A 63,693-nucleotide genomic window follows, 5' to 3' on the forward strand; every position below is an offset into this window, starting at 1 on the left:
TAAGATTCCGTTGCTGGTATTCAAGGCCTTAAATGGACTTGCTCCTCCCTCCATTCATGGACTTCTTCAGCCACATCAGGATCATCAAGCCCCATCAGATTGACCAGCGCTCACTGTCCCACGGTCGAGGCTTCACATTTGGAGGTGACGGCGCCAATGCGATTGCGACACCAAGACTCTGGATCTCCTTGCCCCTTCAAGGTCAGAGGACTTCCAAGATACTTACACATCTTCAAATCTCGACTAAAACGTAAATGTTTAAAATGGCTTTCTCACTCTAGTTGTTTTCAAACGTCTTTCTCACTTCTTCTTTCCTTGGTTGATGTCAACTATTTGCCTTTTCGTGCATAGCGCCCCGAGAACGATTGTTTAAGGGCGCTTCATACATTTAAATTATTCTTCATTTGTATTATTATTCCAGAATGGACCGAAAAGGGAAGGGGATTCCACAATCGCGGAGCCTGGCTGCAAAAAGCTCCGTCTCCTGTAGAACAACAAAGTCTATGGTCTTTGTAATAATGAGTAGACCAGACTCAGCACATCGAAGCTTTCGCAGTGGAATATAAAACTTTGGCAGATCCGTGAGCTATCTAGGAGCCAACTCCTGGATTGATTGTTGCATCAAAGGATCGCGAAAGATGGCGACTTGGGGAGACCTTCATCCAGCAGTGGATTGATCACTGCTTATTATGATGGAGATATCCTCTCTGTTTACCATCTCGACATTCGAAACACCACTTCACATTACATTTATTAATTCGATGTTAACCTGAATCAAATAATACCTCAATAATCATTCATAACACACGATCAATCCGCTGCCGAGTGACGGCCTCTTCACGCCACGCCACTTGTGGCAGTTGTTTGATAATTCGTGAAGGGGCAGGAGTCCAATTGTTTCAGGTATCACTCACCACTGCTAACATCACTGATATTGGCCATGGCCAATGTAGTGAACTCAGGCAGATGGGTTTCATAGAACAACACACGAAGCACTGTGCTGCAACGCCAACTACTTGCCTGATCACATCATTCAAGCAACGGAGACAAGTAGGCAGGACACGTCTTGATGGCCGATGGTCAAGAATAACGATCGAGTGGTAGCAAATGAATAAAACGTGTCCGAGAGGTCGTGCATCTGTATGTATGCTGAACTTCTTTCGCACCGTACACAGCCAACCGTGCTAATCGGAGATGTGGAGGAAAGACAATAAATGAACCACAAAAAGCAGTTCTAAAGAAATTCGTTTTCAATCTAGATTATTTAAAAGTACAGAGCTCCAGTGAATTCCTAATGTCGAAAGGAAGAGCGTTCCAGACGGCCGCAGATGCGCATCTAAAAGCGCGCAATGCGGTAGCCGCCTTTGTTCGATAGCCAACCAAAATTCGCTGCTGTGAACACATTCCTGCGGAGGGAGCTGGTAGGAACGTTGGGTTGCTCGGTCAATGGCCAGGGTCAACGGCGGCGTGGTGTATTCCGCAAATATGCCCGACTGTGAGGGCGGGCACAAGCCGACGTGAGTAGGTTAAACGTTGAGTTTTATAAGGGCACCACAGGGTGACCAGCCCCTCTCCTCCCAGCCCCACCCCTCACCCAGCCCCACCCTCCCCAGCCAGCCCCTCCCCACCCAGCCCCTCCCCACCCAGCCCCTCCCCACCCAGCCCCTCCCTGCACGACGGACGGACGGACACAATAATCCCCTGTGGGCTGGTGTAACCAGGAGGTTCCAACCAGTATAACAACTTCAATTTATAAAGCGCCATCAAGCAATCGTTCTCAGGGAGCGTGGTGGTTTGCGCTCCTTGACCAAATCAGCAAGGTATTGTGGTTAATTTGTGGCAAGCATACTCTTTGGTTATTTCGGTAAAGTCACGTAGGTATCAAATAAAAAATATAAATGACGACGTTTCGATCGCAACACAAGCGGTCGTCCTCAGGCGGAAAAAACTAATCCAGCATTGGAACTGAGGACGACCGCTTGTGTTGCGATCGAAACGTCGTGAAATATTATTTTAAATTTTATACCTACGTCACTTTACCGAAAGAACCAAAGAGTATGGATTTCTGCAGTCACGAAAGCTTCAAATCAAGATTGTAACGAGTGCCACCTCGTTATGAATTCGTTCTGGAACATTTTGGTCGCTTCATTCAGCAGTGGATTGACCATGGATGATGATGATGATGATGATAAACTCGTGTGGACTGCAACGACACGTTCTCGATATAATGCCCTGAACGTCAACGACAGCCAGGTACTGTTATGGGGACGCGGGAGTTGTGGAGACAAGAGACGAAGGGGGGGGGGGGCTGTTTTGTTTGAGTAAAAAGAAAGTACCACAACCGAAGGGCGGCACAAAGTCACCAACGGCCGCCACGGCATTCACAACTCGGGGTGTTGAAGTGGATGTCTGGAGCAAGTTTCGTGCCCGCAAGCTGTCTTGGCTCTGCCGCGGGCCGCTATTGTGTGCGTGTGTGTGCGCGGAGCTATTTGTTTAAGTTCTCACATACTGCTGCGTTAGTTTGTCTTTTCTGTACTCGACGTGAACAAAGAGTGAGAGAAGGAACGCGTGCGCAACTGCTGATTAATATACCGCCAGTGGAGTGTCTGGATTTCGGAGATGTGACGTGGGCCGGGGGGGGGGCACATGTGAAAACACAAGTTTGTTTCCCGTGAAATGGAGAAGTAATTCGGGTGACAGATTTTTTTTTTTTGCTTTTTGACGCAGACGGTTCGTTTCCAGCTTCTTTGCGCACCGTTGAAACCCGGTGCGGAATGAGCGGTCGGCAAAATTGCGCTCCGATTTGTCAAACTAAACGAGCGTAACGAACCGCTAATTTCATAAACTGGTGTCACTATGCCGTACCCCACTGCCGATGGTATCATTTTCCCTTCTTTCACTGCCATATCCATTACAAATCCCATAGGATTTCAAAAATGCCCTTTTAAAACCCTATAGGATTTTTGGGGTATTTCTTTACGTTCTAATAATAGTCCTTCGCGAATCTTAAAGAATGCATTTCAATAATTGAGAGTTTAGTTATATTTGAAAGTGGTAAATGAGAAGCAAATACAAATTCATTGCATTCTTTTCAAATATTGAAACTATTTTCGATAAATTTCGTAAGAAAAATGTTTATGTAAGAAATTTAAACCTTGCAGCTTTATTCACCTAAAACAACTGCGAAAATCCAGTCGATATTTTGTTACCAAATATGATGAATATCTTAATAACAGTCATAACAAATTAGTCGTTACATGTTGTTATTCAAAAAACAAAACATCTAATATGTTTTGTTTACTAGAAGCACAATATTGCTTTGTTTTCATAAAATAATAAAAACCATCTGTGTATACAGCGTCCGTGAATGCAAACGCATATTTCATAAACGATTAAGGAAACTAATCGCGTTCACAATTAAAATCATAATGAGCAAACCAATAATGTGCTATAAGAAACTTCCAGCATTTTTAAAATAATATATTTATATAAATTTTATATTAAAAAAGCAAACTCACTGAATGCCACGTGCGTCATTGTATGAAGTGTACGACAGATTGGGGTTGTGTTGGGGGGGGGGGCTGTATGGTATACAGACCAGCTGTTTGCTACCCGCTTTGCACACTGCCAAGAGGCTGTCATCTCTGTAAATGAGACCAAATGCTGCCGGTGTAAAAATGTTTGCAAGAGTGGCGGGAGGAAGGATGGGCTCGGAGCCACGTGGTACAGCTGTAAATCTGCCCGTTATGCTCGATGCTCGTTGGGGTGGGTGGGGGTGGTTATTTTTTTTGCTTTGCCCAAGGTTTCGAACACAAATTGATGAACAAGTTCGTTGTGTCGTTTTTGTGTGTGTCGCTCCAACTTTTAAATAGCAGCAGCAATTTCGAGTTGTGCGCCCCGCACCCCCGCCGCCAAAACAAACGTGAAAAGGGCAGAAAGAGAACGTGAACGCATTCTGCATGCAGTCTGCGACCTTGCTGATGAATATCGGCCCAGCGCCCACAGTTAAAGAATCGCAGCGTGTGTTGCAGTGCGCGATTGCATCGGCGAGTGCGGCATTCTCTTGCTGCGCGCCTTTTGAGATCCAGTGATAAGGATCATGCGTGCGGTTTCTTTTCTTCGTCTTCATCATAGGATTGTTCATCAAATCCCAATTTCTCATGTTCATCCCAGGTCTCCCTAGTCGTTTAAAAACATTCGTTGCCCCAATGGTCTCTCGAAACAGCCACGAATAAAGACATACGAACTACATCGTATTCACACACACACACGCACGCGCGCGCGCGCGGTCATTAAGTCGCATGGAACCATGCAGCACTGCTGTAAGTTAACCTGGGGCTCACCGTTTCCCCGTTCGCTATTTCACTTCCAATTGTACGAATGCTTAAAACCACCGCATGCAAATGTTACGCGACAACACGACAGCGCGTCGAATTACACGCACGCCGCGCGGCGCTTCAGAGCCGCTCAAACGCACGCGCCTCCGTGCTGAAGTCAACGTCACGGGTTTCTAACATTTCAGACCCCAACCAACGACTTGTTTGGTGCCACGCGCACGTCTCGGCGAAAACGAAAGCGGAACACCGGCCGCCGACGTTTCAGCGTCGTCGCCGATGAAGCGACGCCCGAGGGGGGGGTGGGGGCTGCCGGCGCGACCGCCGCGCGATCCGCGGTGCTCGCCCGTCATCGCGCCGTTGTGTTGAACTTCTTTCGCGCCGTGCGTATGTTGAACTTATTTTGCACTGAATAACCGTTTAACTTTTTTCGCACCGTATGTATGTTGAACTTCTTTCACGCCGTACGTAGCCAACCGTGCTAATCATAGGTGCGGGGGAAGGGCAACTAACCAAACGCAAAAAGCAGTTATAAAAAAACGAGTTTTTAATCAAGGTTTAAAATTTGCACGGCTCCAGTGGCTTCCTGATATCGGAAGAGCTTTCCAGACGGCCGCAGAAGCGCATCTGAAAGCGCCACGCGATGCGGTGACCGCCGCCTTTGTTCGATGATTTCGCCAAAAATCCGCTGTTTGCTGCGAGGACGACCGCGAGAAGTCCGCGTGATGATGGTTTACGCTCCTTGACGAGATCAGCAAAGGTATTGGATTTCAAGCCGAAGAAGGTTGGACACAGAGAGCAAAGTATCATTACCTCGGCACCCACCCCACCAGCACAAACTGCAACACGTGTTGGTACATGTCCAGACTGCAAAGTAAATATTTTCTGGTAAACGAATTACGTTAACTAAAACAAAAACACTAAAGGAGTAATGTGTTTTTTTTCTTGTTTCAAACAAGTAGCGTCAGAGTCGGCGCGGCGTTGCTAGATTGAAGAGTTTTACGAGACCAAGCCAGTCATCTCACTGCGAGCCAAGCCTCCTCTGTAAAAGAAGCACATTGTTTAGTTGAAAGAATAAAAAAAACTTCGAATAAAAAGAGACCGCAACTGGGGGGGAGGGGCATATTTCATTCCGAAAGCATCGGGCGGTGAAAACCTTTTCCGATAAACACATCCCTGTATTTTATGATTAAGTGACAGTAAATATTAGTGCCCTCCCCCCACCCCCCACCCACCAATGTTGAGGATTTTTTTTTTTTATTATTTTTATAATATGTATTTAAAGTTACGTTCATTCATCGTTCGTGCGAGTAAATCAACGCACGGGATGGCTTAAAGTTCATAATTATATATTTGCACAGCAGCATTGGCCAGCCCGGCCATCTGTATCCCACATGGCACGCGCCTCTTAGCGCCTCCCCGGTGTGTAAATATTACCCTGACAGTGATTCGATATATTCGAGAGAGAGAGAAAAAAAACGGCACTGCGAGCGAGATGTTGCATTACGGTTGGGGAATGTTTGACGATAGACGCGGATTTAAAAAGGTGCACGTGAAATTGATTGCATTGTCATTCCGCTCTCTCGTTTATTTACCCAGGAAAGCCTAGCTGAGTCTCAAGACGATTTAAAAAAAAGGTTTCTTCTGCGTTGAAATGTTTGGCCAAACTCAAAACAGCAGGTGCCCAAAATCCTTTTACATTGAACTTCTCAATTTTTAAATGGCCAGGATATATCTGGTATCCAGTTCGTGGGTTCGGTTCCGACCCTGCAGCCTGTAGATTTGGAGTTTGCATGATCTCCGTGTGGTAGCGTGGATATTTTCTCCGGGTACTCGGCTTTTTCCCTCCACATCCAGAAACATGAGTTTAGAGTATTTGGGTGCTATACATTTCCAAATAATAGGAAGCTCCGTTGAGCTATCATTTGCGGTCAGGACGCTTCTAAAAGAGATATATAGCTCAGTGGGCCTTACTTGGTAGAATAAAATACAAAGTTCAGTTTATATCTCATTCAGTGGAGTAGGTTGACTTGGGCCCTGGTGCAAGGAACGAAATGCAGCCCCATGTCCGCTTTTCCCAGCCTCATGTTCCACGGTGCAGTTGCACCCTCCTGCGCACTCGAGAGCTCGCACGACTCATCTCACTCGCTAAAATCAGCAGGACTCTCGGTTGTGAAATTATAAGTTCGGGTTTGGTCCAAAAAAAAAAGGGAGGCCACATTTTACACGACGAACTTCTTTTGAAATGGTCTTCGTCTCCAATGAATCCAAGGACACGTGGTGCAGGGATGTGCTCTGTGGAGGCATGCGGACATGGAGGCGCTCATCCTCAAGGTGGCTGGGAAATGGGCCAAGAGGGATTCGACGAAGGGACGAGTTCGCAGTGCGGGTGCACGAGGTCTTAATGGATAACTCGCATGCCAGCGTTAACTAAACACATCAGCTGAGAAGAAATTAATCCGTGTAAACACAATCATTAGAACATCATAAATTAGGCCTCGAAAGTAAGTCAAATGAATTGTGTTAAAAGACTTGTTTAATACTTCTCAAGGCAGAGTGGAATTATTTTGACTTTAAGTGGTCACTGTTAGAGCATAGATGTTTGGTATTTATTGTACTAAACCTAATATGTATTTTAACTTGTTTCAGAAAGACAAGGATAATGCAAGCATGATGTCTAACAGTAATAACAAATGAAATAGCATTCGTGCAAATGTTTACGTTTCATTTGGGTTCCATCGGAAAGGCAATTTCAGACCTGTAATAAATTATAATGCACATGGGGATGTTTTTTTACATAACACCAGAATCAACATGCACTTTGCTTTAGCACAAAAGCACCGCAGCGGTTGTAGGGTTTAATTACGCTTCAATATCCTCTACTTTTAAAAAAACCCAATCAAATTAAACAGCACGTATGAAATTCTATTGACACAGTTCCGCACAATGGTTTTGACAACTAAAGTATAACAGTCATCACGTGAAACGAAAACAATCAAAACAGCCCTTTGTCGACCCACTGATGGATGTGCTCTGTGTGCTGTAGTTATGGAGGCTGCCTGACCATACTTCACTGTGATCATCAGTGCGGGTTGGAGATGGTGGAGGGATACCAAGATTCGGTTCATAAATCACGTGGCACCGATAAGAGTAGACATTATTATTTGTTTCTTTCGGTTAAGTCACGTCTAAAGATAAAATAATAAATTAAATTAAATAATAGAATACGACGTTTCGATTGCAACACAAGCAATCATCATCAGGTATAATGAAATAGCGACATAAAATCTAACCAGAAAACTATAGACAGACATATTAACAGACAGATATGTCTGTCTATAGTTTTCTGGTTAGATTTTATGTCGCTATTTCATTATACCTGATGATGATTGCTTGTGTTGCAATCGAAACGTCGTATTCTATTATTTAATTTAATTTATTATTTTATCTTTAGACGTGACTTAACCGAAAGAAACAAATAATAATTCCTGCAGTCACGAAAGTTCTAAAATTAAAAGAGTAGACATGTCTGAGAATCGAAATTAAAGTGTGTTCATCGTCCAGTACGCTAACCACCGTACCGCCGCTCCCCATATGTAATGCAGTTGTGTTACGCATTCTGTCAAGTTAATGAGAACAAAACTTTACCTCTCAACGGAAGAATCTGTTGACTAAAACACGTTACTTTCATTCCTACTTTTGACATTTAACCGTTGGGGACAATGCGCTATAAACCCAGCGATGGCTGACATAGCCTTCATCCAGCAGTGGGTTGACAAAGGCCTGTAATTATGATACAAACATTTCACACGGATATTTACACAACTGCATAAACGAAGTATGATTTAACAACAAAAAAAAGTATGCTGCTGGGTTATTTTGCCAATTTCGCATCTTCCCTGGCGAGATGTTAACAAGAGGTCGTGGGGTCGATCCAGACTCCGACGCCTGCATATTTGGAGTTTGCGTGTTCTCCCCGGATTTTTCTCCGGGTCTTGCGTTTTTCCCCACCACATGTAGACACGTGCGTTTCGAGTACTTGGCTTATTACATGTCCACGTGACAAGCCACTTCATTGGGCTATCATTTGTGGTCGGGTCGTTTTTGAACAGGAACTATAAAGCTCAGTGGGCCTTACGTCGTAAAATAGAAAAAATGCTAGTTTACTATATTTGCGTCACCTAAGTAGCCACACACTCCACTCGTCATCCACCACTCATTACGATCCCCTTGCAACACCGCTCCAGGACACAACAGGGGTCATCCTTGTGCTGCATTAGTGGTCTCGGCAAAAGCAGAATGACGGAGAGGACATTCAAACCGTGCATCTAAATCAGCTCCAGCCTCCTGCAAATCGCGTGACCTGCGTGTGCCCCCCCCCGCACTCTGAATCCCTCCCCTCTCTCATCCCCGCCCACTGTGAAAACAGGCGCCGCTCCTCCATCCGAACAGCAGCGACGAAGGCCTCGTGTCGCCTCTCCCTATCCTCGTCTCTCCTGACCATTTTCTCCTGTCCCTCTGTTCCTTTACCATGCTTTCTCTTCTCTTTTCCCATTCCGTTTTTCCTTCTCCCACACCATTATATCATTGACTCTGCTTAACCTTATCGCGGTGCACCGTGGGTGAAAAGTTGTGAGTGCCAATAGCTAAGTAGCAGTAGGGTACTGGCGATGATGATGACACACATCCTTCAATACGTCAATAGCAGCCAGATGTCGATGATGATAACACAAATATATAAGTATCCATAAATACGAGTCTCCAATGAGTCACCACAACCAACCGTGTCACTCCAGGTCAGGCCACACGCTCTAAGAACGCCATTGAATTTCGAAAGGGAGTTTTCTTTGCTCATTTTTGGAGGGACAGCTTAAATCTTGTTGTACCACACTCTATTTTCAAGTTATAAGAAAAATTGACAAACATCATCCAACAAATAAATTCTTGCCCGATGATGCTGGATGTAATAACCAGCGAAACGTCATACTCAAAAACGGTAAATGTTGTGGATTCACTCTTCAACACACCGGTGGGCTAAAGTAGTGAACTATTTGTCTTTTGTCAACGTGACACTTTTTTGCTGATTGGCCGTGTCGGGTGGTGGAGGGTTATGACACATTGATAAATAACGCGATCTAACCCAAACACGTTTATTATGGACCTATATGAGTTATTGAACGTGCAGTTTTGTTACGGTGTAATAGTTTATCGTGGAATAAAATATACTAAACTTTCCTTTGTTTCAGAAAGTTCCTCTACCCTGCCCTCAACTTCTACCCATCATTATTCACATCACCTTTAGAAGACCGTCTTAATAATACACCTACAACAATGCGGAAACACCCAACCCTCATAGCCTATCCAGGATAGTGGGGCAAGTAGAATAGAATGGCCAGGACCACGCCCGGCCGCCTTTGTCTCCCCAATGATTGACATTGACACGCTGCACCAGATGCTCATTTAAGGAGGAGTCAACCTAGGGGAGACCCAGTACTGGTTCTCAGCTGAGCGATAAAATCTACGAGCAGGTCGCTTGAAAGTAGAGTCCGTCTTAGCTGCAAGCAACCGGTTGTACATACGCAATTCAATTGCATGCAACCAAGTCACTCAACTGACGGCTCAAGTGTGGACCTAGCCTTAAGAGTTGTGAAGAGCAGGGCCCGACCTCGGGGTGGGGGGCGGGGGGGCAGTGAATCCACCAGCACGCGTTAAGGGTGTCGTGGAAACGAGACGCCACCCGACCCGCTCCAATATTTGATCAGTAGCGCTCGGGCGGAGAAGTAGCCCTCCTAGTGTGTTAGGGGAGGAAGGGGTTGGGAGGGAGGATGAGAGGGATGGATGGATGGACGGAGAGAGAGGAGCGAGCTCCTCGGGGGGGGAGTGGGGGGGAAGTAGTGGTTGGGGGGAGGGATGTACCTCGGGTGAGTCATTAGCAGCGCGATGCTATCTCGCGCCGTGTTGTAACACAATCCGGGGATTTATCTGGGTATCTCCGAGCCGGTCGTGGTCATTGCACGTGTCGCCGAGCCGAACGGACGAGTAGGGAAACAAAAAAACACCAGCCCGACGGGATCCATCACGCCGACGTCCCCCGCTCTCACGACAGCGGCCTAATTGATCGGCTCTCGTCGTCGGTGGCTTCCGAGGCTGCAGGAGGAAACAAAAATGGTTGTGAACACCGTGCGGCAATATCACGGGTACGGGCATATTGTGTGAGACGTTAACTACCTCGCCTGGTACGCAGGAGGTCGTGGGTTTGATCCCGACCCTGACGCCTGCTGTGTATTTGGAGTTTGGATATTATTTCTCCGTGGACGCTTGGACTTTTCTCTGGGTCCTCCACATTTAGAATCAACATCACGCGTTTTGAATATTTGGCTGCTATCCATTTCCACATGATAAGCCACTTCGTTGAGCTATCACTTGTGACCAGTTCACTTCTGAAGAACATACAGCTTAGTGGGCCTTCCCTAGTTAAATACGATTTTTTTTGTTTTAGCTATTCATTAGAGTAAAGTCTAATAATTATGACAACGTCATGCTGCCACTGCACATCATTGTTAACAACAAGACTGGACTCACAATCTAAAGGTAGTCGGTTTAAATTCACGGCGCGGCAGTTGAGCCAATGGGCGACTTTCTAGAATGGCCCCCAGCCTCTCCGAGACGTCTGGCCACCGTGCAAGAGGAAGCCAACAGCATCAGCTCTCTCGATAGGAGCCATTCTCGGTAGCAAGTGGCATGCGCAAAGCTGCAACCTTTACTTCAATGATATTTGTGCTTTGTATAACACAATGAAAGCTGGAGTCTCATGACTCAATTTCAGGGGAGGGGTCTTGCTACATTCGTGTGTTGGGTCGATTCCATGAAATGGCCATTGGGTTCGTGTGCTCTGAAAAACCAACGCCGCTTACGAAAGGGTGACGCTTAACGCTGGCCATCGTCCTGGTCACTTCGCTGCCCCAGGCCTACAACACCTGGCAAGCCCTGGTGGTCAATCGTCCAAGTGATGAACAGGCTCAATCCTGCTGCTGCTGAGCTTCCGAGGGCGGACGAGACCAGGCACCTTTGAGTCGTAGGCAGATCATGAGATTGAAGATGTAGTTTTAGATTTGTTATCCACTCAATTGTCTGTTCACTTTTTACATTTTAGTTATCTTGGTAACATTCAAAGTCTGTTTTCAGGCTCTAACAACTTGGCACACTTTGGCTGTACCCTTGTAAAATATGACACCACGTGATAGTGAAAACCTGTTCTTAACAGCAGTCGGCGAATTCGAAAAAGCATGAACGCAATTAGAAAGAGCACCAACTTAGTAAGTACTGGATAAACGGCAGGCCTTATATCTCACGCATCTAGGCTGGCTTGGAGTAGGAATTGTCTGCGTTGAAGGCACTACCCCACGAGAGCAGAGTGTATAGCTCTACATAATATGAATTATATTAATATTATAACCGAAGCTGCTATAATCTTATGCACGAGTTGAGCACAAAACTGAGGCGAGGAACAGCGTTCCGGACTGGTCCCGGATGACATTGAGCGCTGTGCTTAAAAACATCAAAGCTGTCTGGCAAAAAAAAGTACTCGTTTTGCCTAAAGACCATCTACTCTGAGCTCAGATAGAATAATAATACAAAGAATCCCACCTCAAGTCGAGATCTGCTGCAGATAGTTGTCACACCCCGAGCCATGTGATCACTCAAGTGGCCCCTTGAGTTATCTGTAACAATTAAGACGTCCTCCCTGCACACTCAATTGCTCTTGAAAAACCGGATATTTGAAGCTGATTGACTGATAGGGGCGCACACAGCGACGATTAATTTGCGGGATGCAGTCAGTAGGCCTGCCGTATTCTCCGGAAGAGACGACGCACTTTTTCCTCTCCACGTATTTTCAAAGTAAAAAAAATATGTTTAAAGTGCGTCTTATACACCGGTGTTTGTCGTTGACCGGACTTAGCACGGTTGGCTACGTACGATGCGAAAGAAGTTCAACGCACACGCAATGTTCTATTGACAGCGAGCACACGTTTGTGCGGGCGTCTTAAGATCTTTCCCGAGTGCCTGATAGTTGGAAGAATACGGGACAATCTACTACTACTGCCGCTCCCGTTCTCATTACAAAAGCCGTTTGCATGCAAATGTGGATTAAAGGCTTGCTGTAAATATTCAAGCAAATTGTAGTTGTACTTAACGTATAATATGCTGGTTGAAGAGCATTAATGTCGTAAGTATGTGCTTACATGTACGCGTAATATGTGCCATATGGATTGAACGTTCGAGTATTATCTACGTTACTTTATTATTTAGATGCACATTTATAAACATCGCAAATAATAACGCAAAACTACATTTAAAATAATCTCGACTGGAATATCACATGGCCAAATCACCCGAAGTGCATCCGATCTCGCCAGGTCTCGGGAGATCAGCAGGGTTATTTGAGCTTGGGGAGCACTTGCTCCATTGAAGACAGGCAGCGAGAGCAAAGTTCGTCGTTGTATTATACTTCTATGCTCGCGTGTCAAAGCTCCCCGCCTGGAGCTCGCATTGACCTGGCGCGGTGATAACCCCCAGGGACTTAGAGAAGTCTCATCCAGCAGTGGATTGACATCGAGGGGCTGTGTACGTGCCCATTGCTTACGGATACGATAGCTGACCTACACGTGATGTCAGGCTATGTTCAATGGCCCTATTATAAAGCCTCATATCCCGACACGTCGCCAGTTATACTATTGTTGTGTCTCTATTGGGGCGGTGTTATTGACGAATGTGTTTAGGTGGTTTTTTTTCGGTGGTTATTTGTACTTACGCACCACTGACGACGCTGGATCACAACAACTTGTTCGTTCTGATTGCAAGGCAGTCTTGGAGAGAGGCATGGATGAATGGTGGGAGAGGTAGGATGGGAAAATAAAACCAAACGACGTGAGTTTTATCTGCTTGGACCGTGTTAACGAAACATGTTTGCAACCTTTGGACGAAAAAAAAACTCATTTAGGCGACACGCGCATTCGCTGGAAAAAAATCATTTTCGGTGCTCTGTGTTAAACGATGCGTCGGGTTTGTCTTATGAGTCATCTTCAAAAGATCCCAGCGTGCAGAACCCACGCACTCGCGGCTGCCAGGAGGACAAGTAATGATGAATTGCCGTAACAATGTGCAACTCACTTTATCTGTAATGAGTGGGGGGGGATGTCCGCCATACGCTAATTTACAGCTTCATGTCGGCCTTAATTTCTGTGCCAGCATTGTCGGGAGAGTGAGAGATAGCAGGGGGAAAACACACGTTGTGATGACATGTGGACCCGATTACGATGTTCTATTTATAGCAACTCTGTGCGAGCGGTGTTGCAGTGTGGCTACGTGCAACTGTGCTGTGAACCTACAAACCTGAGTTTGTTTCCCGGCCACGGACGGCGAACATCAGTGTAGAGTGACATCTGAACCGGTCCTGCCCCCCCTCCCACCTTTCCGCTTCAGCACTCCGCACCGACCAGTCTGGTGAAGTATGATCAAACATCCCCTACGACCGCCACGGCATGGAGGAGCTCTTCAACCAGCAGTGGATTGAATGACCCAAAATACTACCGCTGTTCTATTACCGCATTGCCGTGTATTGGACACCAACACGCGCTATATATGGCAGAAGCGTTTTCTATTGAACTTTTACACTTTCTCATTTCATCTTAAATTCTGAAAGAAAGAAAGGACTACACGTCTTGCCCCTGCGAAGCGAGAGTGGATAAGTGATACGTGGCCGATGAGACGAATACGGGAATGCATTGCAGGTGACCCCCCACCCCGTTCCCTTCTCCACTCCCCTGCGTCGCCTTTGGGTAAAGGCAAGACAATGGTGATACGCCCGCTAACCACGCGCTCGTTTTAACTGTTACACGTGTTTACGTGACCCTGGGGTATGGGCCACTTTGCCCCAAAAGGATTGTAAAAGAGCATTTAGACAGACTCCTGGCAGAGACATCAACCATCTCCCTCTCTCTAAAGGCAGCTTCGGCTTGAATCGGCCACATGCCCTTGCGACGTTATAAACAATGGGAGACGTAGGGCAGTGACGACCTATACGGTATCGGCGTTTGATTTACTGTAGTATTTAATATAACCAGGTAAAGGGGCCATTGAGATTCACTTCTTTGCACAATATCATCACAATGATTTACTGTAGTATTTAATATAACCAGGTAAATTGGCCATTGAGATTCACTTCTTTGCACAATATCATCACAATGATTTACTGTAGTATTTAATATAACCAGGTAAATTGGCCATTGAGATTCACTTCTTTGCACAATATCATCACAATGATTTACTGTAGTATTTAATATAACCAGGTAAATTGGCCATTGAGATTCACTTCTTTGCACAATATCATCACAATGATTTACTGTAGTATTTAATATAACCAGGTAAATTGGCCATTGAGATTCACTTCTTTGCACAATGTAATAACAATAATTTAAAATCTCGATGTCAATCGAACGCTGGACGGTGTTGTTTTGATCATTCTTTAATACGCAAATTAGTGCGGATTGGCGAAGGTGGGGAATGATCCAGAACCGGTTCGGATATCAATCACCGCTGATTCTGGTCCTCCCAGAGATGGTAGCCGTGACTGGGTATTTAGAACTGAAAGTTGGCAAATTCATAGCGCAGTGAAACAGCCACCGAGTCTTGCCTCGAACTCCATGAGTTGTACTTAGTATGGGAATGCGGTTCAAAAAAAAAAAATCTACCCCAGTTTATTGTACTCGAATACATGAGCCGGCCCGCGTCTTTGTCGCGGAATGTTAAAAGTTGAGAGTCCGCGTGAATTGCGCAAAGCGCAGCGTTGTCCTCTGATGCAATGAGCGCGGCTTCAAAACAAACAAAAACGATCGGTTTTTAAATGCACACACTTTTATTTGCACAAAAAAAATGAGAAAATACATTATTTGGACCCCAGAAATAATATAATCAAGTTAGATGTGCTGACTAAAAGTGGGTGGCTTGAATAAATAAAATATATCGAGAGGAAACCACCCACATTTATGCAGCACGTCAAATTAGATTATTTTTGGGGTCAAAATAATTTATTTTCTACTTTTGAATGCAAATCAAAGTGTGTGCATTGAAAATATTGTTTTTAACCTAATTTATTTGATAGTTTAGTCTTACTATTTGCTTTCAATGCTTTTACAATTTCTCTCTCCCAAAAAACTGACATTAAATATAAAAAATAGCAAGGTTACATGCGTAAAGTATGTGGTTAGAATAATTAGATGAGTGAGATTTGAGATTTCCTCATACAGATCGAGTAATAGTATCAAAACAGTTTGAAAGCATTTTGAAAAGTTTACTATCCTTCACAATATTTGGGCAATGTTGTCTAAAACCGGGGGGGAGGGGAGTCAAGTCACAGATTGGACTGTGCCACTCACACAAGGGGAGAGGGGAGGGGGCTCAAGTCACAGGTTGGACTGTGCCACTCACACACGGGGAGAGGGGGGAGTTAAGTCACAGATTGGACTGTGCCACTCACACACGGGGAGAGGGGGTGTCAAGTCACAGATTGGACTGGGCCACCAGGCGCAATCTCTAACTCCCATCTTGACTCCCAACGCTGCCATAAGTTCACCATACAGGGTCCTCACCAAGCACTGGTGAGTGCACTGTTTTATCTTGTTAAAAATTGTGTACCGTTAACAGTATTTATATTTAAGTTTATCATCTGTGTTATAGTTCCAATAACCCAATGAACCCCTAATGTGTTCGTCGTAGGTGATAAATTACGATGTCGGGATTACATCTCGATAGGGCCTATGCTGATTCACCTAACGCTCTCGTTTCCAGGCACGCATCCCCCTCGCTAAACGGGGTATGCCTGTACAAATCGCGACATCGTATTCAGCGTGCACAATTATTACTTTCATTCAAACAACGCGTCGGGTGGTGGTGGTGGCGGGTTTGACGACACATTCATATTTACGCTATCTAACCCCCCCCCCCCAAAGCAACTCTATTATGGATGATATTGATCGCGAAAGCCGACTGCGTGTTAAATTGGACAAAAGAGTTACTGATTTAGCTGTGCGCGATCATTCGTGATTTAAAAGGGGGGGGAGTGGAATGATTGGATCTATTACACAAATTAAAGTAAAACACACAGGAAGAGGCGCAAGATCGGTGGAACTTGGGACCGGATTTAAAAAAAATAAAGTCTGGAATTGTCACGCGAGGCGGCGAGTCTGTGTCGAAAATGTCAGCTCGTTCTGCTTCGTAGATCCGAAGATATTAAGCGTCGAAGATGTGAAACAATATCAGCGGACGACAAGGCAAGTTCAACAAAAAAAGGTGCGTAGTTGTAACATTAATAATAATAATAAAAAACCACTACGCACGTCCAAGATTGTCAACTTGCGTGTGAACCTTGCGACGTGTTGTGCGCTGAGGTCACCTTCGGCCCCGTGCTGACGGTTTTGCCGAAGCCGACGGACGAGCGCAGAGAAGGAGGCACATCTCTACGCTCCGGTCACCACGCGCGTCTCGCTGCACTCCTGACGCACCACGCCCCGCATCGCCTTAACAGACTGTTGGGGCAATTGCTGTGAGCGAGCGCCTATGAATACAGGCACGGTACACGAGGGGGTGGGTGGCCAACACCACACCGGACCGCCTTTGTCTCCCCAAGTGGCGATGTTTACTACACACCGCACAAGGTACTCATTTGAGGCTGAGTTCACCTAGGGGAGGGCCAGATATCGGTTCAGATAATTGTCACTGGTGTTGGCCGTGAGCGGGAATTGAACTCGGGGCTGCCGGGTTCGTAGCGCAGCGCGCTAATCGCTACACGACCGCTCCCCACTCCACTCACCCCCAGACACCCCCAGACACCCCGAGTCACCCCAAGTCATCCCGAGTCACCCCCAGACACCCCCAGACACCCCAGACACACTCTACTCCGCGAGCCATTCTTCGTCCCAAGGCCGCTACCGATCCTGCGGGCTGTATATGTAGCAGGACTTGACATCACTGATCGTCGCTATGGATGAAGGGCAATGGCACAGCGAGAAGGTCCCGAGTGAGACTCCTGACGTAGGCGCTTTTCTGTGTGGAAGTTTGAGTGTTCCCCCCCTTGTCCTGCATGAGCTTCTTGCGACTTCTCTGATTTATTCACATAGCTAACAGAAAAAAAGTATGATGTGTAACTGCTATCGGCCAAACATCACAATGCTGCAAAGTGAATAGCTAATTAATAAAATTGGGATTACGCAAAGCAACGTCGCCCCTCTACCGCAAAAAAAAGAAAACCTTTGCAGGACCCTCCAGAAAAAATTGAGTCTTGAGACTCAGTGAGGCTTGTCTGAATAAACAAGCAGAATCAAGTAACGAGAGCAGATACGATGCCACCCCCATTGTCCATACGACGATCTACACTGAATGACGATCTACACTGAATGACAAAAATCGGTCCGGAGCTTGCTTGTCTTAAACCGATGCTGCTGAAAAGATGCGCTCCTACAAGGCTGTGCGGGCCGACTCCGTGGACGTGTAAACAATGCGGAACTTGTTATTTACGTGGAGAGACAACATGGGGAAAGCTGGTGCCGTGTGCGCTTATTTATTTTTGTTTCACGAATTTCACATTTACAAGTGTGGAGGAGCTCCGACTGACGGCACCAGACCGTGACGAGTGGCCACGTTGGATTTGCCCAACGTTGTCAGTGACACGGGACCGACTACGTAACGCAGTCGTGTGTGCGTGTCCACGTGGGAGCGGTGGGACAGTAGTTAGCGCATGGAGACCCGAGTTCGATGCCCGCTCACGACCATTATCAGTTACAAATAACTGAAACGGTCCTTGACGTCCCTTAGGTCGACTCAGCCTTAAATGAGTAAACATGAACACCGGGTGTGGCGCAGGCCATCCACCCCCCCCCCCCCCCCGCTCTTGTGCAGTTTCGGTCTTCGTTGGTGTTCGCGATCAGCACTTGCTCCGCCAGTGTGTTGGAGGCTACACGGGGAGGGATCCTTGTCTTTGTGCAATGATCACAGAGCTTGCATGCGGTGTGAGGGGACTAGTGGCCACGGGAGGTAATGACAGGGGAGTCAGATGTGAGTGTGAAGGGACTGGTGGCTACGGAGGTAATGACAGGGGAGTCAGTTGTGAGTGTGAAGGGACTAGTGGCCACGGGAGGTAATGACAGGGGAGTCAGTTGTGAGTGTGAAGGGACTAGTGGCCACGGGAGGTAATGACAGGGGAGTCAGCTGTGAGTGCGAAGGGACTGGTGGCCACGGGAGGTAATGACAGGAGAGTCAGCTGTGAGTGCGAAGGGACTGGTGGCCACGGGAGGTAATGACAGGGGAGTCAGCTGTGAGTGCGAAGGGACTGGTGGCTACGCGAGGTAATGACAGGAGAGTCAGTTGTGAGTGCGAAGGGACTAGTGGCCACGGGAGGTAATGACAGGGGAGTCAGTTGTGAGTGCGAAGGGACTAGTGGCTACGGGAGGTAATGACAGGTGAGTCAGTTGTGAGTGCGAAGGGACTGGTGGCTACGGGAGGTAATGACAGGGGAGTCAGGTGTGAGTGCGAAGGGACTAGTGGCCACGGGAGGTACTGACAGGGGAGTCAGCTGTGAGTGCGAAGGGACTGGTGGCCACGGGAGGTAATGACAGGGGAGTCAGCTGTGAGTGCGAAGGGACTGGTGGCCACGGGAGGTAATGACAGGGGAGTCAGCTGTGAGTGCGAAGGGACTGGTGGCCACGGGAACGTTCGAGAAGGGGGGCGTGGCCTCGTGTTGGTGTATAACGAAGATGCACGGGAGACTCGAGGCTGTTGCAGTGGGGTCTCCCGCCTGATGTCAGGTGAACGTGTCTGCAATAAAGTGCCATCTCGAGAGAAGTGTGCCAAGTCGTCATGACACTTGTACTCACGGCAGCGAGTTGGCCAACTTGAGCGGTCGAGAATTTCAACGAGAGTTCCGAATGGATTCTTCATCTCATATACAAAAAAACACTGCTCATGTAATGACGGCGAGTGCAACACTGCATCCATGCATAGACTATTAGGAAATATTATCCGAACGCTTGACATCATTGTTGTTTTTCGTATATGTTGCCATTGATTAACGCGACCCCCTCCCCGCTGCCAGCCACTAGAGGCCGCTATATTCCCAACAATAAAAAAAACATCGCGATACGTTCGTCGAATCGCCTGGGTAAGAATCGAGGTTTTGAACTTTACGCGAATTGAGAGCGTGAAAATATCTACAAACAAACTCGACCGAAAATAAATGGATTATGGAATTGAATCGCTGGACTAAATCTAGAAATTTCCAACAATTGCTGGGACTGTGAAGTGTGAACCTTCGCCTCTCTGTTGCACAATCAGCCCTCTCCCGGGTGCCGATGACGCGATGATGTTGATGAGCAACTCTGTCAGTCCACTGCTGTATGAAGGCTTTCCCACGCCCTCTCAGTCTTCGTCGTCGTCGTTGTTTAACCATACTTCACCACGTTGCTCAGTAAAGGTTGGCAAAGGGGGGTATCTCAGGAACGTTTCGGAAATCACTCGTCACTGATGTAAGGCCGTGGCCCTCGAATCGACATCGGATCTCCGGGTCCATTAGCGCAGTGCGCGAACCACTGCGCCACCGCTCCACGTCTGCGTGCCAAGAGAGAGCCGTGCCGTGTGTGGCACCCCTCTCTGTGGACGGCTCCTCTGCGTTCACGTGCCGATTGCGAGCGCTCACCACGCAACGCGACAACGCGTCCCAATCAGCAACCGGTTTACTGAATTCAATCAAGCAACTTACCTGCAAAAAAATGTGCCGCGCCAGTTAACGTCATCCTCGACCCAATCACCCCCCTGCCGCTACCCCCACGCCTTACCCCTGCTGCTGTACCCCTCCGCCGACTCCCACACTCCTGCGGCTTGTTGCGGAGACCCCCCTCGGCGAAACGAAATGCCTCACCACGCGCGCTTAGAGTCCTGCTGCCACTCCTCCGCCTCTGCTCCTTCCCAGGGCGAGGCGGGGGGAGAGCTGGGGGGGGGGCAGGGAGACTGCGATGGGGAGAGGGGGAGATTTAAGGGGAGATTTGGGGGGAAGGGAGAGGGGTACTCGTGAGTTCAACACCAAACTAGAGAGATATGGGAAGTGTCACCGCGCAGGTTTTTGCCGTTTACCGCGCGCTCTTCGGCATGGCGACCGACGTTTCGCTCTTCTTGCTTGGGAGCTTATTCAGGAACTGAACATTTCATCTTTTCATGAAGAAGTTCTGAAAAGTGCACTTCGCGACGAAGCTCCCAGCGCGTGGAGCGAAACGTCGCTGACATATCGACGTTAACACAAACCACACGCACGCGCTGCGAGGCGAAAACGTCGCACGGGCGGCTCGAGAGGGAAAGAGGAGACCGAGCGAGGTAGTCGCAGAAATCGCCCTGCCTGTGTCTCGCTCTCTCGGTCTCGCCTCCCCCCCACGTCGTTTGAATCGCCGGGCGGCAGCTCCGAGCCCCTCGGGAACGAACATCCTTCCACTCGGAGCGTCCCCTTCACCTCGCCTGCGTGGTCTGGGACCATCGCGGCGCACGCGCGCGTGTAAGCAGGGAGCGGTGGGGGAGTGTTTTTATTTTGTATTACCCATGAAAGCCTCGCTAAGTCTCAAGACTCCTTTTCACGAGGTGTCCCTGCCAAGTTGTTTGGCAGTCGGGAAACAATGTTTGCTATGCGTAATAACAATAGAGTTACATGAAGGTAATATGGAATATTACATTGGGAATGGGTTTTTTTTTTGCTATGGGAAGAAACCGCTGAACCCGGAGGAAATACACGCAGATCAAGAGGGAAAATATACAAACTCCATAGAGAAAGGTGCCCGAGTCAGGAATCGAACGCAGGATTTGTCTTGCTGTGAGGCACACGTTTTTCGTCTGCGCCATCCGTGATGCAGGATCTCCCGTCGCCTACGTTCAAGATCTTCTTGGTTCTTTCGGTAAAGTTACGTAGAAGGGAAATAATAAAATAATGAAAATAAAACATAATAAAATAATACAAAATAATTAGTGAGAATTGTATTATTTTATTATGTTTTATTTTTATTATTGTATTATCTTCTTTCTACGTGACTTTACCGAAAGAACCAAGAAGAGGAATCCCTACAGTCACGAAAGCTTTAAATCGAAATTTTACGTTCAAGATGTCTGCGTGCGTATGCCATTAATTACGGAGCGGTCGTGTTGCGGTTAGTGCTGCTTCGCTACGAACCCGGCACCAGTGACGATCATCTGAACCGGTCCCGAGCCTCCCCTAGATCGACTCAGACTCAAATGAGTACCTGGTGCGGTGTGTGAACATCGTCACTCCCTCGTGTGCCGCGCCGGCCTTCGTAGGTGCTCGCTACAGCACTTGCCCCAACAGTATGCCAAGGCTATACGGGTCACCTTTGTCTTTATCATTAATTACGGCCATCACCCCACTGTGCAGTGGCGTAGCGTGGACTGGCATGTGCCCTGCTGCAAGGAGTGAGATGAGGCCCCTGTCAAATGTTTCACCCCAACCCCACCTTCCTCCCCCGTAGCCAATTGCCTACGGCCCGTCCGCCTCCTGGGCCCCCAGTGCGCAGTTGCCCGGCGTTGCCACTCGATCGCCCCGCCACTGTGCGTGTAATAGACCGAGGGCCGCTACGACCCGACACCCCCCCCCCCCCCGCGAGGTGGTCTCGACAGGACAGCGCGGTAAATGACATCTTGATATCGATCTCAGCGGGTTTTCCTCCGGCTAACTTCAACTTCTTTCCTCTCCCCCCCCCACTCGAAGCCCTTCACATGGAATTTGCGTCGAAGTGTGTACCATACGTCAAAGCTCAAACGCCTCCTAAAAAACAACAACAAAGAGACTCTCTGAATTCGACATACGGCGTAGGCTAAATCCTAACGCGTAACGCTGCGATGAACGCCAAAATAAATCAATTAACCTCGGTGAACGCGTGCAATTGCGTAGTGTTTAAAAGTAATGCATATATATGTATAAAGAATAACGCACGGTGACCGTTCATCTTGGCTAAAGCTAATCATCATCATCAGCCTTTTATCAATCCACTGCGGGGTAAAGGCCGTCCCACAACTTGTCGAGTCGTGGGCGTTGTCTAACCATACTCGACCGGGCTGGTAATTGCGATTTGGAAAAGGTACCCGCGTCGGCCTTTAACGCTATATCGCACCGGTCACCCATCTGAGCACGAGCCAGACTCAATCGTGCTTATCTTCCGAGTTCTGATTAAAATCGGGCAAACAAAAATAATGTGTGTACGGTGATTTTGTTCAACGGAAGCTTTGCACTTGTTCCTGCCTCGTAGCCTGGAGCCCTCACCACGAGGAGCTCGTTCATCAAAGGCAAGGGACGAGTGCCGAGACGAGCGGCAGCGAACTTTGCCAATGGGATCTTCTCACGATGAGCCAATGTGAGCGCGATGCGTAATACCCTCGAGTGGGAAGAGCCGGCTCACGAACACCAACCTGAAATGTACACGACGCAAGGAATCTACTTCACCAGAGAGAGAGAGCGAGAGCTGGGGCTTGGGCTTAACTTAAAAGGTGCAATCCCGCACGTCTCACAGTCGTAGAATGGACCGTGACAAGAATATGTTTTAAAAACGTGTACGTTGTGGTGTAGGAAAATACTGCCGTATGTGTCGTACAGCCAATGAGTGGAACGAGCTCCCCCGTGACAATGGAGGACTTCGCAACCGACATTAATGTTTAAAAAAAGAAACTAGTAATGCATTAATAATAAGCCTAACGCGTGATAAACTGCGTTTTTGTACATGCGGTATCATGTAAATTACTCTTTGGTTCTTTCGGTAAAGTCACGTAGAAAGAAAAATAAATTAAATAATAGCATACGACGTTTCGATTGCAACACAAGCAATCATCATCAGGTACGAATGAATGAGAAAACAAACCTAGTAAACTTAGAAATACAATGCAATACAACGCAGTGAGCCGTCTAACATAACAGTCAACACCCTACCTGGTTGATTACGTTCTTCCAAAGATTGCTAAATGTGTACATTGTTGTTCTCCAACGGGACATTGGTCCCAGTGCCGACGGAATCAATCGACTCGACTGTCGTGGACTGACGCCACGGGTGTCAGCCGTGGCCGGGAATGGAAAATTCACGTCGCTAGGTTCGTGAGGCAGTGAACCCCAACCACCGCTGCAGCACCGCTCCCTGAAACCACCCAGTTTATCTCTTACCAGCGAGATAATAATGAGAGGAAGAAGACAAGGAGAGAGCCGTGGGCCTCTCCCTTGGTGAGACACAGCAAGCTCGATCGCATGGCAGTTGAATTAGCAGCGGGGCGTGCGCGTGAGTTGGATATTTCAGGGTGTTACCCGCCGCGCGCTCGACAGCCGACGGCTGCTGTCGCTTCAAGGTAAGAGAGCCAGCCGCACATGCGTGGCGCGTGAGTGGGAGGCCACACTGCTTAACAACAACAACGACGACAAGGTAGGATGTGTCATCATGTTGCTGTTGTTTTGCTAGTCCGAATAAATAATCAGGGCCGTTGCATGTATGTTGGACTTCTTTCGCACCGTACGTGCATGCTAATCGGAGCTCCTGGGGTAAGGACAACACGCGCTCTTTACGTACATACACATTTGTTGACATTATCCCTCAACTGTTTTGCGAATCGGTTAGCGAGATCATTTTAGCATGTTGCTCCTTCCAGCTTTAAAACAACAAAAACTCGCCACGTTGTTCGTACGTGTGCCGAACTCGCTTTGCGGTGTCCACGCGTGTACTCTCCCGTTTCAGTACGAAACGTTAGAATGGGATTCGCCCTTTCTGGCAATAAAACAGGTGTTAAGATGTTCAAACACCAAATAGATACAATTTTCAAGCAATCTAGCCTGCGTCACCCACACGTGCAATCAAACAAACACGCTCTGATAATGACCACACGCGTTGTCTTTTAAACTGATTGGCCTGCACCAGAGACACCCTTCTTCACGGCCCCACGATACTCCTATCTCGTTTGCCACGTGTCCTGGTGCAAAGGCTTTTTTTGTTATGCTCAATGTAAAACACATCCGAGTCACGTATCATTTGTGTAATTAACATTGTTTTTGCCGCGGAGGCCAATGCCCCGCACGAACTTCAAAGCGTCCCTTACATGAACTATACAACACGCAACGATCGGATCTCCCAGAGCCCCGCTCGCTGCGCCCGAATCAGCGCTATCAGTCGGCTGCATGTTTTGCGTGCACCTCGGGGTCTCCGTGGGAACATGAGGGGTATCCGTGTCTGCCTCTGTATCTCCACGTGTATCGGTGTCTCCCTACGGTTCTCCGAGTCTTTCTACGCTTATCCGTCTGCATCTGTTTCACCCTGTGTCTGTGTGTCGCTCGACGTGTATCTGCGTGTTTCTGTGCGCGTCTCTACGCTTCTGCGTGTCTATGTGCAGTTCTCTCTCTCTCTCTCTCTGTGCATGTGCGTCTGTCTCTCTCTCACTCTATGACCCTCTGTACCTCTTCGCGTTTCTGTGTGTCTATGATTGTGTCCGCCTCCCTGTGTTGCTTTGTATCTTAACGTGCTTTTGTGTGTCTCTCCCTTCCCCCCCTTACCGCCTGAAAATATTCAAAACCCGTTCGATATTTCTCGGCGCCCCCTTACGGATTTGCGCCTTCATCGATGTCCGCGATCGCTCTTCGTAACTACGGCCAACGACCCACAGTGCAAGTGAAGATCATCGTATCATCATCATCATCACCAACCATGCTGGACGAAGACCCTAACCAAGCCGCATGGCGTCTGCACACGAGTTCATTCCTTGTCGCTCCATCTCCGCGGCAGACGTGTGCTCGCTCCTTTGACGCACGCGTATGCAGACATCGTTAAAATGAACTCCTACCGACGTTGTGATGTGTCGAAAGGTTCTGCCAAACAACGAGGCAGTTTGTGTGAAGGGCAGTTGGCTAAAGGAACAGGCGCAGTTTTTTTTATTATTATCAAAAGCGGGCATAGCAGATAAAGGGTATCATTAAATCATTTGCGGTCTAACAAGTGTCGGTTAATCTCTGTTGAGGTTTGTTATAATTCCCTGGTAGTTTAGGGATATTCTGAAGTTCAACTGGAGTACATGTTGTGGACATTATTCAACACTTAGCGAAGGAAAAAAATCCCGAAAGGCTGCTGAGCAGCCCCTGCAGCGTCACGACACACACACACGCGCGCGCACACGGTGCCATCAAAGCCGTCATGTTTAGATTTCCACATTTCCCTGGGCGATATTCCCAAAGAAACAAAAACACGTGCCGATCCACAAAAAGAAAGAAAGAGCGCGTGGCGCTGCGAAGACCTCCATCAGCATCTCGCGCCCACGGCACAATGCTGAGAACACCGCGAGCACTCGGTGGCATCCACGGCGTGGTACACACTCGTGAGATGCGTTGGTGCCGTTTAGGTTCTTTCATACGAAGTGCGCGCCTTGCGCTCGGCAGCCCCGAGACGCACATTTACACCGAATCCTTAAGATTCTCCGCAAGCCGCAAAGCAAGATGTTTGGCCGATGCCCTCTCCAGCCAGCCACCCCCCACCACCACCACACACACTCTCTCAACCCCCCTCCACACTCCTCCTCCTCCATACCTCCTCCAGCACAAGCCACTCTCTCCTCTCTTCTCCGTCCCACCTTCTCCCTCCCCACCCCCCACTAACCTAACACCGGCTCCCACCCTCCCTACCTCCCTCCCTCCCCCCTTGTCGGGACTCACCCAAGCGCCGCCCTGGCCCCCATCAATTCCTCCCCCACCTCAAGCTGCCCCCCCCCCCTTGAGTCCCCCTCGTAGCGCTGACGCCATCGCCAGGATCTCTGCGGGAGCTAAAGAGGAGCAGTACCCATGAGTGGAGAGACCCATTCCTGAGCTGGGAGGCGAGCGAGCAAGTGGCCGGCCCGCTCCTCCCTCCTCCTCCTGCTCCTCCGTGTCTCCCCACGAGCCAGAGCCCCTGAGCTGCGCTCTGCCGTGCCGAGGCAGGCACATTTGTTTTAAATTAAAACTCGTTTTCCGATCGCTGCTCCCTCCCGGCAGCGCACTGACGCCCTATCGCTTACGCCGCCACTCGCGAGCCTTCATCCGGTAATAAATTTGCAAAGCGTGTTTCTCTCTCCCTCCTCTCTCTCCGCTCTCTACATCTCGCTCTCTCGTCTCTCTTTCTTTGACTTTTTTTTATTATTGTTATTATATTATTACGACCGTTATCGTTTATTATTTTGTAACCCAGTAGGAAACCCGCCTTCTGTTATAACCAGTAGAAATTTAAAGAATGTTTTATAACTTGAAGGTTACGTGCCACCACCGCCGCCACCACCACCGCCACCACAACCCCCCCTCGTATTAAATACAAACGCGACTGTGAGCAGAGCGCATGCGGGGGAGGTCTCCAAGCCCGGCGTTGCGCAGGTAAGTCGGCGATAACCCTCTGGCAACCGAAGCGACCTTTGTGGAACAGTTTAGTTGGCACCTCTTGAGACCGGGGGCTCATCCTCTCCCTTGTCACGCAGGTGATCACGGAGGCGACGTGAGCTCTATTCACGATGCGCATCCACCGACGCTCCACGCGGAGCCAGCGTGCCCAGTGAGCGCTCGCGTCTACCTGGCGGGGCAACGTCGTTGAGCCGCGGCCAAAACAAACAGCACGGACGAGACACACACAGAGAGAGAGAGAGACACGCGCACGCACAGAGAGAGAGACACACACAACGAGAGACAGTGAAGATCACATCCTCCGCTTTCAAGGTACCAAGAGCGGCGCGTCCGTTAGGATAGAAGAGTGAAAGTCGCGCGCGCGACTCTCCGAGGCCAGAGAGCGACGAAGAGCGCGGGGCGAGCGGAGCGACCGGCGGCTGCGTTGACATGAGCAGCGGTGTGATGCCACCGTCGCATCGGGACGATATTGTGGCCACGTAGTCGACAGTGTGCGGCATCCGCGCTACTCGGCATCTCTTAAAGCGGCGGGGGGGGAGGGGGAGCTGGGAAGAAGACTGGGAGCTTCGGCCCTCGAGGACGGGACGGGTTGTCTATGGGCAGCAGCAGCTGCAGCCACGCGCGTCTGCCCGAGCCGCAGTGAACCTGGCCGGTGCGCGGCAAAGCGACTATGCAGTTCCATGTGCTCCTCCTGGTCATCGTCGCCTCTCTCGTGGATTTTACGGGCGGCCACAACGCGACGGCGAGGGCCAAGCGGCACAGACGAAGTGAGTATACGTGTGTGTGTGTGTACACGTGTGTGTGTGTATATGTGTGTGTACACGTGTGTGTGTGTACACGTGTGTGTGTAGCGGGTAGGGCACGCTGCGCTGCGAACGCGACCACCCGAGTTCGATTCCCGCTCACGGCCAGGGACTATGCTGTCATCTGAACCGGTCCTGGGCCTCCCCTAAGTTGACTCAGCCTCAAATGAGTGACTTGGTGCGGTGTGTAAACATCGCCACTGGGGAGACAAAGGCGGCCGGGCATGATTCAGGCCACAACACGGCTTCGGGTACCATTCCAGCCTTCACGGGTGCTCTCGAACAGTACTTGACTTAAAAGTACGGTGTGCCTATACGGGGGATCTTTGTCTATGTGTGTGTGCACGTCATATTTTCGTATCAACTTTACGCATCCACGGCACAATACAACGGCAATGCCTCGACCTCTGCCGAGTGTTTAGAGAAACTGCTGTTTGCGAGCGCCTATTGAGGCCGAATTTCTACGGAGTGGAGTGGCGAGCACCATGCCCCCATTGAAGACTGAGTCGGCCTAGGGGGGCGGGGGGCGGAAAGTCTCGGACTTGCAAGCGGCGATGTAATTCGTGTCCAGGAATCGAACCATTCTAGTCGAGTTTCGTAGTAGCTCGGAGCGCGAAACCACTGCGCCACCGCTCACACCGACAGACACAGACACACGCAATGGCACGTGCTAGAGACAAATATCCCCGCCCCCCATATAGCCTTTACTGACTTTTGGGGCAAGTGTTGTTAGCGAGCCGGGTACGGCACACGAGGGGGTGGTTGGCCAGCACCCCCACGCACGGCCGCCTTTGTCTCCCTTCGTGGCGATGTTTGCGCACCGCGCCGGGGTCCTCGTTTGAGTGTGAGTCGATCGAGGGGTTAGAGCCCCAGCGCCGGCTGACATAGTCGCCACTCTCCTTACTCGCGAGCGGGAATCGAAACTCGCGTCGCCCGGTTTGGGACGCAGCGCGCTAACCACTGCGCCACCGCCACCCCCCACCGCTGAAGACACGCGCACACACGCGCGCGCGTGTCACGGATGTCACGCGTGTCAGTTTCAGTTTCATTTATTAGGTATAACCCTGTGAGCCATGTGGCTCTTGACTCGGGTGCAACCGCAACAAAATAAAAACATGAACAAGAAACATCTTAAAGTGACTACGCGCAACAGAAAAATCCAGGGAAAAACAGCAAAGTGTTCCAGAAAAAATAACGCTGTGTGCAAAAATCCCAGTGGGATGCAAGTCAAACAATAATAACCATAAGACAATGCAGATTAAAGTTATCAGGCTAACTCTGTACCACAGCAAACAAACATGGCTAACCCAAAAGTTTTCAAAATCACCAAAATGAAGCTATAAAAACAACGTAACAACGATCATAGGACGTACTCGACGTAATTGCTTTACCGTCGCCGCGGAACAGCTGTGAGCCCGAGTGGGGGGGGGGGTCACGCGAACGGCGCACGCGGACAGACAACTAACCGGTGAACGCGATTCGTGAAGAGTCACGGGTGCCGCACGGATTGCCGGTGGTCGCGTAAACCATCGTCCGCTCAGATATCGGCTGATGCGCAAAACACGGCCGCCGTGCCCAAGTAGAAAAAAACTTTTTTTTAGTTTGAACCCGTGATCATATTGATACACGGTGGTGGGCGCGCTCCTTGCGCTCGTGAAGTTGGCCACTTCGAGTTCGATTCCTGGCCCGCGACCGACATCAGTAGCGGATGCCGTATTGGGCAGACAAAGACAAAGATCCCCCTTGTAGCCTTAACAGACTGTTGGGGCGAGTGCTGTTAGCGAGCACCTATGAAGGGCAAGCATGGCGCACTGGGCTGTGGGTGGCCAGCACCACGCCCGGCCGCCTTTGTCCCCCCAGTGGCGATGTTTACACACCGCACCAGGTACTCATTTGAAGAGGCTGAGTCGATCTAGGGGAGGCTCAGGACCGGTTCAGATAATCGTCACTAGTGTTGGCCGTGAGCGGGAATCGCTACACACACACGCAACTGACCAGCGTGGTGAAGTATGGTCAACTAACTGCCATAACCGATGGACATGGTCGTTGTGAAAAAGGCTTTCGACCAGCAGTGGAATGGTAACGGGAGTGTCAGTCAGTATGTATAACACACGTATATAATGGGGAGATTGAAAAAAAACAACTACAATGAGTCCCAAAGACTCGCCGATGAGTGCCCAGTTTGAGATGTTTGGACGATATCCCGTTATATATTAAAGAAGTATTTGCTTGTCGTGGTAGGAACAACTCACACACACACGGGGGAGAACGCCAAAACTCCCGTGGCGGATGTGTCAACAACCCAACTTGACGTACTGCCCAACCTTTGCGTGAGCGTGCGTTGGCTACGTTACGGTATGTATGTTGAACTTCTTTCGCACCGTGCGTCGCGAACTATTACTAATCGGAGGTGCGAAATAAGTTCAACATACGTACGTACATCATGAGTTAAATCGCTTTTTTTGTTGTACGATTGGCCAAAACGTCCATGCTTATGAATCGATAGTTAATTGTAATATATAGCTAACGTGCAGCCATTCGTCATTCTTCTGCTGGATGAAAGCTTCCCTAAGCCGTGTCCGCCATGTGGGGGTTGTTTGACCATACTTCACCACGCTGGTAAGTGCAGGATGGGGCGTGTAAGCCGCGGACCCCAAAAACAGATTAGTCATCTGGGTTTATAGCGCCATAGCGCTAACCACAGCGCCACCGCTCCACTCTAATAGGTAATGGATAGTTACTAATACATGTAATCATGTAATGTACCGGCTCTTTGTCAATCCACCGTTGTAAGAAGGCGTTCTTCCGCCGTGGTAGCCATGAGGGATTGACTGACCATACTTCACCATGCTCGATACAAGTTATTCATAGTTAGGCGTTATCAATAGTGACAAGACGCTACTGGGACAACGCATAATTAAAACTAAACAGTATTATATTATTATTATTCTCCCTGTCTTGCGTAGCATCGCTTAGCTCTCAGTTGCATCTCTGGGGCTTGATCAACGTACAGCTTTAACATTGAAGTAGCAGGTCGGCACACTTAGATGCACGCAGTGTGTCAGTATGGTGACATCACCACCATCACCGCCACCACTCAGATGCACGCAGTGTGTCAGTAAGGTGACAACCCCAGCATCACCGCCACGACTCAGATGCACGTGTGTCAGTAATGTGACAACACCACCATCACCGCCACGACTCAGATGCACGTGTGTCAGTATGGTGACATCACCAGCATCACCGCCACCAATCAGATGCAGTGTGTCAGTAAGGTAACATCACCACCATCACCGCCACCATTCAGATGCACGTGTGTCAGTAAGGTGACAACACCGCCATCACCGCCATGACTCAGATGCATGCAGTGTGTCAGTAAGGTGACATCACCACCATCACCGCCACCACTCAGACGCACGTGTGTCAGTAAGGTGACATCACCACCATCACCGCCACCACTCAGATGCAGTGTGTCAGTAAGGTGACAACACCACCATCACCGCCACCACTCAGATGCACGCAGTGTGTCAGTAAGGTGACAACCCCAGCATCACCGCCACGACTCAGATGCACGTGTGTCAGTAATGTGACAACACCACCATCACCGCCACGACTCAGATGCACGTGTGTCAGTATGGTGACATCACCAGCATCACCGCCACCAATCAGATGCAGTGTGTCAGTAAGGTAACATCACCACCATCACCGCCACCATTCAGATGCACGTGTGTCAGTAAGGTGACAACACCGCCATCACCGCCATGACTCAGATGCATGCAGTGTGTCAGTAAGGTGACATCACCACCATCACCGCCACCACTCAGACGCACGTGTGTCAGTAAGGTGACATCACCACCATCACCGCCACCACTCAGATGCAGTGTGTCAGTAAGGTGACAACACCACCATCACCCCCACCACTCAGACGCAATGTGTCAGTAAGGTGACATCACCACCATCACCGCCACGACTCAGATGCAGTGTGTCAGTAAGGTGACATCACCACCATCACCGCCACCACTCAAATGCACGCAGTGTGTCAGTAAGGTGACAACACCACCATCACCGCCACGACTCAGATGCACGCAGTGTGTCAGTAAAGTGACAACACCGCCATCACCGCCACGACGTTGACCCGTCAGTCTCCCAGGCGCCAGGGTCATTGTCAACACACAAGCCCATCGTGCGCTAGGAACCCGGCCACCTAAGTTTGAGTCCGCGACCACGGCTAACATCAGTAGTGAGTGAAATTCGGACCGGTCCTGAGCACCCACCCACCTTCACTGAGCCGCACTGACCGACGTGGTGAAGTTTACTCGCACAACCCCTGTGGCCAACGCGGCGTAGGGTGGCCTTCATCCAGCAGTGGATTTGCAAGGGGGCTGTTGACTATCGTTATACTATTGTGTGAACATGTACAGCCCTCGTGTCAATGGGCCAGTGGGATGAGACGTCTCTCTCTCTATGGCTTGCGGCTTCGTGGAAGTTGTATGACCATACTTCACCACTCTGACCAATGCAATTTGTGAAGTAGGCTCTAGCTTAATTCCAGAATAAGTGAGGTATGAACTTAACATCTATTTGTTAAAGCAGAAGATGTTTTGTAATAGAGCAAAACAAAAACTAATCTCATTATCTGGACCTCCAGCCGTATAATTACTTTGGCTAGGCTTGTCACTCTACACTACAGGAACAATCCACTCACAGATAGTTTCAAGTAAGTTATCCGCGTCATTACCAGCACTGTTTTCTGTTCAGTTTATTGTTTGTATCCACATTGAAAACGCGAAGTCCCCGTTCAAAAATCCACTAAATTCACCTCGCAACTCATAAACACTGCACAATCATGCCCGGTGCTGGCCCCTCTTACTTGTCCACAAATTAAATCCTTCTGCTTGATTCGAAAAAAAACCCCCCAAAGCCTCACTCACCGTTTCACTAAAACATCTGGAACAGACTGTCGTAACTTATAAAGGAGTTTCAGAAAGTTACAAAGAAAACCTCTTGCGTGTTGTTGGCTCAAATGAATAACTGATGCAGGTAAAAAAAAAAAATTCTGATGCCAAGGACATGATCTTTAAGGCTGAATGTCAACAGGGCTTAGCCGGTGTTCGTCATCTCGTGGTGGAACACGCTGAGCCACGGTGACGACGCTGAGTCGACCGACGCAACGGAGTCACGTGAGGGTGCCCTTCCGCCGACCAAACCGGTGCAGATTTTGCCGAAACTTTGACCTTTGGGTCAACGCGCAGCTCCACACGATTTCACGCGAGCGAGCGACAGCCTGCGGCCGCTATATATCGTTGGGGGAAACGCACCCGTGGATAAGTGGGCGCGCAACAGGCGAACATTTTGCACGAAAAGTTTTCGCCGCTGCTCTTACGCGCAGTCACGACGCAACCTTTGCCGTGCGTGGAATTGAGTGGCTCATTTTTGGCGAGAATTGTTTTCGCGACTGCATTATAATTAGCTGAGGATAAACAAGATTAAAAAATATCACTTGTCATGAAAAAATAAATAAATGCAAATCTCCATATTAATTCTTTATTTCTATTAAGCACATCAACATTTTGATCAATCATGTTTCATCCACTTCTGGATCTTGCGATGAAATGCAAACTGCACGCGTATTGCTAATACTGTTGTTGTTATTATCCATAACATAGGTTTTTTTGGGTTCGCTACGGAGTGTTGTTATTATATTGTTCCATAGTTTCGGGAACTCGCAGAGTATTGTGCCTATGAAGGATTAGCGTAACAACGCACTTAATCTGGCGGACCTGAATTCGGTTTCGCAGCCAGAACTGACATCAATGGGGATTGATAGCTTGACCGATCTTGCCACCCCTGCCATTGCCGCCCTAACGAACGTGGTGAAGTATGGCGAAACAACTCCGTGACCGCAAAAAGAGATGTGCATGGGCCTTCAAGCAACGGTGTATTTGTCAAAGCTCTGCAAAACATTATAAGGTGGCATATAAATTAACTGGCACAGGAATGTCAGCGAGCATAGCACTCACTCACACACACAGACGACACATTTAAAACCACATGGCGCTTGTGCGTATGTAGGTTGGACTTCTTTCGCACCGTACGTAGTCAACCGTGCTAATGGGAGGTGCTTGTGATGAGACCTCAGCTCGCAGAAGCGGAGCACAGGTGCAACGCTGTACTCTCTCACACACACACACGAGCGCGCGCACCAAAACTAAAAAAAACCTTCAGAGTAACTTAGTGGCAACGCAGGAATGTTCAAACTTCTGCACGTGTCACTATACATTTAACCGGGCCGTACATCAACGAGACACATACACACAGAGACGTGTAATAATCCAGTTGTCTGTGCCCAGCTCACAGCCCACGTGCGTGCGTGTGCTGAAGCGACACATGGATCGCGTCGGAGTGCGTGCGGACACCGCGGATTAAACGTGGAGATGCTGCGTTCGCTGCTGCCGCTGCTGCTGATGATAATACCAGCTAGCCATTGTGCGCGGTGATAACCACCACATCGCGAGCATGCCTGTATCTCTTAACTATCTAGAAGAGCTCAACATCCCTTTGTCAAGCCACTGATGGTGGTGAAAGTCTGTGCATGCTATTGTCAATCATGGGAGTTAAAACGAAACTATTTCATGTATTTATTATTTTACCAGCTAAGGCCGACTGAGCTGTAGAGCTCTTCTTCAGAAGCGACCCGGTCACACATAGGAGCTCAAGCAAGCGTCTTTTTCACGTGAAAATTGATAGCAAATACTCAAAACGCATGTTTCTAAATGTGGAGGGGGAAAAAACCGAAGGGCCCGGAGAAAAATCGACGCGACCACGTGGAAAAGATGCAAACTCCAAAATAGATCAGGTCTAATGGTCGTGATCGAACCCACGACCTCCTGTACACCAGGCGAGGTAGTTAACATCTCGCCACCGTGGCGCCCGAATAGTTACTTGGCCTTGCTTCCCCACACTGGTCAGTTTAGGTTGATGAAGGTGGGGGGGGGGGGGGTGAGGGGTGTGGGCAAGAACCGTTCAGAGGTGTCCCTCGCCACTGACATGAGCCATGGCAGGACTCGAACTCGGCTCGCAGGGTTCACGACTCAGTGCGTGGACTACTGCGCTGTCAGCGCTCCATCCTCTCGTCCACACGCCACTGTGTACTATACACACGGAGTAGCCAAAGTTATATACAGTGAGCGTGTCCTCATGCAGACCAGCCATCGTCCAGCCATTCCGATGTCAAAGGTCAGCTGGCGGAGGAGGTGAGGGACTTGAAGTTTCACGCGGTGGGTGAGTGTTGGGCGTCACTAAAGTGATCTAGAAGGCCGCTCATCCACATACCTACCGGATTGTAAGACGCACGACTGACTTTTTGTTTGTTTTAATTACTGGGGGCAGGGAGGGTTATGATCAGGAGAATGCGCTAACCATGTAGCACTCACCAGCACCACCACGCACCATCATTTCGGCGAACAGTCCCGAGCCGAGTTAACGGTTCTACAAATCTATTACGCAGCTGAGTTTATTATTATTATTATTCTTGTAAATGTTGTTGGTCTCGGTTGACCAGTCGCGTTAGTCTGGCGGTCGAACGGTAGCTCCCAACGTCCGCCCAAATTGACGCGTGGGCATTTCACTTGAGTGCAATGGGCAGACGGGAGGTGAATTCTCGGTCAATGGCACCAGCGAGTCCGATGTTCGTGGCTTGGGCGCAAATTGAAAATCTCATTTGGAGGGATCAATCGGCGCGTTTAATTTGTATTATTTGCCTGCCGCGTGCGATTTCATACTCGGCGGCGAACTCGCCCCTTCCATCGTGCACGCCGTCCACGCCGTGCGCGCCGTGCAAAATGCGAGCCGGCTTAAAGGGCCGCCGCTAGACTTATTTCCGAGGTGTTTATATTTATATATTTGAAAGCCTGACCTCACCCGAGTCTGCACCCTGCGCTCAGAATTGCGCCTTTAAATCGCGAGTGTGGAATGCGTGAAACTTGAAAAGACGAGAGAGAGAGAGGAGAAGCGTGCAGCCAACGCTGTTGACCTTCGTGCGAGTTCAAATTGTGCAGCACTACGTAACCACGGCGTGTGTTGTCAAACGTGCGTACAGTGGAAGCTGGATATATGCACAGTCCTGATACAAGCAACGCATCGTTGGTACGAAACGCGTATTCATTGGCAAGCCGACAACATCATCGGAGCCGGCTCATCTCCCGGCTGGCTCGTCTCTCCCGCGTGTCGATGATTCCTGCTCTCCACCTCCCTTCGACAGTTGAGAGCGAACACCGAACACCGTGCGGAACCTTACAAGTCCAAATTGTTATTGTTATCACGGTGGGGGAGGCAAAGGGAGACTTCTCATGCAAGCACACATGACGGATATAAGCACAGGTGGCCTTGCTCCAGAGGGGTGTGCTTATATGCAGCTTCTACTCTAGTCCGTGGAGGATGCCGCGACTCTCGGTTGCAAAGGTCACCGGAGGGCAACGATTCAGATAAAGCCGAGCCGACGATCAATTTGTGTGAGTGGTTCGCAGCTGAGATGAAGAAGCGAGTTCAAGCAGGAAGAGCTCACGTCAACAGTGTCAGAATCTGAGCATTGATGCACACTGCAGGAGGAATCCGATGAGCTATAAAGCTCTTCTTCACAGACGTCCAGTATTGATGCCCAGTGAAGTGTAGCTGACGCAGCAGTCGGATAGCGCATCCATATTAGAATACAATGTAACCGCTGCCGTTCGTCCACAGACGTGGGACACAAACACGTTGACCTAAGACACTTCTAAAGAGATACTGTGTCGTGTTTGAAACCGGCCCTCGAGTTTGATTGCACTGGGACTGATTTAATGCCGCTCAGAAGGCCGTGTGGCCGATGTGTTGTGTGAAGATAACTTTTAATTTGTTTTTATGTAGAGAACACAAATATATGAATGAGAGATTTTGCCCCATTTAAAAATTGTGTCCACAAGCAATGGCGGAGCCAGGATGTTCAGGTAGGGGGGCAACCCCTCCAGCAATGAAACATGATAGAGGAGTTGCTAGTAAGTAAGGAGTTGTTAGTAAGTAAGGAGTTGTTAGTAAGTAAGGACTTGTCCCTTGCTTTTTATTCGACACGTGTGCGACGATGGCGCGGCCTTCGATCGGGGGTCGAATTTGAACCGCGTTGTGTGATCGGCATCGCGCTCGTGTGCTGTATACGCAACTGCACACAATTCTGTGAGTCACTTATAACCGCTTTGCCGTTACTTATTGCCAATTATGGACTTAGACTATTGTCCTATCATCTCATAGAGTTCCTGGCACGTAATAATAATATGCTACACAGTGGCAGTGGGGGTCGCAAAATGACGATGTATTTCTAATGAACCCCAATGATCCGATCAAAATTAGGGATTTTGATCGGATCATTGGGGGGGCACGTGCCCCCCCCCCCACTGGCTCCGCCAATGTCCGCAAGAGTCAGGCAAATTGTATCTTTAAATATTAAATCTCTTTAGGATGGTGTAATCGATCAGTGATCTCCATTTTGTTTTTAATTATAATAAAAGACCTCACGTAAAAATATAAGCGATCATTATCATAGTCAGCTTTGGTCTATCCACTGCGAGACGAAGGCTTACGCCAAACTGTTGTCACGTCTCAAGGTCGTGGGTCCAGCAATCGAGGAGTGACCTCGACGATTCACGGCGAGCGTTGCAACGAATGTTTTAAAGGAATATCCAACTTTATTTCAGACTTGTATATAACAGAGCATAGAAACCCGGTGTTAATCTACTGCTGGAGCTGTCATCGATTGCTTCCACCACACCTCATATACTTCACCATGCAGATCAGAGTGGGTTGATGAAGGGGATGGGTCGGAAACCAGTTCAGTTTGCACTCAGGAATTGAACTCAGTTCGCTGGGTAGGTCGATTGTATATATGTATGTTGAACTTCTATCGCACCGTACGTAGCCAACCATACTAATCAGAGGTGCGGGTGTGTGGATATAACGGTGTGTGTGTGTGTATATATGTATATTCTTGATAAAGATACTATGTATACCCTCTTTGTATATAAAGCCCCACTCTTATTTCACAGTCGTACAACAATAGGCAGGGTTTTAAAATCCATGACGAGAAGAGTGCGTGTTAAAAAGTAAAAAATTAACCCGTAAAAACAAATTTTTTCACTATAAATTCCTTATATGTGTGGCGGCTAGAGTCCTCTCGTCCTCTGGCTTGAGATGGCTGCCACCTATGGGTCAGATGATTGCCTGCCACCATTAAGCAATTGATAATTAAATATAATTTTTTTTTTCTAAAATGTTGAAAATTTTGGGAAAAAAATTTAACGAAAAGAAATTGTCACGCACAACGAGTCTGTCTGCAAAATGTCAGCTCGATTGGATCACGGGAAGTGGGTTAAAAACGACCGAAAGATTTGCACGGTCGTAAGTGCGCAAGCAAGCAAGCAAGTGAACTTAATATAAAGGATTTAAAAATAAAAACATTATATTCTTCGCATCCTCCTCAAGCACTGTAACCCGTTTTAAAAGAAAGAAAGAAAACACACATCTTAGCGCCTCTTTAACTTCGAGCACATGCCAATGTCGTCCTCGACGTGCGGCCAGCCTGTGACATTCACGAAGAGCAAGAGTAACGATGACCGAGAGGCACGCATGTGGAGAAGCCTTTTGAAGGAGGGGGGGGCAGCGGGGGGAGAGGGGCAGTGGGGGGGGGGCAGCGTGGGGGGGGTGGGTCTCAACGCTGCCGTGTTCAGAATCTGACACGAGACCCACGCCCCCCCCCCCTTTTTCCAGACCCCCCCCCCCCATTGGCATCGAGCTACCGGCGGCTACAATGTTTTTACACACCTCGGCTTTGCATGCTGCACCAGCAGCATGGGGGCCCCGGTTTAATTCACCTCGCCGGATTAAACGACGTAATAAATTACCTTCCCTCTCTAATGAAAAACAGGTCAACGGATTAACTCGGGGCGCAAGAGTGCCTACAAAATGTTTCGCGTTTGTGTGTGTGTGTGTCGTATTAACATTCACGCACCCCAGGCGAAGACGCACATTTATTGTAATGCACAATAGGTGTTCGAATCGTTGGCCATTATCTTTATTCCATTTGGGAAACGCATTTGCGCAAATGTTTTCCCAATTATGCGACGGTGTGGTGAAGCGGTGGGTATAATGGTTTTGCGCACTGCGCTACGAACCCGGCGACACGAGTTTAATTCCCGGCCATGGCCAACGTCAGCGGCGAGAGATATCTGAACCAACCTTGCCCCCCCCCCATCTGCCCTCCAAGCAACCCGTACTGAGCAGCGTGGTGAAATATGGTCAAACAACCCTTGCCACTGTGTTTAGTTTTTGTCCTTCCCCCGCATCTCCGATTAGCACGGTTGGCTGCGTACAGTGCGAAAGAAGTTCAACGTACACAGAGGAGGCCTTCATCGAGCAGTGGGTTGGCATTAGCCTGTAAATTATTCGTTATTTCACACTGACATTTATAGTAGTTGGGTGTTTTTTTTTGTTGCAAAATGGTCTTCAGTCCTGTGCACACACAGCCATGCCTTGTTTGCTCCGCATCACTCGGTGGTGTCAGCGAGCACCTACTGAGCCCAACGTGACGCGGCTTGCAGTGTGCAGCTCGAGTCGACCTATGCGGTAGGCAAGAGAGATGGAAGACCCACGATTGGCCACTGGTGTTGTGCAGGCGTCCGGATTCGACACGGACATTTTTACGTAAACATTCTCATGCAGCGCCTATCTTCGCTAAAACTCCATGTCTCTCTTTCGCACACAGAGTTGAATTTTTGTTCCCCCCATCCTGTCAACTGATCTACAGATCCTTGGCAAAAATGGCACTGCCTCAGTTGCTTTCGCAATGCATTTGCTCGGTCGAACCGTGAATCCGATGACGAGGAAGGGCAAGTGTTGGCTCTGGGAACTTCTCGTGGAGAATTCGGGTTTTTTTTTGGTCCAAGTTCGCTCCCCCTCTCAAGTTTAAAAGCGTCGTCGGCTCAATTATCCTGACTTCCCCAGAAGCAGCAATCTCCCGACTCCTACCCCACAACCTCACCCCAACGTCAACCCCTCTCTCCGGCGTCCGCCACTGACGGGGGCACTGGAGGAGCAAAAAAAAAATCTCCAACCTCGACTCGCGCTCCTTGCTGACAACGCTCACCTACGCCTCCGTAAAGACCGCCGATTTTGACCGATAATGTAATTAGCTGCGCGGACCACAACGCCGCACAGAGAGATTCATTGCACATGCTACAGGATCTCAAGGCTAACCGCTGACCCACCCGATCGACCTCCTTATGACTTCATGCGCTAAAATAAGACGCTTACCTGGTTTGTAAGTGCGCAGTCGACGGCGTACTGCAAGCCGTGCCAATGAGATGGCCATTTTAGAAACGTGCTACTGGCCCATAAAAGGATATTGATCTTTTAGAATTGCTGGTGTCATCTCAGTATTTATTTAAAGTGGCAACCTTATAGGCGATAGTACAACATGTCAAACATCGTGAGCCCAACTGTTGGGCCAACAAAGTTTGGCCATGACAGAGCCCTAAATTGTTTCGTCGCTCTAACACCAAAATACGACACAGTAGGCGCGCCAGAAACTTCCAGGGAGTTCTATTTCTTTTTGTATTGATATTTGTTTTATTTACTTTTAATTGCAAGTGCTTTCTTCGGGAGATCGACACATGCAAGTGCTTTGCTGGGAGCACTATAAGTGCAAAGCTATCGTCTTACTTGATAAATGATACCTCCTTCCGAAGGCGGTTTTTGGAAGAGGCGGTGGGGGGGTAGGTTTAAATAAAACGAAAACAAACAAAATACCCTCACCAAAATTGGAACTTTCCGTAATAAATTCTTACACCTGCGCACCGTTGCCTCGTCGACTATTAGGATGCCAAACTCGCTTAGGGGATAAGTAGAGCCCAAGGGTTTTGGAAAAAACTTAACACCACCGGCGACCCAACCCCTTCCGCCCCCACCCCCCCCAGCCCCACCAATAAGACGCACGAGCCAATACGGTCGAAAACGCGCGTTGTGTCCACGCTCTGCTTCGTCGGCAAATTATTCGGCATTGAAATAATTGCGAGATCTCTCATCGAGGAACGTCGGTGAAACCGCGCCGCACGGCAAGCGCTGCTTGTCCGCAACTGAATTCCGCTGGACTCGATCGTTTAAAGCAGTGTTTTTTTAACCTTTACTGCAGCCTTGCACTTTAGTTCTCAAGAGCATTTTTTTATGTTAATAAATTCACAGAGGTTTCATTAAACAAAGCAGTTGTACTTATGTGCCCGTGTTTAATTTGTGTTTCGATGATTTACCTTCTAAAATAATCTGTCCACGTCTCGCTCCCCCAGAAAGGGCATCTCGTACCCCCAGGGGGTGCAGCGTGCACCACGGGTTTAGAACCACTGCTATCCAGATAGATAGATATGTCCCCTTTTGTTGGAATGTCATGTTAGTAAGCACCGTGTGGCTCAGAGGTCAGAGCGCTGAGCGACCACCGCTGAGATCTTGGGTTGAGATCCAGGCTGCTGCCCGTGATCAGGCCATGTCCTCACGTGCAGCGAGTCGATGGTCTGAGCCTGAACACGAAACAATCATCACGTGACCTTTGGTTCCGCTCTGAATATGACTAAATATTAGATCTGAAAAAAAAAACATCTGTTTGACTCGCGCGAGGAAAACTACCGCGAGTAGCCGAAGTGGGTGGGACAGGGGTCACTTGAAAGAAATGTCAGCAGCGGTAGCTCTGTGAAATGCGCTTCCGTCGAGATTTTTCTCCAACGCGAAGGGCTGCAACAGCTTTGCGAGTGCTCCAAATGGATACGTAATCAATCACACAATGGAGGGTAACATTTTTTTTAAACTAAATAACATTTACAAAAAAAACACTGCCAGGGTGTACGAGGGGGTGGTGTGGCCAGCAGTGTGCCTGGCCGACTTTGTCTGCCCAGTGCTGACGCTTTACAGACCACATGAGGTCCCAATTTAAGGCTGGGTCAACCTAGGGGAGGCCCAGGAAAAAAGTTCTGATGGTGCCCCTTGCCACTGCCGTTCGCCACGGCTGGACATCGAAGTCAAGTTGCCGGGTTCGTACTTGCGCTGCGAAGACCGCTGTGCCACCCATACAAATACAAGACGTACGCACACGCACAGATGTGTGTACACACGCACATGACATTGGACACGTGCGGGGAGGCTGCATACCATGGGATATGCCGACACGGAATGCGTGGGTTCGCTTTAAAATGCACGGCCGTCCGTCGTAACCTCAGCTTAGTCGATCGGTGTCACGTGTCGCTCACGCAAGCGGCGCTTTCCCACTGAAACTTCAGCTGATGCCAAGTAGCCTCAGCCTTCCACCGGCCATTAATCACGCCATCGCACACGGCTTGCGCTCTGACAGGCGTCATCCATAACACGCACCTTTATAGACCCAAGACCCCCAAAACATTCTTGCCGGTACAGACTTGGCCTGTGCGTGTTGTTTGGTGAAAAGTATGTTCTTTCCCGACAGTGTGGATCCGTGCGTGCGTGCGTGTGTAAAAGGCGACCTCTGGACAGAGCCCAATACGGAGAGACGTGTGCCACAATGCTGTGGTGCGTGAGGTCTCTCTCTGCAGGAGAGAAGGTGGCGTGAGGCTGGTGGTGCTTTATATCCTCCCTTCTCGGCGACGATAGCACTTGAGAGAAGCGTAAACGTGTTTGTGAGTCGAGGGTCAGACTTGTCTCTCGTGTGTGAGAAAAAATATAAACAAAACACAATTCAAGCCAACAACAGCTGAACACTCTCATCTATCGAAGCCAAGGGATAACCCAGATGCATAACTATCCAACGCAATTGTAACACACACACACAGACGTGTTGATTTTATTATTGGTGATGAAATGCAGGCACAGCAGGAATTACGAGCGCTTCAAGAAACTTTTGACGAAAATGACATTAATGATTGGGCAAACGTTTCTCGCGGATTCATTTCCCTTGAGCCATGGTTGCAGAGAGAAGCTAAGAGATCAGGCATGAATAGTGCAATGTACACGCATACATACCCATGATCTAAGCTAGACAGGGTTGAGCCCGGATAGTGCTTGGACGGGTGACCACCATGCACAGGGAAGCTCGCCACCGGCGGCTGCGGGGATCCCGATGTGGGCAGCAGAGGGCAGCGTCGCAACATCTGTTGCTCGAAGCGCGACGCTCCCCCACGTCTACGTAAGGCGCCTTCGGCAATTCGCACTGACCGGCGCGGTGAAGTATGGTCAAATAACCCCGGCGGAGAGGCTCTCACTCGCGAGTGGGTTGAAGAAAAGGCGGTGTACATGTGCACGTACCTACTGGACATCTGTGAAAGAGCTGTATAGCTCATCGGACTCCTGCAATCTTAATGAATATTCATATTTTAATTTTGTAGCCCGTTTCTATTTTTTACCTGGGTGGAGTAGTGGCACAATGGTGAGCACACTGTGCTCTGGACCTGGTGACATGAGTTCCATTTATGTGGCCACGGCTAACATCAGTGATGCGTGATGTCTGAACCAATCTTGGCCACCCCTTCACCAACTCACACTGCACAGTGTGGTGAAGTATGGTCAATCAAACCCCACGACTGACATGACATGATGAGACCTTCATCCAGCAGTAGATGGACAAAGGGATCTAAAGTTTAATTATTCATTATCATATAGCAATCAAGTCTCCATTTTAATTTATTCCCAAAACACATTAAGAGTAAAACCTGTATTTCTCTATATAAACAATTGACAATACATACTCATACAACGTTTCTTGCCAAACACAATAACTAAAATTATCGAGTGTGTAATTAACACTGCTTTATAACAGAAACCCGCGTAATTATATGAATGATGAATGTGGTGAATTTGTGCCAGTGAAACCCCTCGTATATATTTTAAAACAGTTTTTCAATATGTACAATCTTGCCAGCTATAATATGTCGTACAATGGTTTTTTAAATGCAGAGTTACATTTCACATTGACTTTTGAAAGAATCGGCACCGCAGCGGTGATGGGATGTTAATTGCCTCACCTTGTATGCAGGAGGTTGTGGGTTTGATCCTGACCCTGATGCCTGTATATTTGGAGTTTACATGTTCTCCTTGTGGTCACGTGGATTTTTCTCCAGGTCCTCTGGTTTTCCCCTCCACATTTACAAACGTCCATTTAGCGTATTTGGCTGCTATAAATGTCCACGTGGTGAGCCACTTTGTTGAGCTATCATTTGTGGCCAAGTCGCTTCTGAAAACGAGCTACATGGCTTTAGTGGGCTTTACCTGGTAAAATAAAAATGTTAGTTTAGTTTTAGTTCATAATAAACAAAAACAACCTTTATGGCTGCTCTTCTCACAACGTCTCAGAGTAATCATACGTCGCAGTAGTTATACAGTACAACTGAATCAGAGTAATTGTACCTCAACATGCATCTCCGTCGATACCACCACATTGAACGTCCCCTCCCGCGAGTTCTCTGACCAAGTGCAGGCCCATGGCTCAAGCGGCCCTCATCCAGTCTGAACCTGCTCCCCACTCAGCCTCCCACAACACCGCGCTCCCTCATTACTCGACAAAGGTCAACTGGGACCCATATCTAACGGAGTGGGACCTTGCCATAAACATTCGTCAGCTCGCCAGCGTTGATTCAAGCGAGCCTGACTACCGATGAGACAGTGAATGTCGGCACCGCTCCAGAGTTTGCTTGTGTTGAACCAAATGCTGCTGAAATGATGTATTCGCAGAAGGCCGTGGCGTGGCTGATGGAATGTGTAATAAATACCTTTATTTTGGTATGCGCAGGAAGAGATATGGAGAAGGAGGCTTATTGCCTGCTCAATTATTTCGTTGCTGTTTACTTGGGGTTTGAGCCGTAGCTAGGGCCAGTTGAGATGGTTTCCCTTGGCTCTCTCACCGGCGTTCCTTTCGAGGGCACTTTCATTGGATGCAGTTTAATGCCATGCCCGCGACAACACTTGAACGTGCAACGAGTTCATCGCTGTGGGGCTTAAACAATGCGCCCCGGATCAAATCACCCAGAATGCGCAAAGTCTAATGAGATCTCGCAAGCTAAGCGGGGTTGAGCCTGGACACGCCTTGGATGGGCGATCACGTGCGCAACACGAGTTGCCGTCGGGCAGCGGAGCTCAGTGTTGGGCAGCAGGGGGCAGTGCAGCACCACTACTGGTTGTGCTATACTCCTATGGTCCCCAAATTGCCCTGCCTGGCGTGGTAAAGTATGAGCAAACAACCCCCACCACCCGCGCGGTGTGGGTAGGACCGCATCCAGCAGTGGATTGACAAGAGGGCGATTCGAGTAGACTGTACGTACACGTGGAATGCTGCACTTAAGTCTGTACTCCAGCGAGTGCATGGCGTCCATTCGGGAAGTCGCCACCTTCGAGTTTGTCTCTCTCCTGGATTAAAGCTCACACGCCAGGTGCGTTCCATTACGAACAGAGGTCTCCCTGCCACTGAACCCCAGGCAATGCACAACATCGCAGCCGGCTGTAGGAATCGTTTAACAGTTGAGCCTTACAGTCTGCTGGATATAATAGAAGATGATGTATGGGGGAAATGCAAAAGCTCAACTTACAGCTGACGCAGATGCCCAATTTAAGCCTATCCAAGCAGCCCAAGTGATTTCAAAGCCGACTGCAAGTCCCATGTGGATTGGAATGCAAGTCGGAATGAATACTAATACATTAAATTCGGTACAATTGAATTAGGCTCGAGAAAACTATTTATACGCTGCTATTTTTGTCAGTTTTCTTTGTCAGCTTCCAGATGTGTCGGAAACACGGATATTGACGAAGAGAACGCAGTAAAGGGAGATTGGGCGCACAGAGAAATGTGGCATTGCCGCATGCTCGAAATGACTCCGAGAGAGAAAGAGAGTTGTGCGTGGCTCCGAGAGGAGACGCCACTCGCAGACGTCGTGGGCTTAGGCAGACAACCTCTGACTGTACGGGATGCTGACCGATGGTCAAGACTGGTGACGGAGTGGCAGCCGCAGGAGGGATGAGATCAGAGACGGCGACCGCCACCGAGATGGAGGGGTGAGATCAGCGTCAAGTGCAGGAGCTGCACGGATTGTTGCATCCTAAGAATTGTAAAGGATGGCGACAACTTGGGGAAGCCTTAATCCAGCAGTGGATAGATCATGGTCTTGCCCCCAATCTGCACTTCATTATTCCTCTGCAAATGCAATCCTAACCTGTTGTGCTCCATGAAATGTGGAACATTTTCTCCTTTCTATTTGGTAAATCCCTCATCTTCACATCTTCACTCCCTCTGCTAACCTTCGTTTTCCACTTCTCCCATCCCATCCCGTCCCTCCCTTATTCTTCTCTCTATCCTCCTCCTCCCACCACTCTCACCATCCTCACCATCATCTCCTCCCACCACTCTCACCATCCTCACCATCATCACCTCCCAACACTCTCACCATCCTCACCATCCTTACCATCATCTCCTCCCACCACTCTCACCATCCTCACCATCATCTCCTCCCACCACTCTCACCATCCTCACCATCATCACCTCCCACCACTCTCACCATCCTCACCATCCTTACCATCATCTCCTCCCACCACTCTCACCATCCTCACCATCATCTCCTCCCACCACTCTCACCATCCTCACCATCATCTCCTCTCACCATCCTCTCCACCCTCACCATCCTCACCATCATCACCACCCTCACCATCATCACCTCTCACCATCCTCACCACACTCACCATCATCTCCTCCCACCACTCTCACCATCCTCACCATCATCTCCTCCCACCACTCTCACCATCCTCACCATCATCTCCTCTCACCATCCTCACCACCCTCACCATCCTCACCATCATCACCACCCTCACCATCATCACCTCTCACCATCCTCACCACACTCACCATCATCTCCTCCCACCACTCCCCTCCTCTCCTCGCTCGCTCGTGCCCGTCCCTCTGCGCTCCTTGTGCCACCTCTCACGATACCTCCGTGCTCGATCTTCCCGATACTCCCTCCTCACTCTCACAATGACCCCCCCTCTGTGTCCCCCCCCCCCTCTGTGTCCCCCCCCCCCCTCGTGTCTCCCCCCCCCCCCCGGCTGGCAGTGGGTGCGAGCAGTGCGCTGTGCCCGCGCGGATGCTCCGGGTGCTCGGATGCCAACGGCTGCCTCAGCTGCATGCCTCGCTTCTTCTTCCACCTGCAGCGGGCCGGCATGCGGCAGCTGGGAGCCTGCCTGCACATGTGCCCCTCGGGATACTACGGCCTGCGCGCCACGCACATGAACAAGTGTGCAAGTAGGTCCGCCAAACCCTCGCGATATCGTCGTCAATGTCGACGCTTCTCTCGCACCGTGCGTAGCCGACCGCGCAAATCGGAGGTGTGCGGGGAAGGACAACAAACTTTCAACACGAGACTAAAGTGTCGTGATGTGTATGGGCAGCGACAACAGCATTACCGCCAGCACCTTAATCAGAGTCGGCATCAATCCTTCATAGATTTGTGGGCGAGGCGGTGTCGTGATTTGGCCAAATATTTTGTCGGGAAAGCCTCCACCATCGGAACACGGCCGCGACAAATTAAATTGTTCCTCCCTCGCAAGCGTCTCTCGCGCCAATTGTTATCGTTTCAGCTCACAACCGTATTGAAAGATTGGATAATCATTGTGATTGCAATTGTCATAGGCAGCAGCAAGATTATCAGCATTATAAATAACATAATCATCAACAACAGCAATATGATGATTAGTACCACCACTCCCATCATAATCGTCATCATCATCATGACCATCAGCAAGAGTTTCCGCGGCATCATGTGTCACCCACGTGAAGGAGTGTGCAAGTCGGTCCACCCCTACCTGAACACATCATCATCATCATCAATGTCGCTGTTATTATGAACATGAGCAGCAGTACTACCATCATCATCAGCAGCATCATTATTGGTATCACCATCAGCATCAGCATTGCATCAACACTATCAATACCAATATCATCAGCACAACCATCTCCATCATCATCAGCAACTGGCACCTTAATGCAAACATTTTTTTGAAGCTTTCGAATGCTCAGTGACGCTTTCTAGATATATAATGATCTTTTAAAATATAATTTGAATTCACTCACAAAGCATTTTCCCATTTGCTCTTTTATTGGCAAATACAAACTCCTTAATTTGTGGGAAAGTAACTCGGCTGCGAACGATCTTCTCGCCGCCTTCTGATCCCAGAATGCAAGATCGAGCGCTGCGACACGTGCTTCAGCAAGAACTTCTGCACGCGTTGCCTCCCCGGCTCGTACCTCTACAAGGGGAACTGCTACGAGTCGTGTCCAGACGGCTTCTCCCCCACCAACCACACAATGGAGTGCGTGCCAATCGGTGAGTCACGCGCCAGTTACACACACACCGATCGGTGAGTCACGCGCCAGCTACCCACACACCGTGCAGTGTGTGCCGATCGGCGAGTTACACCGGAGGATTTTCCCATACAAGGGCGACGTAGATTGAACGCCAGTTCAGGGCAGAAGGGGTAGAGAGGGACATTCGAGGGTGGGATGGGAGGATGCGCTGGAGTGGGATGACGAGGACAGTGGATGTGAATGAGAGAAGGGGCACAGAATAGAATCGCACGGAGAGAGAATCATCTGAGCAGCCACTCGCCACGTGACGATGGGACGTTGGGCGTCCAAGAAGGACGCAATTCCCGAGTGGAGCTTTGGCATCGGAACTCTGTAAGTGGGTGCCAAGCGGTTAATTCTAAAGCCATCGTCATCAATACTGAAATTAAGCGGTAAAAAATACTCGCTCACCCCAAACATAAGTGGCTGTTTTTCCAAACAACTTTCCTGTTTGAATAAGTACAATTTATTTGATTAAAAGTTATAAGTGCCTTCAGATATGGTTGCATTGGGACGCTATGTAAACTTTAATTGTATTGTTTGGGGAATTAACGTCGCACAGATAAGATTATATATGTCCAGGCGAGAGATGTCAGTACAGCAGTTAATTATTAAATGCGTCTGTGTTGAGCTTTGAATGTTTCTCCCCGCACTTGCTCGGTAGGTTTTCTCCTGTGCTTTGGGTTCCTTTGACACAACCACCCATGAACAGAATTTTCCAAGGCCTATTTTAGGTTCATAACAACTAAAATGACCAGCAATATGTCAACCTTGGACGTTGTCAAATGTGCAAATGGTCAGTCATAGAATAAAAGCGGAAACTACCGATTTGTTTTCAACTTTGTTATTATTGCTCTGTGCCGTGTAACACACTGGGCCGTTTACTTAGACGAAAACACGACAGGGTCCTGTGGGTAAGTGTTAACATTTGCTTAAGATAGGCTCTGGAATTTGTCAAACATACCAGGTAAATAAAAAGTGCATTGCTGTTGTTATTGTAACTAACCCTTTCCCGTTCCGATGACGGACGTGTACGTCATCGGAAAGGAACCGGAAGAAAAACGAAACAGTTTGGCACCAGCTAGCATAGAGTGTGGTTGTGTCACTACAGTTATTTGCGGTGAGTAAAATGTCTTTAAAAACATTGGTGCTACGCCTTTCTGAATAAAATTAACGGCGAGCCGCCCGCGCGTTCCCAGATTTCGGCACCCCACCCTGCAACCTGCGGTCTTATCGAAACGCGAGAGGGTTTCGGTGCACGGCAAACACGTGGCAATGGCTGTCCTCTGTCCCACGCAGTGCATTGCGAGGTCTCCATGTGGGGGGAGTGGTCCCAGTGCACGAAGAATGGACGGCAGTGCGGGTTCAAGTGGGGGCGTCAGTGGCACGCGCGGCAGGTCGTCCGCTACCCCAGCAGCGGCGGGGGGCTCTGCCCCCCGCTCCGGGAAGTGCGCAAGTGTCGTTCGCAGCATCGGACCTGCCCTGACGACGGTGAGTCGAAAGAGTACGCGTTCGGGGGGTGGGGGTCGGACCAATAAGAAATGGGGCATTTGTTCAGGTACGTGATAAAGGGGCATGCGTTGTCGCACGTATGACGCCCCCCCCCCCCACCAGCGGACTTGAGGTGTTGGCGGATATGCAAGAAGGTCAGCTGTGTAAATAATGTACAGCACCTAGTGCGCGTCACGACGGGTACGACTCTGCGCCAAGTAGGTTACGGTACAAAAATAAATCACAAATCGTTTTGAAATGCGGGGAAATTATTTGCCGGGACATGAAAAGTCAGCGAATAATATGCAAGATTAACCATACATTGCTGTTTCCGAAAAATTGTCAAGAGACAATAATCATTGCCCCACGACCAAATTCTGCACTGGGTGAGGGTGGTTGATTGGTGAGGGCAATTGTGTGATGGTCGAAATGTACGGTGTTGTACTGTACTACGACACAAGGCTGCCTCCAGCAAAGTTGGTAAAATGCTACTGAAATAATGTATTTTTCAGTTACTGTATTTTCACGTTTTCGGAAAGATTTTATTTTCAATGTCACTATGAGGTGGTCAGGTTATGGCAGTTCAACAACAGATTCTTGTATCTGTCCGTGCGGAGCTTTGAGTGTTGCCGCACTCTGGGTTTTTTGCACATGGTCGTTGGGCTTCACCCACATGAAGCCAAACACTCGTGATAGCAATCGGTCAAACGTGGCAATTGCACAGAATCCCCCGGGAAAAGTGAGGTTTTCCAGGATGAATAAAGGGCATTGATACTTCTCCTTGCACAAGTTTCGAGTAATGGTGGCTTGCCAGGACCGAATCACCCCAGAAGCCAAGCAGGCACCAGGTTTGGTAGTGCGTGAATGTGTGGCCGCCATGCGTCAGACGAGTCGTAGCGACGTGGTGGGCAGCAGAGGAAGGTGCGACAAAACCCATTGTTGTGCTGTACCTCTATGCTCCGGCGTCTATGTTTCCTCACCTTCACCAGGCCAAACCCTGACCAGCGTGGAAGAAGCATGGTCAAACAACCGCCGCGAGCTGCACGCGGCCTTGTGAGAGGTCCACATCCGGCAGTCGATCGGCAAAGGGGGGCCCCGCTCGCGTGCACAATTGCGACATTCGCGACGATCGGCGTGCGAGTGTGGATATGTGGTGTGTCGAGGTGAAGTGTGTGTGTGTATGTGCGCACAAACACTTACACGTCGACGCCTACGAGCACCTCGTGCCCTCTTTTAGCCCCCCCCTCCCGATACGTTCCATTCATTGGCTACCACATTCTGATAAGCTCCCCCCTCTCCTCCCCCCTTAACTTGTATTTAAGAGCTTTCATCTTGAATCCCTGCCTCACTTGATGCAGCAAATCTGGCTGTGACGGTCCCACCTGATGACGGAGACTTGTGTTGCCTCCGAAACGTCGTGATTTTTATTTTATTAATTTTAATTTCATGTTTTACCTACGTGACTTTACCGAAAGAACTAAGAGTATAAATCCTTGCAGTCACGAAAGCTTCAAATCTAGAATGTGTGTGTGGAGTTGGATTGGGCACCCAAAGACAATGTGATGACTCGCATCATGGGACCTCCCTTGCCAGTATCAAAATATAAGAAAAGGCTTTACCAGAAAGGGTGAAACCTATTCTTATAAAGCGATGACTCGCGTTTCACGCAGCGCATCGTGCGATTTTTCCACTGTCCTACCAGAGGGTGCGATAGGGCTTCAGTGCAATTTGAGTTGTAACGGAACTCCATGAGACTCCAGCCTCGTAGTCCTATCAATCCTGAATCATAAAAGGTAAAGGTACAGCCCTGCAAGTGCTCACTCGCACCGCTGCTGACTAACGGGCCTCCACTAGAGGAGTGCAGCTCTCTAGAGTGCTCCTCTGGAGTGTAATTTGGCCTACTCTTCCTCGCGGGTCATACGTATTGGAAGAGGTGGGAATAACCACAATGTACCTAACCCCATACCTGACCTTCCCATTGTCTAACCGTGCAGTAGTCAGTTTAACAATTCGGATTTTGCGACCAATATTATCCATAATTACGGGTTTTGTTTACATGAAAACCCTTACTAATTAGCTGTGTCAGTTGGTGGCGGGTTTAACGACGCATTTATATTTACCAGATCTAACCCAAAAAACCTTTGTTATTGGAGTACTCATGTCGCTGGGTGGACAGGAGGAATTTCAGCAAATAGGGGACCTCTACATTGCGAGTCAACCAAGCTAAGCATTTCACCACTTGAGCAGCAGCATCCCGAAGTCTAGCAGGCTGGTCACACAATCAGGAAGTTCGTTTTGTTATGATTACAGCTGTGTAGCCCATTTGAAGGAGGGCACTAAAATGACAAAGCCTGCTTAAGGCACTTTGGCAAATATAAAATTCCATTGAACATAGAAAAATAAATGTTTTCAAATTAACTGTGGTTTATAATCCGAATGCAAAACATTGCTTCGTGAATTCTGAGAAATTTCAGTCTGCTATTTTTCAACTCTTACCCACGCCAATATATTATCCCTAGGAATAACTGAGCAGAGCTACCAAAAATGTCCTGTATATATTCGAAGCACAGAACATTACCTCTTCCAAAGCAGTAAAAAGGCTTGTATTCTATATGTACAAGTTATCTTGGCTAAGTTAATAATGCCTAAAGAGTATGTGATTATACTTAATCTCTTTTGTTGAGGGTTACGAGCTTTGGTGGCAGAGAAAATCCTTAAAATCCAACATATTTTTCTTTCCCACATTCCTCTCGCATTGTTGGACCCAGGTCTATTACTCTGGTGCGTGGGTCAGGCCTGTGTGTGTATACTTTAATCAAAACAACATTTCTACACGATTTATTATTCCTGCATGGTAGAGGAATGAACTCCAAAACATTGTACATCCGGATTATTTTAATTATAAATCAAGTACATGTTTGCATCATGTACACAATGATGCAATGTCTGGCTTAAGTGATTGCTGTGACTTATCATGATGGTGCAGAAAGGCTAGAAAGATGGAATTTGGCAAAACTATATCGGCTTATATCCAAGGAGATGGGGGGAATTATACTTTGGGCCCTCAGAGAATTATGATCCAGAGGTTAAATTAATATCACTCACAGGGTAGCACCAGCTTAAAATGTCATGTTACTTTAAGTCCCGTGCTAAACACTTAAAAATACACGATCCCTATCATCTGTTAACCAAGTAATATACCTCACGTGGTGTCTGACACGTTGATTGAAAGCCGGCAACGCCGACTACGTCATGAGTATATGTATGGCAAATATTTGTTTCGTAATTCTGGACCAATAATTTATGCTAGTGCCATCACACAGTGCAATGAATTACCAATTCTAAATCTGAACAGAAACTGGGAGCACCACATTTTCGCTCTGCAAAAACTGCACAAATCGGTACTCAAACTTAAGCATCGTCTGGAAGAATTATTGATGAAAAAAGGCCATACTTTCAAGACATCTGCTGATATTGAGTCGTGCAATACTACACATACCCACCCCAGCAAACAATTTGGAGCTAACACTTTCCAGATTGCTCCATTTCACCGTAACATTGCACGTTTCCATGCTCGTGTATGCATCTCTGTTTAAGTTTCTTACACTGTTTTATTGCACAGAGTGCACTGTGGCTATGTAAACATATGTCGGTTTTAAAACGTGGTCAGACCTGACCAGAGAACATGGGCACACCGCCAAAGTGTAAGTGCCCTATCAGACTTTACCCTCTGCTGCTATTTCGTCCCTCTGCTGCTATTTCGTTTGCTAAGACGTTCACATGTGTGGCACGGTTAACCCCTCCGAGCTAAACCGCGAAGAACATCGTGTGAGTGAAAGTGACACATTTCAGGAGGTGCTCAAGAGCTCGTAAGAGTAAATCCTTGCCCCCGAACCGCCGCGCTCCGCTCCGTCTCGCAACCTTTTCGCTTCCCCCCCCCGGCCACCTCCCGACCCCCCAGACAACTCACGCCACGGGCGGCGTGGCAAGAAGCGGAAGAACAAGCACAGGAGGCCGGGTGCCGCGAGGGGGCCCCAGGCAGCGCGCGTCCGGGACAAGCCGGCGGCACGCCAGCAGCGCACGGAGCTCCGCACGGAGCGCACGCCGGCGGGGTCCGTGTGACACCGGCGGCGTTTCCCTCTCGCCCCGTCACCACCCCCCGCCCCTCCCAACCCCAACTTCTCCGCTTCACGACTGAACGAGCGACGCTCCCTGCTTGTTGGCGCTTTTTGCTCCGAGCGGAACTCTTTAACGGCGAACGAGGAGGACGTCGCTTCGCCGCCGCGTTATTTAAGGAACGTTTTGCTGAAGAAAGAAAATCTTGCTGGGGGGGGGGGAAACACTCGTCGAGAGAGAGGGGGGGGGCAAACGTTGTTTTTTCCACCACTGTTTAGTTATTATTTCGTCGCTGACTTCGTCGCTGACATCGTAGTCGTTGTTTGTTTGTATTGCCCCCCCTCCACCCCCGTCGCAATTATCGCCAGAGGAACGTCGGTCCCTCCGAGGAAGCTTCTTTGCTTGCGACTATCATTAACCTCATTCCGCTGAAGGCACACGCGGCGCTCCACTTTCCTCGACAGAAGAGAGCCGTGGGACTATGTGGACTGCTCGCGAACGAATGTTCAAAGCTCTTAGAAGAAAGTCAGAACGTTCTCTGCAAATGCGCATAGAACTCTAAAGCAGCGCTGTGGTTTTTGTATCATTATTTTGTCGTACGTTTAAACGCTGTGCAGGATGTAGGAGACCCCAGAAAGCACTGTTCGCTTTGAATGAAGTACTGTACTGTAACCCTAATGAGGCACGTTCATGCTTAGATGTGTATACTTGTACATTGCAATATTCTAGCCTTTGAATGTTAACTTTGTAGTTAAATTTACAGTATGTTAAACAAACAAAAAAAATCATCGTAAACTAAATTATTGCTTGACAGTACAGATCTAACGTTAGCCCCCAGCTTGTCAAATGCATTTTGTTGCTTTGAGCGATGGTGCGACTGTTTTGACTGCGTTATTTACAGCATAGCACAGGGATATGGGCGATGAGTCAAAGGTGGTTTGGTTGTGCCAGTAAAGGGTTGTATTTCGCAAATCATAACAAGGTAACCGCAAGCATTGGTATCAAAAACTAAAATAAATAAGTACACGACTCATTTAGCTGTATACAGTGTAATGCTATTGTGAGATTAATGTTGAATTTCTATTGTACATCCCTATTTAAATTTGTAAATAAGTTTTTTTTTATATCTTATACATGAACAAAACGCATTGCAAGATATTAAAAGTAATATCACAATTTAGTATCATGTGGTATTGAGATTATGCATATTTCAATGTCTATTTAAACAAAAAGCAAAGCAAAAAAATGTCGTGAACACAGTCAATCTGTTTTCTCAACCAACTGGGCGCCGATACACGACAGGTTTTGCAACATTTTCTGCACAAAAGCTGTGGCCTTCCAAGTTCACGTGAACCCAACGCTATGCAATCCTCTGACAATCGCGGTGGCTTTGTTACTGGAGCGTGGAGAATATTTGCAAACCTTGTCACGGATCACCCAGATATATATTTTTTCTTCCTAACACACAAAGAGCATAATCGGTGCGGGTGACATTTTTTATTCCGTTGAATTTCACCAAAGTCATGTTGAAATGGGCCTTTTGTCTAGATGCCAATTATATCTACTGCCATTGACAGCTTGTGTTGCCACTCATTCACGTCAAACGGTCTGAAACATCTACTTCAGTGTGCCTCAGACACATTTGCAGATACTGCTGCATGGAAGCTAACTGCGGTGGGTGTACAGGATGAGTGATTGGTACCTAATGGGGTTCTACTCATCGTGTTATTGGCTGATACAGGGACTCATCTACTTACGAACGAGTTAGATACCAGAGGTCTGTTCGTAAGTCGATTTGTTTGTAAGTCCAACATTACTCCTGTCGATTCCAAACATGTACAGCATGTACACTAAACACGGGGATGGCTTTAAAAATTGTACAATCTCATGTAGATGCAGATGCCACTGGATCTTCATGTTCTGCACATGTAGATGTCACCACCGCCATCTATTGCGTGGCGGTTGAACTTACGACTCTCGGTCCAAACAGGCGACTGGACATACGGACAGGCTTCTTCGTATCTCTGAAAGTTCGTAAGCCGAATGTTCGTGCGTTAAGAGTCGCTCTACATTCATTCATATAACGCTGACTTAAAAGGGAAAAGAAACATACAATAGGTGACATTTGATGGACAATGGATCTTTTTCACAGGGTATGAATGATGCCCTCATAGCACATACATGATGCTTAATAAGTAGGACCATTATATTTTTCATTTTAAAGCAGTGTTATGGACGAATGCGTGGAAGTGTTTTGTTATTTGTGCTTGCGCACAGCTTGCCAACGCAGCAATCAGCACCAAAGCAGCATAACCAAATAATTCGTCCCCTGGGTGATAGCAATGTGGATCACTCCCTGTCTTGGGCAGTAGATGGCAGTCTCTGGAACGAATTTCCTGCCCACCTCTTGGACATTTCGAATGGCTCCATTCCCCATCCCCCTCTTCCAGCCACAAAACGACGGCAGCTCTCACATCAAATCAATAAATGCAAAAAGGGGGTTGAACGGCCATACGCCCGAAGTGGAACTGCTGATACCCCCCCTCCCGCTGCTGTGCTACGCTGCTTGACGGCGTTGTGAAATCCCTTCGGCCAACGTGTGTCTCGCCACGTGCTGTGGGTCAAGCTGATTTCCTACTCGAATGCATATTGATGCGGTCTCCCCTTTACAGCCAAGCCAGTGGTGGAATCTCCACATTCACGGTGGGGGGGGGGGTGAGTCTATCCGCAGTACAACCACCTTGCCAATTGTATCGACCCCCCGGTGTTATGATGGGCTGGCTACAAATCCCCTGACCGGGATTTGAACTCGCCAACCTTGCCACTGCCAAGCTGCTCGAGCTCTTACACCGAGACACGTGGACGTGCTGGGAGCCGTGCGCTGACTGGAGGCGGGCGGGTGAGATAACGCCTTTGAGATAACGCCACGGTGTCGTTATCTCAACAACAACCGCCGTTCTCCACCAAGTGGCGGTGATGCCACTACGGCGCTTGCGCCAGGCTAGGTGTACCTTGTGAGCAGTGGCGGGCCGTGTATTTTACACCGAGGCCCGCAATTAAACTACCTTCAAATAACCTCACCATGACACGAGGGCTATAGGCTATTGTCATTCGACATAACCATCCCATATTCACAGTGACGGTAACCTTTATCGAGTGTAGTAAAGTGATTTATCACGAAGCTCAACACCTATGAGAGTTACAATACACTAATTGCAGAGACGTGAATACATGGTGACTGAAACCATCAAGGATGTACCACTATTACGCAGTATGACAGGATGCTGCATCACAAATAGACGTCACATTGCCCAAATCAATGTCATTACTAAACAAACGAGAACAAACTCACAACAACCAGTCACATTTGCTCTTATGACCACCAAGCAAGCAGAAATGCCGTAAAACACAAATAACACAATCAGGATTCAACAGGCTTCCCCACAGAAACAAATCTCAAGTACTACATCTAAAAAAATAAACGTCACCAAAGAAAGTTTAAATAAATCTTAGATGATGCCACATTACGTGCTAGCTAGTTTTACTTCAGTTAGCTAACTGGCCCTCCGATCACGCCACATGAACAAGGCTAACGCAGGCGGCTAGGCAAGCTAGAAGGCTCTGGCGTGTCAAAGAACACGCCCAACATGGCAAACTCGAAATCTGATTGGTTAAAGAAGATGACAATCAACAACATCGTCCCCATTTGCTTCAACAGCAGAGGGGATTCACTCGACATTCTGAAGGCCTCAGGGTAGATGTTTCACCCGGAGACGGCACAGGTGGAAAATCTGATTGGGTAAAAGCTCTAATTTATATGAGCTGCACTGGAAGCAGCGCAACTGAGGGAGAAAGTAGCAGTGAAATGACGTTAATAGACTGATGAGAACGAACTTTGTAAAAACAATATAGCATTATTGAAAGTGTATATATTAAATTAAAAATATATAATTTTCTTATTCTGACACTCTCTAGGCCAGCAGAGAAGGCCTTGCTGGCTCTGACGGCCCGCCTCTGCTTGTGAGGCGTTATCACAAACAACAAAAATGCCCCGTGTAGCCTTAACATACTGCACTGTGGAGGCAAGTGCTGTTAGCGAGCACCTATGAAGACCGGCACGGTATACTCGGGGATGGATGGTCAGCACCACTCCCGACTGCCTTTGGCTCCCCAGTGGCGATGTTTACACACCGCACCAGGTACTCATTTCAGGCTGAGTTCACCTAGGGGATGGCCAGATACCGGTTCAGATAATTGTCACTGGTGTTGGCCGTGAGCGGGAATCGTGGGGAGGCCCATGACCGGTTCAAATAATCGCCACCCAGGGGTTCGTAGCGCAGCGCGCTAACCGCTACACTTACCGCTCCCCATTGTTATCACAGCCACAGTGGCACACCCAGCCCCAATTCCTCCCACACCCACGAACAGAGTCCACTGGTGTCCACTAACAGCTCCCTGTGCAAGGAAACAACACCCAGGCGAGTTTGCAATGCCTCACCACCCTTCCTCCCAGCCCTCACGCCGACACTTATGCCCCATGTTGGGTTGCCACCTCAAAAGTACACAAAAAAATAGACATTACCAGAAGAGGGAGAGAACTACACACACAGATGCACCATCTCGAGTGCGAGTGGTGTGTATTGTTTACACAACACTGGGGCAATTAATGACGTACATATTTGGCAGGACACTTACCGCAAACAAAAAAGATGACGATCCCTGGAAAACCAGGACAGGTGGCAACCCTAGTCGCATGAGGCCACCCTTCTTCCAGGTCACCTTCATTTCTCCCCACCCAATGTCACCCCCCCCCGCCCTAGGATATTCTTCTTCCAATGCTGTCTCCCTGTCCTTCTGTACCTCGGGTGGCATCCTTAACTGCCCCCCTTTCCAACCTCGCATGGTGCTGCGTCTCTCTCGTGCTCGACTCCCCCCCCCCCCGTAGGAAATGGGTCACAGGTCCATTCCAGCCCATTAATCCGGAGGAATTTTGGTGGGCAAATTAACAACAGCTGGCGATATATATATAAAACTCCCGCAGCTATATTTTTGCGGGTCTTTTCAGTTATAAATAACACGAAAAGAAAAAAAAATCTACAAATGCAAACCTTTTTTTTTGGGGGGGGGGGGGGAATGCGTAGCTAACAATTGCGGTATTTGAACAACATGCGAAATGCATGATTAGTTAATTTGCTATCAAAACAACGCATGGCCTTTCAGAGAATGTATTTAAAACCAATGATATAATGTTTGCGCAAAACACGTATTTTAAGTTAAAAGTGATTGAAACCACAGATGGGGTGGAGTAATGCATACAAATTGTGCTTTTCAGTCATGTGAATAGTCGGTATATGGAAGACAACATTGTGACTATTGCACCTGGAATGTTTAGTCATGTTCTAAATAGAGGGCTCCACGGCAAAATGACCAACAACAGAGACAACCAGATTTAGGAAATTGCGGTAAAATTTGGAAAGAATTTTGATTTTGGTATAGCTAGGATTATGGTTAGATTAAAAGTGAATTCATTACTTTAAACATGGAGATTATGTGACCACTAAAAACTTTACGAAGGTCGCAAAGCTGTTTTCAAGACAATTTACAAACAAAACAAACCTCATGTACAACTGGTTTGCTAATTAAAATAATTGACTGCCGGAGGGACACAACTGAAAACATATCAGAATACAGATACATATATACACACACACACGCACGCGCGTGTGTGCGTCTAACCCGGTGTTTCTCAAACTTGTTTTGGCCCGCGGGCCACTCAGGCCTGGAGACAAAACGCATTCACTTCTCGCTCTCTATACCAGTCATACTAAATGATTCATATTACCGGGAGATAAAAAGGTCTTAGTTTTTTTTATATATATAAAGAGGTGGGGGGAGGCATTTCGATCTCAGGATGAGGGTAGTTTAATCAGGGCAGTTTACCCAACTTAATTTTTTAAATATAAAATTTCACGAGTCAAATATCAATTAGTGCCCGAAACAAAAGATAGAATAAACATTGTCATTAACTTCCGGATCAACCTGCATTTGCATCACAGCCCCGCGGACCACCTAGAGGGCTGTCGCGAACCGCACGTTGAGAGCCACTGCCCTAGAGCACTGGCCTGCCAGCTCTAGAGCAGTGGCCTGCCAGCTCTAGAGCAGTGGCCTGCCAGCTCTAGAGCAGTGGCCTGCCAGCTCTAGAGCAGTGGCCTGCCAGCTCTAGAGCAGTGGCCTGCCAGCTCTAGAGCAGTGGCCTGCCAGCTCTAGAGCAGTGGCCTGGCAGCTCTAGAGCAGTGGCCTGTCAGCTCTAGAGCAGTGGCCTGCCAGCTCTAGAGCAGTGGCCTGCCAGCTCTAGAGCAGTGGCCTGCCAGCTCTAGAGCAGTGGCCTGCCAGCTCTAGAGCAGTGGCCTGGCAGCTCTAGAGCAGTGGCCTGCCAGCTCTAGAGCAGTGGCCTGCCAGCTCTAGAGCAGTGGCCTGCCAGCTCTAGAGCAGTGGCCTGCCAGCTCTAGAGCACTGGCCTGGCAGCTCTAGAGCAGTGGCCTGCCAGCTCTAGAGCAGTGGCCTGGCAGCTCTAGAGCACTGGCCTGCCAGCTCTAGAGCAGTGGCCTGGCAGCTCTAGAGCAGTGGCCTGCCAGCTCTAGAGCACTGGCCTGCCAGCTCTAGAGCAGTGGCCTGGCAGCTCTAGAGCAGTGGCCTGGCAGCTCTAGAGCACTGGCCTGCCAGCTCTAGAGCAGTGGCCTGGCAGCTCTCGAGCAGTGGCCTGCCAGCTCTAGAGCAGTGGCCTGGCAGCTCTAGAGCAGTGGCCTGGCAACTCTAGAGCAGTGGCCTGCCAGCTCTAGAGCAGTGGCCTGCCAGCTCTAGAGCAGTGGCCTGCCAGCTCTAGAGCACTGGCCTGCCAGCTCTAGAGCAGTGGCCTGGTAGCTCTAGAGCACTGGCCTGCCAGCTCTAGAGCAGTGGCCTGGCAGCTCTAGAGCAGTGGCCTGCCAGCTCTAGAGCAGTGGCCTGGCAGCTCTAGAGCAGTGGCCTGCCAGCTCTAGAGCAGTGGCCTGGCAGCTCTAGAGCACTGGCCTGCCAGCTCTAGAGCACTGGCCTGCCAGCTCTAGAGCAGTGGCCTGGCAGCTCTAGAGCAGTGGCCTGCCAGCTCTAGAGCAGTGGCCTGCCAGCTCTAGAGCAGTGGCCTGCCAGCTCTAGAGCACTGGCCTGCCAGCTCTAGAGCAGTGGCCTGGCAGCTCTAGAGCACTGGCCTGCCAGCTCTAGAGCAGTGGCCTGGCAGCTCTAGAGCAGTGGCCTGCCAGCTCTAGAGCAGTGGCCTGGCAGCTCTAGAGCAGTGGCCTGCCAGCTCTAGAGCAGTGGCCTGGCAGCTCTAGAGCACTGGCCTGCCAGCTCTAGAGCACTGGCCTGCCAGCTCTAGAGCAGTGGCCTGCCAGCTCTAGAGCAGTGGCCTGGCAGCTCTAGAGCAGTGGCCTGCCAGCTCTAGAGCAGTGGCCTGGCAGCTCTAGAGCACTGGCCTGCCAGCTCTAGAGCACTGGCCTGCCAGCTCTAGAGCAGTGGCCTGCCAGCTCTAGAGCAGTGGCCTGGCAGCTCTAGAGCACTGGCCTGCCAGCTCTAGAGCAGTGGCCTGCCAGCTCTAGAGCAGTGGCCTGCCAGCTCTAGAGCAGTGGCCTGCCAGCTCTAGAGCACTGGCCTGCCAGCTCTAGAGCAGTGGCCTGGCAGCTCTAGAGCACTGGCCTGCCAGCTCTAGAGCAGTGGTTCTCAGGGTGCGGTCTCGGAATTCAAACGTATGAAATAAAAGAGGCGATCAAGAACGCGGGAGGGGGGGTGTGGGGGAACTGATTTGACGAAGAAAAGCAACGTACCATTGTGTGTAAAAAAATAGCTTTTATGGATCAGAACACGAACAAAGAAAGGAACAAAAGCTGAAAAGTGCGCAAACAAGCACGTGGCGACAGTGGTGAGAATTGCACCATGTGTCGCAAAGAGGAGCACTTGGATCAGGTTTACAAAATAATGCAACAACGATAGACGCCACATTGACTGCTCATCGAGTGCGGTGGGCCAGGGGAGGACATGTCGCCGGAAGGAATGACTGCCGGTGCTACAGAAGCACGACGGAGACTGCCAAAGGAGAGGACACCCACTGTGGAGGAGCAGCAGCAGCAGCAACAAGATCGGCTCATGCGCATGAGTCGGATGGATCGTGGCAGCGCAGGTTCATGAAGCACGTTTGAAGGCGTAGGGGAGGGCTTCATCCAGCAGTGGGTAGACAATGGCTGCAGATAAACGAAATACTAATACGCATTCAAACTGGTTAAGGTATATTTTTTACCAGGGCAGTTTACCAAATACAGTACTAGTATACATTAAAACTGCACTTAAACTGCAAGCGAGTTAAAAAAAGCATACGGCCTGCATATATTCAAACACCGAATGTTACAGATACACAAGAGGTTGTGTCTAATTTATGCTGGAATTTCAAATAAGTGGGGATTTAAAGGGACAAAAAACGGTTAAAAAAAGGTACAGGCTCCAATATTTTAATATCCCAAGGCACTAATTCACGACGCTACAACAGTTGCAATTTTTTTATCACGAACAATTCAGGTGTCACGCAGCCACGCACTGGCCTGGCAGCATTTGTGTTGCACGGGACACCCGCACACCGGCATGGGACAACTGGTAAGGATGAACTTATTATTATGATTATATCTGACCAGCTCATCGTCAGAGGAGCGTGTCAATGCAGGAATGCCGTGCACGCCACCGCACCACGGGCGCTAGGCAGAATGCAAGACCTAATGTAAACAAGGAGGGCCAGTGTTGGCAGAATGGAGCGCAGGAGGCAGCAACAAGGCTTGGGACACGTGGCATGAATGAAGCCAGGTTTGGCAGAGGCCCCCAAGTTATCATATTTCACCGCTCGCACTGTGACGAGTGCCACCTGTTACCTATTTCACGTGATCTTTTTCTCCCCCCCCCCTACCCACCTCTAAATTTGAAATGCTTATCAACAGTGTGCTACAGTTATTGCACGTATGTTTAGCTCAGCGTGCGCAGCTAATAAGCATTTCAAATTGACATATGACAAATAGAGTAAGCGGGGGGGGGGGAGTGTTATAAATGCCCCCAAACAGGTGGCGACCCCGTGTAACCTTCGTCTCCCCGGCCCCCCCACCGCCACTCGTAGGGCGTGAATTCACAAAGCGCCGTTATTCCCCAATGCCACGCAAGAGGGCTTCACAAAGTGTCCTGAAGCTGCAAGGGCCACGGAGGAACGAAGTCCTGCGATGTGTTTTCGGGCCGTGGTGTCCAACGTTACGCTCCCAGCACGTGCAGCCAAAGGCGCCGTAACGCCGCACGATACAACCCGGAAAAAATGTCACAAAAGAGCTGCACAGCACAAATCGCGGAAACCCTGTGCAGCGAGGGGCAGTGTTTAGATTTGAGGGGCCCCCAGACAAAGCTAATGATGGGGCACCCAGCCACGACTGACAGCCTACAATTACATGTGATAGACACTACACTTGGATGTATCATGGCTTTTAGATTATATGGTCAGTCTCTGGGTTAGTAGGCAACGGCCATATGATTTTAAAACATATGTTTGTTATTTTTTCCCTCCGAGCGTTATCCCGCTTGCGCTATTGGTGTCACGTCACGAGATGAAGCGACCCGATTGGAACTCGCGTAGGCAGCGCAATGCTTCGTGTGAAAATAACGGCCCACGGGTTTCATATGCATATCTCTGAGTTCCCTTCAAGTGACATCTTGACCACACAGTCGGGGGGGGGGGGGGGCAGGACTTTCCCACTCACCCTGCCGCTATGCATAATGCTGCAGCATGGAGTCCAACCGATATTTCGCACGTTCGATTAGAACTACGTACGGTGCAAAAGAGGTTCAACCTAAAAAATGTAACCTCAAAGCTGGAATTTAACTAAATTAAGTACAGAACCAAATTTGATACAATGGGGTTTACTTTGTACCGGCATTGGTGACCAGTCCGAGACCATCGACTCGCTGAACTTGCATCACGGATGGGCTGCCTGTATTGAACCC

The 63,693-nt window shown here is 48.9% G+C and overlaps 1 protein-coding gene across 2 annotated transcripts; it reads left to right on the forward strand.

Annotated features, from left to right (window-relative positions):
• Positions 1-26,248: 26,248 nt before the first annotated feature.
• Positions 26,249-55,211, forward strand: LOC144722290 (R-spondin-3-like). 2 transcript variants are annotated; one of them, XM_078600404.1, is made up of 6 exons: positions 26,249-26,790; positions 26,892-27,581; positions 46,741-46,929; positions 47,861-48,010; positions 49,330-49,521; positions 53,483-55,211. In XM_078600404.1, the coding sequence occupies exons 2-6, from the start codon at positions 27,485-27,487 to the stop codon at positions 53,641-53,643; spliced, it is 789 nt and encodes a 262-aa protein (XP_078456530.1). In that variant the 5' UTR covers positions 26,249-26,790; positions 26,892-27,484; the 3' UTR covers positions 53,644-55,211. The 2 variants fall into 2 exon arrangements, with proteins under 2 accessions (XP_078456530.1, XP_078456531.1); XM_078600405.1 differs by having other exon boundaries at positions 26,249-26,466.
• The last annotated feature ends 8,482 nt before the right edge of the window (positions 55,212-63,693 follow it).

This window comes from Lampetra planeri, chromosome 14, assembly GCF_965212315.1.
Source record: "Lampetra planeri chromosome 14, kcLamPlan1.2.h2, whole genome shotgun sequence".
Lineage (NCBI taxonomy): Eukaryota > Metazoa > Chordata > Hyperoartia > Petromyzontiformes > Petromyzontidae > Lampetra > Lampetra planeri.

Bases quoted from the DNA above. Each gene is read 5' to 3' on its own strand.
- LOC144722290 (XM_078600404.1), top strand. From the start codon at position 27,485: ATGCAGTTCCATGTGCTCCTCCTGGTCATCGTCGCCTCTCTCGTGGAT. The intron at 27,582-46,740 runs GTGAGTATACGT...CCCGGCTGGCAG, and splicing joins GGCCAAGCGGCACAGACGAA to TGGGTGCGAGCAGTGCGCTG. The intron at 48,011-49,329 runs GTGAGTCACGCG...TGTCCCACGCAG, and splicing joins AATGGAGTGCGTGCCAATCG to TGCATTGCGAGGTCTCCATG.